Source organism: Lactuca virosa, chromosome 4, assembly GCF_052849685.1.
Source record: "Lactuca virosa cultivar CGN04683 chromosome 4, Lactuca_virosa_CGN04683_v6, whole genome shotgun sequence".
NCBI lineage: Eukaryota > Viridiplantae > Streptophyta > Magnoliopsida > Asterales > Asteraceae > Lactuca > Lactuca virosa.
Window position 1 is genome coordinate 389,640,386 of NC_136429.1, and position 72,089 is coordinate 389,712,474.

Here is a 72,089-nt window from a genome sequence, read left to right on the forward strand (position 1 = left end):
TTTTAATGAGGATTTAAAGTCCTTGTCCTACCCGTTCGGCTAACGACCCTCCACCAGTCAAGGAAGCGGTGGGTGAGAGTGGACACCCATTAAGCTGCCATTTTATAGGCAACAACCTTATACCCTCTTATAGACCGGCTTCGTGAATGAGGCCTACTAACTCTAAGACTGACTTATTCTTATACATATCTATATATTTAAACTTTTAATATAATAATAGTATAGGGGTTGAATTTTAAACTTTTAAAATTATAAGGTTCAATTTGGAAATTAAAGTATTAGGGTGTAAGACTTTACAAATTCCAAAACTTGAGGGCAAGTATTGAAACTATTCAAGACCTTTCATTTCATAACTTATAAGTTTAATGGTTCATTAAAATGAAGACTCTTCATTTTATGTAACCTCTTATTCTTTAATGACACTTTTAAAGAAGAGACTTTTGGTTATCCATAACTTGAGGACAAGTTATGGACTCCATCATTAGCCATTAAGATCAAGAATCATCCTTACAAGCAAGTTACACATAATTCCTATGATCTTCTAAAATTCATAAGAGCATGAACATTCATATCAAAATTTCAAGAATCATATTAACACATATAAAACATGGAATTTTGATATTAGCCATTGTAAATGGATTAGCATAAGCATTACACCATCTAAAACATGTTTTAAAACACCAAAACAGTTTAGGATAATGCTTCTAGTCCATTTCCAGCAGTAAAACTCGAAATCTGCATTCAGGGGCTCCTACTCGTCGCGTGCAAGAACCTACTCGACGAGTAGTGTAACGCCCGTGTTTCTAGGCCAGGCATTAATATTGACATAATAGTCTAGGTTAACCTTTGAAACTCATTTTGAAGAAATGAAAAGGAATTATGTGAATATTATGTGTTTTATGCTTAATTATTTGGATTTAATTAATTAAGAATAAAAATGAGCGTCGAAAATAAATATTAGATAAAGCCGATATCTATTAAGAAAGTTGTAGTGGTCATGACCAGGATTACGGATATATAAAGAATACTGAAATCCGAGTTATAAAGAAGAAGTTATGATCTGTCGAAGTTTCGCGACAAAACCGAAACGGTGCCGAATGACGTAAAAAGTGAGTTTTTGATAAACTACTTTTTAGCCTTAGTGATCTAAACGAAAGTCGTAGTGTTCGTTAAACCGAGAGTATGTATAAAAAGAACGTCCAAATCTGACTTCGTGTGAGGAAGTTATGATTTTTCTAAGTTTCAGCTTAGCCGTAGACAGCTAAAAACTCGAATTTTAGATCGAGTGATTTTTACCCGACACAACCTAAACGAGAATCGAAGGTCTCATAAATAGTAGCACAACGGTAAAAAGACAGACGAAAACGGACGTCGGATGAAGAAGTTATGAATTTTTAACGGATTTCCTGTCCTGGTCTGTTAAAAATAATAATATTAAAATTAAAGCCAAAATTAGCCAACGAAGTCTAAACAAAAGTTGTAGAGCGTAATTTTACCTACGCGTGCAAATAAAGAACGTCAAAAACGGAACCCGTATGCGAAAGTTATGGATTTTAGAAGTTTTGGCATAAAAATCAAGAAAAAACACGAAATCCGAGAATCCGACGCGTGCAGGTGACTCCTCGCATCCGAAGCCGCCTTACCTCGCACCGACGCGTGTCGCACCAGCTGTCCGAGCTTCGCAGGCGCCACCTCCCACCCCTCGGACCCTAGACCTCAGTCCAATCAGATGCAGCCACATGAACCCTCGCACGTGCGAAGCCATCAGCCTCCCTTCGCATCTGCTGTCGCGTAGAATCCTCTCAGCCGTCCGATCAGAAGCCTCGCCCCTATAAATAGAACGGTGCGAGACCTCCCGAGTATATTTTGGAAATTTGTCATTTTACACCCCTAAACCCATATTTCTTTCATTCCAACTTCCCCCAAAGCCCCGGTATTATACCAAACACCCGAAACACGCCCCGAAGTTCCCGAGAAGCCCGAGAAATTTATCTTTTCGGTTTTGAAGCCCGACCCTCGCAGAGCCCGGTTTCTTAATAAAACTTCCGGTTTTATTAGAAACGATCGTTTTAAGAAACAAAGTGATGCCCGATTATCATTAAATCAAGTGAGTGTATAGTTACTTTCATCTTACACATAGATATGAAGTATTTTATATAAAATACGTGTTGTGTGAATATATATTGTTTATTTATTTGAGATGGATGTTGAAGGAATGATTTATACAGGTTTTTAAATAATTTAAACCGTATATGTATTTTTATCTACAAAAATTTTGGGTAAAACATGGGTAGATGAAATAGTGGGTGTGTGATGAAAGATGAGTTGGATAAATGAGATGATCAGTGATATAGATCATGAGTTGAGGATGAGTGGTGAATTATGAGAGAATCACTTACCCAAATGTTGGCCCCCGTCATTCAGCAGAGTATGGATGACAACCATGGACTATTCTAGATGATCTGTGGAACACTAGCAGGCTCGCAACCTGTAAGTGTGTGAACTATATGTTCATCAGTTGTACTCTAAAAACCCATTGACATGTATTGCAGGGGGGGATTCCCGTGAATAATACTGTCGATAAATAAGAGCTATGGACTTAGCACATGTTGTATAAACCCTGGCAGCTATGGACTTAGTGCCTGTTGTATAAACCCTGCCGACGATGTGACTTTGTGCCTATTCCTTAGGATGAATCCTTAGGAATGAGTGATAGTTGAATCTTAGGGTAAATCCTTAAGAAATAAATAAAATAATGGGGTTGGGGTAATTTGATTGATTGTTGATGTTTAAGCATAATAAATTTATTTATTGTGGGTTGAAAGCCCTATATGCTCACCAGGCTTCCAAGCCTGACCCACTCAGCCTTTTTATATTACAGGTAGTGGACCCCGAGCATAGTCGGATGATGATGAGTGATTTTTGGATTATAGGCCAGTTGTTGTAAATAACTGTTGTAAGGCATATAATGTCTTGTTTATGTTTTTGATCTGTATTGGAACATGACATCCCGAGGTTTTGATATAAAATGAAAATATATATTTCTTAAAGAAAGGTTTTAATAAATTGTTATCATGTTTTGTTTTGGGAACAAATTCCACAACATCTTTTAAAAGGATTACTCTGATTTTATTTTAAAAAGCATAAATTAAATCGGTCTTTTCTGGCCGATAAATTAGGGGATGTCACAAGTAGGATGAATTTTCACATGGACTCTTCGAGTCCCCCCGTGGACTCGGCGAGTTCATGCTGCAGAGTCCAGATTGTTGAGCTTTTTCAACAAGTTTGCATCAAGTATTAAGAAAACAAGCCTAGGCTCTGATACCACTGTTGGGTTTTGAGCATTCTAACACTCCTATGGTGTACATGCAACCCTAGAAACCTTGGATCTATGTTTTCTCTAAATACATACAAATTTGATTTTCCAAGGTTTACTTCCTATCTAGCATGTGATGGGGAACTTGTAATACAAAACTCAAGTAGAATAACATACCTTTTAGTAGCTTGGATTCCTTGATGACTTTGTGAGCCTAGCACCCCAAATGTGATGCCTCAAATGCTTCACACAACACCACAATTCTTGGAATAACCTTGAGAGAAGTTCACTATACTCAAAAATCGGCTAGCCCTCTTACTTGCTTGTAGTAGTGCCGATTTTGTTAAACAAGGAGTCTTTATATAGTTGTGACACAAGTAGGGTTACACCATGTAAACCCTAATTGTCATGGCTTTCCATATTCCATGATCCATGGGTTTGTAACCTCCATGGACTATCCATGGAGCACCTTATGGGTTTTAACCCAATCTATACAAACCATGGATCATTATCCCACTATACAAGAATAGATTATTTACACAATCAACCCCATATATTTAATTAGTCTCTTTTTGATAACTTAATTAATTCAAGATTAATTCTTTGATCAATACTAATTAAATAATATTATTAATATATTAGTACTTATAATATATTAATAAGCCTTAAGTGTCCTTTCTCTCATTTTGGTCTATCCAAGTATTGCAATGTCATGCAACCCAAATGGACCATGTCGGGTCGGGTCAAAGACATACCAAATATAGTTATGGACTTAGACACTATATCCAACAGATACGGCATCTCCACCCCTTATTTAAGTCTTGCGACTCCAACTGGCACCTCACCAGTCAAAACCCTCGAGATCTAAACTCAGATTTTCCCACCCAGGGCATACTCCATTTAAGCTCGACCGATATGGCCCTCTGGCCCCACAATCTCCCATACCCACTCCCAGTCCGAATAATCACAACCGGATAACTGATTAAGGCGAAATCACATTCTACCACGAGTCATGGTACCCGAACCATGTTATTTCTCCTCATCCTGCTACTTAGAACCCCTAGAATTCTCCCTGTTTCGAGTATGGGTCCTCTGCTTTCAGTAGTACGGGCCCATACTACCTTCCACATCTACACATACTTTCCACACGAATCGTCCCAAATCTCCTAAGTAGCTGCTCGACCCTCTCGATCAACCAATCCCATTACACCTGCTCGCTCCCCAGTGAATGCTCACCTCTAAGCAGCGTACTCATCAAACTGAAAATTACTCCCTAGGCCCTCACATTCCTCTGCCATCAGCTGCTGAAGAACTCCTCATGACGCCAGCCATCTACCTCCTGAATATCGTCATATTCACTTAGTAGCTATCTCCCATCATCAAGAGTTCCGAAAAGCATAATGCAAGCAGCATTCGGGCATCGAATCACCTCCACCAACTCATAAAACCACTCTAGCACACAACTCCACTCGCTTTATCCGTAACTCTAAAAGGCATTACCGAACTCAGGCAACCCTACCTCTCGTGGGTTTCTCACTACTCTCTAAGTAGGTTCCTCAAATGCACATCTAGGTATCTCTCCTAGAGAACTCCTCTACTCAAAGCCCTCTCTAAATGATTCTTGCTAGGTACTCGTACTCACCACATACACGGAGTAAATAGCAGATAATATCAATCAATAGCATTCCCTAGGCTGAGGCATCATGAATCAGGAAACTCTAGCCCTATTTTCTGAAATACCTAGCCTATTCTCTAGCATGCAGCTCTAATATCTCATAAATATCTCGTAATGTAACAAATAATGGTATTTTGGGAAACCACCGCTCGGGCTCTGGCTGATTGTACACACTGCTCTGCCTCGTTTTCTCTTTAAGCTCTTACTCGTTTTAGAAAAATTCATTTCTTTTTCGAAAATTATCTCAACTCCTCAGTTTGAGTCCAGACATACCCACAAGTACATCCGAATCCCTCAAACCAAGGCTCTGCTACCAACTTGTAACACCGTAAATTTTCATACAATTTTTTTCATTTGAAAAATCACATAATTCTTATTAATACATTTCAAGAAAAACCTCAAAGTATCAAATTATCAAAAACACATTTCCATAATTGTTCAATAAAAATCCAGGATCTTCAAAACATAACTCTATCTCGTGTGTACAACCAAGCCGGTGCCTCCCCGTGATCCTAAAAAGTACCTGAAACACATATCACATGACACGGTAAGCACGAAGTTTAGTGAGTTCCCCAAAATACCACATATACAAATAATAAGCCTCTCATGGCTATAGCTCGGCATGGACCCGCCGGTCATAACTCTGTAAGCTCAGAATAATACACCGCATAAATCACATGAACATAATGCAGCACATCACAATACTCGATATAAGCACATAGGATCACATATACATAGAATAATATAACAACATAAATCACAAAGACAGTATGCACAATAACACCTATCGCAATGTAAAAGATTAAGACCCTCCGGTCAATAATGTACTAAGACCCTCCGGTCAATAGTGTAAATAAGACCCTCCGGTCAATAACACGAATAAGACCCTTTGGTCACACATAAATTACCAAACAGGTAAGTATAGTGACAAGACTCACCTCAGATGGCGAACAGATCCTATAAATGCTGCTGCTGTGCTCCGGCCTCTAACACTGAGCCAAACCCATAGTTAACCCCATTAGGATTTAAGACTAAACCTTCACATATTAGGTCTAAATATGTCCACCAACCCGGTCTATAACTAACTCAAGCCCACTGGGCCCACCATGGCCCAATACCAAATGGGCCCACAAAGGTCCACTAAAGGCCGAACTATGGCCCAATTTTCCAAATTGGGCCCAAACGATCATATGGGCCTTACCCGAAAACCCATTTAAATATTCTAGTCCACATGATTGCTCTTGGATGGCCCATTAATAGCCCAATCACCAAAGCCCAATAGAAAGGCCCAACTCAAGGCCCAAGCAACTTTAGGGTTTTCACTTAAAGTGATGATTAGGGTTAGGCGTTCTCACTTAACCCATTAACGACTTAACCCGTTAAGTCCATTTTTCCACTAAGCCATCATACAACGGAATCGGCATGAGTCAGAACTTCAGTCCACTGGTCTAATCGCGGGTCCCAATAGGCCCAAACCATCAAACCCCAAAATTAGGGTTTTCTAAACCCTAATTAGGGTTTCTAGCCTAACAACCATCCAACTAGCCCAGATCAAGCATTTAGACCGATTAGGGTTCACTATGCCAAGCACCACCCACTACCACCTCAGGTAGTGCTGGTCAATGGGGGCTCACGGCGGCGGCCACCACCTCACGGTGGTGGTGGTGGGTTTTCCGGCCACAATACCACACATACAACCTCCAAAATACCAAAAACAATGAAAACACTAGAGCATACATGTAACGCCCCGATTCCCGAGTATCAATTGATGGTTATAAATTCTCATGATTTCAAGGTCTACTCGACGAGTTGGTGGCCTGACTCGCCGAGTAGCAGCGCGTTGGTCCGCGAGTTTAAGTGACCTACTCGCCGAGTCCAAGTAGGGACTCGACGAGTAGGATCTAGAGGATGAAACCCTAAATTACGGGGTTTTGCACCCTATTTAAAGGATCATTTTCCCCTTAGCCTTCCTTTGCAGCCTCTAGAGAGTTCAGCAAAACCCTAATACGTGTGTGTGTGCCCCATTGTGTGTTTTAAGCTTTGGTAGAGGATTCTTGGTGAGAAGAGCTTGGGGGAAACAAGTGGATTGAAGCAAGGAATTCATGAGGATCAAGATCTACTTCAGTTGGCATCTTTTGGGAAGGTATTAAGCTGTTATGCCAACTTCATTTTCCTTCTAGATCTCTTTTGGTTGAGATTTAGGGTTTTTATCGTGTGGTTGAGATGATAATGTGGGATATGAGCTAGATCTGAAGTTGTAACTTCAGATCTGGACCCTTCTTGGGTTCTAGAGTCATAAAGCTCCAAGTTTGGTCATGTATGAAGCCTCTTTGAGTACGAAACCCCATTTCAAGCTTGGATTTGGCATTATGAGTCATTAGAGCCTTGCATGCACGTAAAGTTTGCAACTTTACGTGATAAGCATGCCTTGGGAAGTTGAATCTGCAGTATGGCGTCTTAGCATGGCTTAAAAAGAGTCTGTATGGCTTAAGGACTGAAGGAACTCGGCGAGTCGCAAGGTTGACTCGGCGAGTCGCATGAAGATAAGCTTGGACCCGACGAGTTGGATGAACAACTCGGCGAGTCCGATGAAGATTTTCGTAGACTCAACGAGTTGTATGAACAACTCGGCGAGTCGGTTGAGGTTTCCCCAATTTATGTATGCGTGTGTAACCGTCGAGTTGCAAGAAGGAAACTCGACGAGTGGCCTTAGGGTTCAATCGTAAACCGAAGGAACTCGACGAGTCACTCCGGTGACTCGGCGAGTGGGCAAGTACTTCAAGGAACCCGGCGCGTAGCCGAGGGTACTCGGCGAGTTAGGGTCAACATGGACTGTTGACCTTGACTGATGACTTTGGCTTTGACCAGGGTGTGATTAGTTGGCTTATGGGGTACCTTGAAAGGTTGGAAACTTATGGGTATTTATGATTGGATCATTGATGGTTATAGGTGTTGGAGTTTGGGGCAGTGTTTCAGGAGCGTGTTTTCGTGGTTCAGTCCGGCATTGCAAGGTGAGTTATCCTCACTATATCAACAGGGTCTAAGGCACCAATGCCGACCCTTTATAGTTTGTATTTGGATTATTGCATGATATGCTTACTGATTTACATCCTGGTAGTTAGGATGGTGATATGCTATGTTAGTGACCGGTTAGGTCGATATCATGGTTATAGGATTGTTGATATGTTTATCGATCTGTTAGATCGGCGTCCTGGTAATTAGGACGGTATTATGTTTAGTGACCTGGTTAGGGTCGGTATCCTGGTATATAGGATGATGCTATGTTAGTGACCGGTTAGGTCGGTATCCTGGTTAGGATGTTGCTATACTATATGATCTGCTAGATCGGTTTGTCTGTCTATGGACTGTTATGTGATTACCTGTTATATGTGCACATGGTTATTTGCTTGATGTTTGGGTTGAGGCGGTCCTGCTTCGTGCTGAAGGCCAACATACCCTACGAGCGGTCCGGATAGACTGTAGGCCCGTATGGCGGTCCAGTCATACCGAAGGCTCGGGATAGATCCAGATAGACTGTAGGTCCGGTGCGGGCCGTCCAGTCATACTGTAGACTCTGAGAGTGGACCGGGTGGACTGAAGGCCCGGTGCGGGCGGACCAGTCACACTGTATACTCGAGATGCATGGCTATTCTGTATTTGTTGATATGATATGATTATGGTTATATGAGGTTGGTATTCTGGGGGTAACTCACTAAGCTTTCGGGCTTACAGTTTCAGTTTATTGTTTCAGGTTCAGCGGATGGCCGCGGGAAGGCGAAGGCGTGACCGTACACTTCCTCAATTTACGATTATGATTTCTGGGAACTCTAATGTATAAACTATTTTGAAAACAAATTGTAATAATTGAATGGTTTCAAATGAATCAAAAACTTTTAAATTGGCTTGAATTTTTGGGATGTTACAAGTTGGTATCAGAGCCTTGGTTTGAGTGAATTGGAGGAACATTCGTGTGAACCCAGTCTCAAATCAAGGAAAGGTTTTCAAAATGATTTCTAAAATGGTTTTCAAAATAAGTAAAGGAGGATGCAGAGTGTACGATCGGCCGAAGCCAGTAAGTAGACCCCAAAATACCATACAGTTATTTGATTATGTGATATGTTAGAACAGCATGTTAGTACTAGGCTAAGGATCTTCAGGAATTGCAGGATAGAATTGCCTGATTACATGATGCCTGCTAGCCTAGGGTTTTCCTTATATGAGATTGACATCATTACTGTAGTTACTTGTGTATGCATCACGGCTGTATATAATTAAGATCTTATAGCATGAGAATGTTTGATTTGGCCTTATGTTCTATTCTTATTGATTAGGGCTTAGGGTAGGATCGAATATTCAAAAGTCTATGGGGTCCAGCGTTATGTATGGCTAGCATATACTAGTGCTGCAGGGTTGGTGGAAGTTTCATGGATGGGTGGGTTGTGTGAGGCCGGGAGGCCAGTTATGAGATATTTAGCATTCCTCTAGGAGTGAGGATTGAGCGCTCGCTATGTTTATGTATATTGTTAGGGCGTTGTGATGATACCTGAGACAAATATGGGTAGGTGTGGAAGGTAGTATGGGCATGTACTATTAAAAGCACAGGACCCATACGCGTAGCAAGGAAGTCACAACCCTTAGGGTTGGGTAGGGAGTTGGTCCCCTGTTATATTATGGATTATCAGAGATCTTTCTGGTGTCTTACCAGAATGGTGGTTACGAGACGTCTTGAGACCGGATCCAGGTTAGGATCGGGAGTTGGCAGCTAGGATAGGCCAGCATTGTTAGAGAATCGTGTCAGTGAGATCATCCGCGAGGAGGTGATTGAGATTGTCCAGGGACAGTTTCCGGAGATGTTTGGGTCTATCAAGACCGTTATGGTCGAGTATTCCGACGAGCGCTATACAGCTAGTGCCGAGACGATTTTCGTGGCAGCTATAGCAGTTGTAACAACGACAGGGGGAGGAGCTAGTTAGGCTTTCTAGTATCGGGACTTCGATGATGCGAAGCCCTGACTTTTGATAGGGTTCAGGACCCGGTTATAGCCATGAGGTACCATATGACGTGAAGGGATGTGGCTTCACATGTTCATGTTCTACTGACCAGAAGGTCAGGCACGCTCTGAACCTGCTAAGGTCTGGGGCGAAGGATTGGTGGGGACTTGTTATTGGGACGTATTTTGAGGAGCAGAGAGCTACAGTTACTTGGGATCAGTGAGGTGTTATGTACTTGTTACAGTCTGCGGGTTAAGCGGGAGAGTCTAGCACATGCGATTCTATATTGAGGCTTCGGGGGTTTTGCTCGAGGCCCGAATGTGAGTCGCGGGGACTCCGGAAAGGAGTAATGATTGTGTTCAGCTAGAGTTATGGAACTGGAATTAAAATGGTTTATTGATAGGATTGGAATGTCGTTTTCTAGGGCAAGGATTGTGCCGTTTCACTTTTTGAGCTCGAAGGATTAAGTAGGCTTGTGACCCCAGGACCAGGTTGTATTCTAACTCGGGGTTAGTTGGTCGCCGGGATTGGCGACAATGGTTTAGCGCTGGTAAGCGCAGGTGGGTCGACGTGGCATAAGTATTTTGGAGGTCAATTTCGCCTTGGATCTCTTGTATCGGACGGTAAGGATTGATTGTGCGGTCTATTGCACTTTCGGGATTGTAGACTATGTCCTGGGAGTGGTTGTAGCCTGGTTTAGGGCAAAGGCTATTTCAGCTACTGCAGTTCAGCTGTGGGAAGAAGGGTATTATGTGGGAGGTCTGTGGACAGGGTCCCACAAGATGGTTATTCATCATTGTCAGGATTCAGTGGTTTTAGTAAGCATTATTGATTGGCGGAGGAAAGCGCCAAGGGAAGTAGCTCGTTGTTGAGACACTAGTTGGAGCATCTATTTTTGGACTTCAAGATTTGGGTGAGGGATCATTCGAGCTTTCGAGACTGTCGGTTTCCCGGGGATTAAGGAAGTGTTCATCTAGTTATTGGAAGCGTATGCTCATCTGAGGTTGGCTAGTAAAGTAGTGTTATATGGAAAGAGTTGGTTGTCATCGGATCGATCGTCGAGAAGTGAGAAGGATTGGGAATCCTCAAATCTTCATGTATTATGAAGGCTTAGTCAAATCTAAGTGGGGGAGAGTTACCCCGGGATGCAGAGCAGGAGAGGTTTTGAAGCAGGGGATAAGTTTCACAACCCGATGGGAGAATGGAGGCCCTAGTGGCTGCTTGGTTTGAGGGTTGTGTTGTTTGGGGGTTCGGAAAAACTTCCCAGCATAAGAACACGTCTTCTGGGTGCTTGATAGCATAAGTTGGGGAACCAGGTTGGATTTCTAGTCAAGAATCGAGTTCAATTCGAGTATTCAGTCGAGTGTGTGCTCGACTCTGGGGGTTTTTGGATTGATAGATTGAGGGTTTTGTTAGCTGCCAGGGCTCAGCAGTGCATTCAGCACGGGAGTGCGGGTTATTTAGCATATGTGGTAGACGTGCGGGTCAGGGAACAGACCACGGAATTCCGAGAGGGTGGACGATCAACATGAGGCCTAGGGTTAGGCTGGGGATATAGTCTACAGAGTAGATCAGGAGTTCGAAGCCCCAAGTGAGTGAGAACAGGATGCATGGGATAGAGCATCAAGAGGGGTGGTCCAGGGAGATGCTCAACAGATTAGAGCGGTCCGGATAGACTGAATGCCAGTGGGGAGTACCAGTCCGACCGAAGGCTCGAAGAACGGTCCAGATACGCTGAAGGCCCAGAGAGGCGGTCCAGACATGTTGAAGGTTCTGAGAGTGGTCCAGATAGACTGAAGGCCTGGTAGGGCGGTCCAGTCATGCTGAAGACTTTGTATATGTTTGTATATCTATGTTCGGGTATTGAGTAGGCTGCTATGCTATAGCAATTAATAGGTCTGTCCCAAATTTTGAACATACGGTTGGAGTAGGCGGAGGACTCCGGTGTATTTTGGTTGATCGGAAGTTGTTATTAGTGGTCGGACGGAGTTTAAAGGATCTTGGTGATCTCATCAGTTCGGAGTGTCTCCGAGGTTTCATCTTCTTGGATCGGGTATTACTCCAGTTGGGGACTGAGAGTGGATCTGAATGGGTATTCGTCAGTTTTGGGAAGGTTTGGGATTAGAATATCCTGTCATTCAGGTTCTGGGAACCGGGTTAGATCTTTCTAATGATCGTCTATGGCATTTGGATAGGGTTGAGGCAGTCCTGCTTTATGCGGTAGGCCAAGATACCCGGTGTGGGCCGACTGTAAGTCGTAGGCACGGAGGCTCGAAGGGAGCGTTAGGGTTGAGGCGATAGGCCAACAAGCCCTGAGAATTTCAACTCAATAGTTGAATTGATTAGACATGTTGGTATTCTAACCTGAAGGGGGTGATATGGGTTAGAAATGAGTGCCGTACTGGTTGGCCGGTAGTGGTAGGTATGTTGATGATGGTTTGAGTTATTGTGATGTGTCTTGAGCTTCATGTGTGGTGGTAGTTTTTGTATCGTTATGTTGATCGTTGATGAGAGGAGTGTCGATTAGGCCCCTCGAGTGGCGGAGGAAAGTGGATATCTGCAGGGTCGGAGTGTTGGGCAACTGAGGTGACGACAGTAGTGTCGATCGGTCAGCGGGAGCACTCCAGTCATGAGCTGAGGGCCGGGGATGGCATACCAGACTCATGTTGTGGGCTCAGAGGCAATCCAGACCTATGCTGAGGACCATGTAAGGGTACTCCAGTCATAGGCTGTGGGCATAGAGATTGTGTTGGCTATGTCTGTTGTAGGAGCGCGTTTGGATTGGATGTATTGTTGAAGATTCGGGTGAGTTGCACTCGGTTGTGACGAATCTGAGGCTGGTAGATGAGACGCAAGGATTGATCCTTGAATCTTAAGTTATGAGTAGACCCGAGTTATGTTCATGGAGGTATTCCAATCTAGGGTATTCCATTCTGAGGATGACCGGACCCTATGATTGACTGGACTTGATATGTTTGGTATTCCAACCCGAGGGTTGATTGGGCCAAACATGTGAGGAATACGAGGGTATTCCATCCTAGGGATGATTGGAGCCGTCGTAGGCTCGCCTAGTATTCTAGCCCGAGGCTGATTGGGCGAGGCATGAGTGTTCGTGTTTCAGTGGATTGATTTTGTATGATGATGAGGGACAATTGTCGTGTCAGCACAAAGGGTTCGCTTCTGGAAGAGGGAAAGTTGGGTTTCCGATATGTTGGATCATCAGGATTTTGTCAGTTGGCAAAGTGGCTTGTAGGTTAGATCTTTAAAAAAGGTTCGGTTGGGTTTTGCATCATCATTCACGTTTCGCAGTTGCGAAAGTGTGTCATGGATCAGGAGGCGGTAGTATCGTTGGATGACATTCAGGTCGGTGAGCGCCTGGATTATGTGGAGAGGCATGTCGCCATACTGGGGAGAAGGGTGAAGGTTCTGAGAAACAAGGAGGTACCCTCGGTAACGGTACGGTGGGAGCACCAAAGAGAGTCTGAGTGGACGTGGGAGCCGGAGGCAGAGATGAGGGAGCACTATCCGAGGTTGTTCACCACAGCAGACTTCGAGGACGAAGTCTAGTTTAAGTGGGGGAGAATTGTAACGCCCCGATTCCCGAGTATCAATTGATGGTTATAAATTCTCATGATTTCAAGGTCTACTCGACGAGTTGATGGCCTGACTCGCCGAGTAGCAGCGGGTTGGTCCGTGAGTTTAAGTGACCTACTCGCCGAGTCCAAGTAGGGACTCGACGAGTAGGAGCTAGAGGATGAAACCCTAAATTACGGGGTTTTGCACCCTATTTAAAGGATCATTTTCCCCTTAGCCTTCCTTTGCAGCCTCTAGAGAGTTCAGCAAAACCCTAATACGTGTGTGTGTGCCCCATTGTGTGTTTTAAGCTTTGGAAGAGGATTCTTGGTGAGAAGAGCTTGGGGGAAACAAGTGGATTGAAGCAAGGAATTCATGAGGATCAAGATCTACTTCAGTTGGCATCTTTTGGGAAGGTATTAAGCTGTTATGCCAACTTCATTTTCCTTCTAGATCTCTTTTGGTTGAGATTTAGGGTTTTTATCGTGTGGTTGAGATGATAATGTGGGATATGAGCTAGATCTGAAGTTGTAACTTCAGATCTGGACCCTTCTTGGGTTCTAGAGTCATAAAGCTCCGAGTTTGGTCATGTATGAAGCCTCTTTGAGTACGAAACCCCATTTCAAGCTTGGATTTGGCATTATGAGTCATTAGAGCCTTGCATGCATGTAAAGTTTGCAACTTTACGTGATAAGCATGCCTTGGGAAGTTGAATCTGCAGTATGGCTTCTTAGCATGGCTTAAAAAGAGTCTGTATGGCTTAAGGACTGAAGGAACTCGGCGAGTCGCAAGGTTGACTCGGCGAGTCGCATGAAGATAAGCTTGGACCCGACGAGTTAGATGAACAACTCGGCGAGTCCGATGAAGATTTTCGTAGACTCAACGAGTTGTATGAACAACTCGGCGAGTCGGTTGAGGTTTCCCCAATTTATGTATGCGTGTGTAACCGTCGAGTTGCAAGAAGGAAACTCGACGAGTGGCCTTAGGGTTCAATCGTAAACCGAAGGAACTCGACGAGTCACTCCGGTGACTCGGCGAGTGGGCAGGTACTTCAAGGAACCCGGCGCGTAGCCGAGGGTACTCGGCGAGTTAGGGTCAACATGGACTGTTGACCTTGACTGATGACTTTGGCTTTGACCAGGGTGTGATTAGTTGGCTTATGGGGTACCTTGAAAGGTTGGAAACTTATGGGTCTTTATGATTGGATCATTGATGGTTATAGGTGTTGGAGTTTGGGGCAGTGTTTCAGGAGCGTGTTTTCGTGGTTCAGTCCGGCATTGCAAGGTGAGTTATCCTCACTATATCAACAGGGTCTAAGGCACCAATGCCGACCCTTTATAGTTTGTATTTGGATTATTGCATGATATGCTTACTGATTTACATCCTGGTAGTTAGGATGGTGATATGCTATGTTAGTGACCGGTTAGGTCGATATCATGGTTATAGGATTGTTGATATGTTTATCGATCTGTTAGATCGGCGTCCTGGTAATTAGGACGGTATTATGTTTAGTGACCTGGTTAGGGTCGGTATCCTGGTATATAGGATGATGCTATGTTAGTGACCGGTTAGGTCGGTATCCTGGTTAGGATGTTGCTATACTATATGATCTGCTAGATCGGTTTGTCTGTCTATGGACTGTTATGTGATTACCTGTTATATGTGCACATGGTTATTTGCTTGATGTTTGGGTTGAGGCGGTCCTGCTTCGTGCTGAAGGCCAACATACCCTACGAGCGGTCCGGATAGACTGTAGGCCCGTATGGCGGTCCAGTCATACCGAAGGCTCGGGATAGATCCAGATAGACTGTAGGTCCGGTGCGGGCCGTCCAGTCATACTGTAGACTCTGAGAGTGGACCGGGTGGACTGAAGGCCCGGTGCGGGCGGACCAGTCACACTGTATACTCGAGATGCATGGCTATTCTGTATTTGTTGATATGATATGATTATGGTTATATGAGGTTGGTATTCTGGGGGTAACTCACTAAGCTTTCGGGCTTACAGTTTCAGTTTATTGTTTCAGGTTCAGCGGATGGCCGCGGGAAGGCGAAGGCGTGACCGTACACTTCCTCAATTTACGATTATGATTTCTGGGAACTCTAATGTATAAACTATTTTGAAAACAAATTGTAATAATTGAATGGTTTCAAATGAATCAAAAAGTTTTAAATTGGCTTGAATTTTTGGGATGTTACAATACACCCATACGCACACCCACAGCCACCTCCCATGGCGGCTGGTGGCGGTGGAGGGTGGCAGAAAACAATAATTGGCGGTAGCCACCACCTCACGGCAGTGGCAGCGGATTTCTGACCAAAAGAAGAACACGCACACAATCTAAAATGGAATAGCAACACACACATGCACGAAAATCACCAAAACACACACCAACACAGCCACCGTCGTGGTGGCAGGCGGCGGTCGGTGCTCGCTAGTAGCTTCGGAATAACCGCAGGGCGGCGGCAGCGACGGGACTCGGGAAATGGCAGAAAACGAAGGAGAACAACATCGGGGAAGGGAAAAGCGGCGACGACCACGAACTCGTCGATCCTAGTCTTCACTGGCAACGGAAGTGTGTGGGTTTTGGATCCTGGTCTCCGGCTTCGTCGGTGATGGCATCACAGAAGAGCGCTCGGTGGTTCAATGTGTCACCGGCAGCGGTCGTGGCAGTCAATCTCGGCTGGGCAACGGCGGCTGAAGAGGTTGGCGGCTGGAGCATGCCATCTAGGGTTAGGTTTGAACAATGGCACTCCCTCGATCTTGAATGGAAGGCACGGGTGAAAGAAATCCCACTCTATATAATTTGATAACGGAAATGGAAAAATCGGCCCCTCCCATTCACAATCTCTTCAATGTAACTCCGAATTTACCTTCTTAGCCCTCACTTCCATAATTCTTTTCATAATAAGACCAAAATTACCAAGCAACCCCTTTTCTACAAATTATTTTCAATTGCAGCCCCTGCCTTCATAAATAATCACAAATCCAATCCAAAACTCACGCTTTTAACCCCCAACTTCTAAAATTATGACGGTTAACTCCTCGAAACCAACACCTTACTAAATTATTAATGATTTTAGGGTTTGTATTCATATTAGCCCTTATCTATTTATTTATTTAATATACGGGATGTTACAATCAGCATGTTAGAGGACATTCGTATATATGTCATGCAAAGGATGGTCACTATGAAACTCATAGGTCAAGGATGGAATCGTTATTCTGTTTGTCCAAACATCAGAACAAGATTGAACATTTTCCACAATGAGCAAAGGTATGAACACTTATTTTTTCGTACATACCTTACCTCTGTCAACTCTAAACATTTGCATTATAGTTTGTAGGCATTGGCAGGTTGTGTCTTGTGGGGGTATGAAGTTTGAAACAAGGAAAATGGATGAGTCGTACATTGTTGATGTCACAAAAAGGAATGCAGTTGCAGGTTATGGCAACTAAATGGGTATGGTTGTGTTCACTTAGTAGCTACATTAGCGTATTTAAACGTAACACCTGATGGACCATTTGTAGACCCATTGTACCTGGCAACCTTCTTCCATAATACCTACAAACAGTCTATTAATGGCATGAATGGGATGAACATGTGGCCTTCAACAAACTTTATACCTCCATTGCCTCCTTTAAAATGAAGAATGCCAAGCAGGCCAACAATGAAAAGAATAAGGGATGCTTCTAAAAGGTTTGGAAAACACACAGTTTCAAAGGCAAGGAAAAAGGTTTCTTGTGGCATATGCAAACAAAAAGGGCACAACAAGAGCACTAGCACTCAAGTGCCAAGGCCTCCTAAAACTAATGTCACAAAGAAACAAAAGATCATGGAAACTCAAGAATCAGTGAATATGCAACGAGGTGGATAAGATGTTGTTATGGGTGATGTGGTTGAGCCACAAAGTGATGAAGTTTTGAGGGTAAACGAATCTGAGCAAGTGGTGAGGGTAAACGAATCTGAGCAAGTGGTGAGGGTTAATGAAGTTGAGGAATAGGGCATGGTTAATCAATTTGTTGGCAAGTGTATATTATAGGTCAACCAAGCAAGAGGAAAAAGTCAGAGAGAATTCTTAAACTAAAGCTTTCTAAAAGAGTTGAAGGTGAAGGTAGTAGTGTTGGATCGCCAATGGAGTTAGATTAATTACAGTTTTAATTGTGTGTCTATTATGTGGATTGAACAGTTTATGTTCATGTATGTTATAATAATCTTAACATTTGATATTTGGATTCGTGTATGTATTTATAATATGTATGATCTTATTTATATTAGTGTGTACGAAGTAATTTAGTCATTAAAAATATTTCAAGAGGGCATGTGAATGTTAGTTTAGGGGGAATTTAGTCATTCAAATCAGTTCATCCAATAGGTGTATGTTATTTCAAGTAATTATTAAAGTAGGGGTATTTTAGTCAATGAAAGAAGTTAAATTACATACAGACCCATTAGGTGTATTAGTCTCGTTTTAATTAGTTAAAGAAATAGGGGTATTTCTGTCATTATTTTCTATTTGACTAAACCCATCAGGAGTATTACAGTCAATATTTCTTATGTGACTTAACCCATTAGGGGTATTTCAGTCATAACTGTATTATTTGACTTAACCCATTAGGGGTATTTCATTTCTTCCAGGCAATTATCCAAAGTAGGCAACCAGAAATACAACAAAAAAAGCACTTTTCCTTTGTTTTCCATTTTTGGGTTATAGGCAACAACAAATCTGGGTATTAGATACTTCTCTTTTGTCCCATGTCCCACACACAAACATTGGGGTTCATGTTTTAATGGTTTAAAAAGTTTGACTTTGTCATGTGGTCCCAGGAAGAAAATCAACAAAAATTATGTGTATTACTTAACGACACACGCACATTTACATTTATAATAGGAACATTTTAACTTAACCAACATTACATTCATGGGCTTCTGCATCTTTACATCTATTAAATAGGTAAAAATAGGAATTCCACGTCTATCTAAGTACATACGAGAACCATCACCTGTGACTACAATCAAAAACCTGATCATCACAACAACATGATCACAAAACCACCAAATACTACAACCAGAAACCAAAAAACAACGAACAAAACGCATTACTAATAACGAGAATAAACCAGATACACATCAAAACAAAATAGAAACCCAGGATTGAAATGTTGTAACCTAAAGTTCTTCTGTTAGTTTAAAAACTTGTAGGTTAACACCCCCACAGTAGCAATGACAAAAACCCCAAGGACCCATTTCACTTTTTCCACTTGTTTTTTCCCAAAACGATGTTCACATACGAGGCTTGCAATGAACACAAATGCTTCTTCAAATCAGCAACCATGTTACATAGATCGAGTTGACATGCCCTAACATCATCGACATCATGATTTAGGGCGTCCAACTCTAGTGATGTTGTGTCGTAGTTCACGAAGGTCATTTGCAATCTCTTCCCTCACAAGCGACACCTCCAACTGTGTCTGCATCAGATTGATTACGTCTTCATTTGTGACTCCATTCGAGACATTTTCAGCCATGTGCGATTGTAGTTGGGTGAGCAACTGTCATTTGGAGTTGATCGTGAAGGCATAATTTTTGTAATTGGTATTGAAGTTTAGGGTGCAGTTAGGGGAACCAGGTTAGGAATTGTGCCATTTTAGGGCACAAGCTTCACATTTTGTATGGAGGTAGGGTGAACAGTATGAACGTGACCTCTACGTTTCACATTCCAAAACGACGTCGTTTGGGTCCAAGACGTAAATACAATTTCACCATGTCATCGATGATGTGTGAAATTGGGATGATGTGTCATGGTTATCAGGTATAATAAGTAAAAGGGACTAAATTGTTAGGTTGCAACAAAATTTGATCCCTCATAAAGCCACTAAAAAAGTGAAGTGACTAAAAGGGTAAACCCTAGAAAGTTCATAGGTCGTATGTGTCATTTTCCCTGTATATATATATATATATATATATATATATATATATATATATATATATATATATATATATATATATATATATATATATATATATATATATAGGGTGAGGTTCAATAGAGAACCATAATTAACCAACGAACCAAGTAACCAATCGTGAGCGTCAGAAATCATAACGATCAACGGCCAAAGAAATAGATATACACTTTTACATTAGACGCGCACACACCGGATTATACCAAAAAATCCACTATTTACAAAAAAACCCACCACTTTTTTTCGTTTAAAATTTTTTTTAGGTAATGTTTTTTTATCGAAAAAAAACCTGAATATACCGTTGTTCACGATTTTTCTTCATCTTTCAATAGAGATCAATGATGATATATAAAAAAACGAAATATTTTTTTTCGAAAAAAACCCACTTCATTTTCTTTGATGAAAAAAGTTAATGTGTATTTTTTTATAGAAAAAAATTAATAAATATATCAAAATTCATATTTTTGTACTTTTTAAACATAGATTCATATTCATGTTAAAAAAACGATATTTCAGTTCAGATTCATATTGTAAACCTGTTCGGATTCACATTGTGAACCTCCTCAGATTCACAGTGTGCATAATAATAAGTCAGATTCACAGTGTGAATCTGAATTGATCGGAGCTTTTTCACATTGTGAATGTTAAAATTTGAAATATTTACAGTTTAGATTCACAGTGTGAATCTATACTGATCGAGGTTTTTTGTTTTGTGAACCTTCTCAGATTCACAGTGTGCATAATAGTAATTAAGATTCACAATGTGAATCTGAACTGTTCGAGATTTTTCATATTGTGAATGTTAAAAATTGAAGTATTTACAGTTTAGATTCACTGTGTGAATCTACACTGTTCGAGGTTTTTTTTTTTAATCGGTGTTGATGTTTATTAATAGAGTACAAAAAATTAATATTTTTGGTATAATTAGTTTTCTTTTTATAAAAATAAACTTAAATATTGAAAAAACTAAGAAAAGTAAGTGGATTTTTTTTTTGAAAAAAAAAAAAGTTCGTTTTTTATATATCATCATGGATCTCTATGGAAAGAGAACGAAAAATCGTGAACAACGGTATATTCGGTTTTTTTTTATAAAAAATTTGGCCTAAAAAAATTTAAATGAAAAAAAGAAAGTGAATTTGTTATAATTCGGTACATGTACGTTCATTATAAAAGTTTACAACCTTCCTTTTGCCATGGATCGCTTTAAATTCCGACGCTTTGGATTGGTTCCTTGGTTTCCTTGATTAATAATGGTTATCTATTGAACTTTTCCATATATATATATATATATATATATATATATATATATATATATATATATATATATATATATATATATATATATATATATATATATATATACAGAGAGAGAGAGAGAGGTTCTGTTGATATTCCGAAAAAAATAGAGATCTTCACATTCAGCTTCAGCCATATATTTCACATTTGGCGTTCTAAAGCTCCGGCGTATAGTGCGGCGAGAAAATTATAATCATAAATTCTTATCTAGTGCCTCCTATTCCCTTTTCACCCGCCACCTTCCCCACCGCCACACCCGCCACCGCCACCACTACTACACCACCTCTGCCGTCCGTTCCTTTGAGATGGACCTAATTTTGTAAGACCATGAAACCACTTTTTTTTACTGAAATATTCTAATATTCAAGTGTTTGTAAATATGTGATATGTATAATATTCTAATATTATATGTTTTTAGAATATTTTAAAATAAAATGTATATATACTTTTTTATAATGAGATTATATAGTTTTTCGTAGAGATGGATTTCTATGATTAAAGGATGTTTGAGTAATGCAAAGTTGTCCATTTTAATTAATCATGAATTCAATATTAGACGTGGGCTAAGACAAGGAGACCCTTTATCGCCTTTTTTATTTATCAAGATGATTGAAGGGTTACATGTTGCTTTAGACGATGCAGTGGAAGTGGAATATTTTTGTGGTTTTCAAACTGGGGTTAATTAGCAACTGTCGCATTTTTTTATGCTGACGATGCGATATTTTTTTGTGATTGTCGAAGAGAGAATATAATTAATCTTACTGCTATTTTGCAGTGCTTTTATTTGGTTTCTGGGTTGCAAGTCAACCTTAATAAATCTAATCATTTTGGTGTTGGTGTGACGGAGACAGAGATCAAGCAGTTTTCTTTGCTTACTTATTGTGAAGCTGCTAAGTTCCCATTTATGTATTTAGGTCTCCCAGTGGGGGTTTCTCTGTCATGTTCTGTGGGATGTAAATTTGTTATAGAGAAGTTTCAAAAAAAAAAAAAAATTCTTCGTGGAATATTAGAATGTTATTGATATGTGGTTGGTTTATGCTCTTGAAGTCGGTGCTAGGCTCCTTAGGTATTTATTTCATGACAGTGTTTTGTATGCCGCGTGTGGTTAATAAATACTTGGAAAGATTGAGAGTTGTTTTTTTAGGTGGGAGAGATAGGTGATCGAAAAATGCATTGGGTTAAGTGGGATACAATTTTGGCTTCTAAAAAAAGGCCGATTACACATTGGGTTATTGGAGGCATTTAATAAAGCTCTCTTTTACAAATGGAAGTGGTGGTTCCTTTATTCTCATGATTCTATTTAGGACAAAGTGATCAAATTATTTCATGGTCAAGATGGTAGGTTTGGATGGAATAACGACTCTTTGTTGAAGAGTCGTATTTGGTCAAAGATTGTACGACATTTTAACCAGCTGCACTAAGATGGCATCATTCCTAGAGGGGTGATTCAAAGACGGGTGGGAGACGGAAATTCAACATGCTTTTGGAAAGAACATTGGTTAGGAGAGTGTTCACTTATGGTGCATTTTCCTATATTATTTTTTATTGGAATCGGATCCCGATTACAAGATAAGTCATAGATAGGGTGGTAATGGCTGGAATTGGAGTTGGATTCGACCAATTTTAGGTGGGACTCTCCTTGGTCTTTTAAATCGGCATATGGAGATGCTAGAAGGGTTCACCATGTATTTGGTTAGAGATAGAACGGTGGGAGATGTAGGAGGAGGATAAAATCACAATTTCTGAGACTCAAAAGTCCTTGATGATAGTTTGCTTCCTAATGGTGTTCTTACAACTCGTCGGATTAAGTATCTTCCTCGGAAAGTTAACATATTTATTTGGCGATGTCATATTAATTGTCTCACTTCTAGATTGAACCTGGATAATAAAAGTATTGATATTTCCTTTGTGATTTATGGTTTGTCTAACTCTGATTTGGAAGATATAAACCATCTTTTGATATCGTGTGAAGTAACGACACAATGTTGGAATTTTGTTGGTAAGTGGTACGACATCCCATTTCTGTTATTTCTTGAGATCGAGGACGTGTTTCATTGGTTAGATTCCGTGCAGATTTCTACTATGAAACGGGAGCGTTGGGAGTGATTGTATTGACGATATGGTGGCTAATCTTTCAGAATGCTATTCTCTTCGATGGTCAAAATATTTAACGAAATGTGTTAAATGACAGTTTGGTTGACAATTCTTTTAATTGGTTTGTATATAGGTATAAAAAAGCAAGTGTTAGTCGTCTTTTTTAGTTTTTAAACCCTATTTTAATGATTTTGTTGTGATTGGTTTTTGTTACCAGTTTGCTAACTTTTGATTTATAATCATTCAACCGTTCAAAAAGAAGCCTAATATACTCCTAAACTACTAATAATTTCATATATGTTTCAGACCGAATTTGAACCCTCGACCTCAAAGAGGAAAAATATATAACACATAATGAGTAAGTATTCAATTGATATATATATATATATATATATATATATATATATATATATATATATATATATATATATATATATATGATAGACCTGTGAGAATAGGACAATTATATTGGCTTTACAACAAAGTCTTTTAAAAGTTGGGGTTCGTACTTTTAAAAGTTGGGGTTCGTAATTTATTTAAACGGAGAAAGGTAATGTTACCTCAACAACATATATTTGGTAAAAGCAAACTTGTTTATAAAATAACTAACTAGGTGTGAGACTCATGTATTACATGGGGTTGTTTAAAAAAAATTAAATATAAAATTTTAACAATTTGAGAAGTTTGAATTTATAAGAAAAATGAGAAAAATTTTAAATTATTAAAATTAATTAGGCTTTAATACATTAAATACATTACATATATAAACTCCTTCTAATAAATACCTTACATATATATTACCTTACATATTAAATGTGGAATTTTAATTTAATAAAATGAAAAATATAATAAAATGTCAAGTGGAAAATAGAAAATTCAAAAATTCTAGAAAATGTTATGTGTCCAAATGAAGGAGAAGATGACATGTGACAAAAAGATTTTGGTTTATTAGGGAGGATTATATCAACTTAGATAAAATAGTTCCCACATAGTGCACAAAATTCCTAGTTCCACGTAGACAAATTTATTATAGTTTTTACGTATCATATATTAAACAAAAATTAATAATATAACATTGATACATGACAACAAACAAATATAAATATAAATATAAACAAACAACCCCCCCCCCCTCCCCCACCCACAGCATAATTTAATATTCATATAGCATTGAAGGAAAACCATTCTTTCGTTTAGGGCCGGTGATAAGCAGGGGCAATATGAGCACGTGCACATGACCCATTTTTTTAGGGGCCTAATTTTTTTTATACTAAATTCATGAATCAGGCCCAAATGCAAAGGAAATGATAGTCCAAACTCTAATCGATTAGTAGTCCACAGGCGACAGGAAGACAATGGGCAGAAGCATCATTCAACGAGAAGGGAAGCAAGGGTCGATTAATCAATCGATTACCCGTCGTTTTCCAGACGTTTTCGTCCACTCTTGAGTCCTGCTAATCCAGTAATCGATTAATCTAGTATTTATGTTATCATAATTCAAAAATTAAATGTATTTATGTGATCAGAATTCAAAAATTGAAAGAATGATATTATTAGAAATTCCACTGATGAGATTATCAGAAATTTTATTGATCAGATTATCAAAAATTTCACTAATTAGATTATAGATTTAAGATTATCATAAACTGAATACATTATATGATTAGATTACTAGTTTTCTTTTATGTATTTGTGTTATCAAAAATTCCATTGATCAGATTATAGATTATCATAAATTAAAATCAAATTATAAGATTATTTTTGTTGTTTAATTGTTTATCAGAAATCATATTATCTCAGTATCAGATTATGAATAAGTTTATTTTGAATTGTGAATGAGATGATCAGTTTATGTTTATCAAGAAGATGTAACTTGATTGTTAAAAGTTTAGAGTAATGAAATTGTAGGGATGAAGTCTAAACAACCATCCAATAGTCAAAAACAGAAAAATAGAAAATCAGATGAAGAAAAGAGAAAGGCTAACGTCGGTTCTCTAGATAAATTTATCCATAGACAAACTATTGAAGAGCATGTTGAAGAGTGTCCCACCCCCAAACCTGAACGGCGGAAACGTTCGGGGGCGGAGGACGTCATGTACAGTATCATAACAATTGAATAGTAAAGAAAGTACACACCACCATAATATAAATATATTTGAAAAGTTTACATGATTGTATGTGTTACATGTTTAAATATCAAATACAATATGGTGATCCAAAATATGTTACTAACGCCAGCGCGTTAGTCCTCAAAAGTAGTTGCTACCTGATTTAGCGTTTTCCTGAGAATACAAGTTATTTCAAAGAAAAAGTGTCAACAATAAAGTTGGTGAGTTCATAAGTAGTGTTTTGATAAAATGTATGCCATTCGAAAGTTCGTGTATGTTTTCCAGAAAATCCGATATTTTCTAACAAATGTATGAAATGAGTATGAAAGACCGTTGTATAAACTGTATGTATTTGAACCAGGAAAATCCTATATTTTCCTAAATGAGATGCAGTCTTAAATGTCCAAGACCGTAACCTGTAAGCAAATATGACATGCTCAAATGATGATGTATAGTCTTATTATAAAACAAAACTACAAGAAGATTTGTATTTGAATGTGAAAAGAACTGTATTTGTTACTTTTCCCCATTAAAACGTAATACCATAATAATTGTCTATCCAGTGAGTTTTTATAACTGTATTATCATAGTTTGCCTGTAGCGACGTTCTTCAGGCGTCGAAATGAGATGACACTTGTCACCCCGGGGACTGTAGCTAGCAGTCAGGGCGCGGGATCATTAGTCCCGTATAGATCTATACACACTTGTCACGTTCTCCGGACGGGAGATTCTGGTTATAAACAGGACTTCTAGTGGTACCTTTAAAAGGTATATTGAAGATAAATGCCTCACGAATTCTCAATTAAGTCACGTATTAAAATGTATATGTTTGTTTCTGTAACGATTATCCTTTTTCATAATGATAATAAAGGCATAAAATGATTTGTATGTTCTTGTATGTATAAAGATGTCATAACGAAAGTGGTTACCCTAAATATGATGTAAACGTATAAATAGAGCTTATGATATTTATACTCATATTCCATTCCGTGAGGGTAAAGTAAAGTAAGATGTTTTGTATGTTAGACATGATCCATGTGATAATTATTAAAAACAGTCTGAAATGTATAACGAAAGATAGATGTTTTCACACAGGATTAACCGTTTGTTTACTTGTATTCTCCCCCGTAAAGTGTTCAAAAGCATTTAAAATCAGTTAAAAGCGTAGAAATGGGGGTATGAACTCACTTGATTGAAGTGGTTGTTTTGAAGTAGTCGAGAGAAGAATCGAGCAGAACTTCGACAAGAGAGAGTTGAAATCTCGGGATTCTCGGGGATCTCGGGAGTGTAGAAATTCCTTCGGGACTCGAGTATGAAAAACCGGGGCTTCGGGAAGGCTTCTCGAGGTAATCACGCAGAGTAACGGCACTTAGATGGAAATAGATGAGCACCAAACCCGGCACCCTTAAGCTTCTATTTATAGGGGCTGATTTGGGGTCTCACGTCGTGAGTTTTGGATTGCTCACGTCGTGAGGCTTAGTCAGCATGATCCTCTTCGACGAGTGGACATGGCTGACACTCTGGAACCCATCAGTCACAAGCTCACGTCGTGAGCATGGTTCCCTCACGTCGTGAGGCTGAGTCAGCCTCGAGTTTTGTGTCCCAAACTTGTAAAATCCTTAACTTTCGCGTATGAGCTCCGATTTCGACATTCTTTATATGCACGCGTAGGTGTGAAAAGGCTCTACAACTCTCGTTTAGACTCCGTCGGCTAATTTTGACTTTATTTTTATTATATTATTTTTAACAGGCCGGGCCTGGAAAAGTCCGTTTAAATTCCATAACTACTTCATCTGTCGTCCATTTTCGTCAGACATTTTACTGTTGTACTCCTATTGTCGGGGTCTTTAACTTTCATTTAGGTTGTGTCGGTTAAAGACCGCTCGATCTCTATTTCGAGTTTTTAGCTGTCTACTGCTAGGTTAGAAACTTCGAAAAATCATAACTTCCTCATACGAAGTCAGATTTGGGCGTTCTTTTTATGTATGTTTACGGTTTAATGATATCTACGACTTTCAATTAGATACTTAAGGCTAAAAAGTATTTTATCGGAATTTCGTATTTTACGCTTAACAGTGTTTTGTCAGTTTTGTTGCGGATCTTCGATTGGTCATAACTCCTTCGTTATAACTCGGATTTTAATGTTCTTTATGTTTTTGGAAACCTTGTTACGATATCTACCACTTATTACACTCAAAGTGAGACTTTCGAACATTTCATTTTTTTTGATGTTATTTCAATTAATTCAAAAAGGGATTACCACATTTGACTTTTAGTCAATACATTGTCTTGAAATATCAGGTTGTTACAAAGAGTACGTTAAGGAGTATGTTGACGAGCATTTTGAAGAGCAAGAGGGTGTAGAAGTAGTAGTAGAACAGGTAGAAGAGAAAGAATCTGTTAAAGAGCTTGTTGATATATATGATCCAAGAAGGTGGGAAAAAGTGAATTATGAGGAGATTAAACTTTTGGTCAAGAAAGGTCCTAAAATAGATATTAGTATTATGTATGGTCCTTGTGATAAAATTGGTATACGATGTTTTACAGTTTTATATACAAGAACTTTATCAAATTTGGAGAAGTGTGATAGAGAATGAATATTATATTCGAAAGAGCTAGATAGGGAATTTTGTTTCTGTTGTAAAGTGTTTAGGAAAAGGATTTCGAAAGGTAAATTTGGTGATGAAGGTTATGCAAATTTGAACCATGTCACCACTAGAGTTAAAGAATAAAAAATTTCCTTGGATCATCTCATGAATAGAAATAAGTGGTTTGATATGAGTAAAAGATTGAACTTGAACAAAAAAAATTGATAAAGTTTAATAAGAGCAATTTATGAAAGAAAGAGATTACTAGAAACAAGTCCTTTTGAGAATCATTGCAATAGTGAAGTATATTGCTAAAACTAATTTAGAATTTCGTAGGTCAAATGAAAAGTTGTATAAAAAAGGTAACAATAAATTATATTTTTTGTTCAAATTCCACCAAATACCTTTTTTGTAAATTATTATGACTAATTCCACTTCTTATTTGTTAATTGTATTTCACAAGCAATGGAAATTTTTTGGGTATCATTGAAATGTTGTAAGAGTTTGACTCGGTAATCAAAGAGCATGTGTGGCGGATCACAAGTGACCTGCTTTATGTGCATTATATTCAGCACACGATCAAAAATGAACTAATACTTTTGATAGATCAAGAAATTAAAAAATAAATTATCAAGAAGATAAAGGAAACAAAGTACTAATCAATTATACTTGTTTGTACTCCCAATTCAAGTCACAAAGAACAGATGACTATAATAGTGATACATTTAAATTTCTCTTCTAATTATGTTACTGTCAGGGAGTCCTTTTTAGGGTTTTTCAATATTGATGATACCACCGGAAAAGGACTATTTGATATAATACTTGAGGAGTTAAAGTCTCTTGGTCTTGGAAGTGATGATATTTGTGGTCAAGGCTGTGATTATGGAGCAAATATAAAAGGGAAACACAAAGGAGCGCAATAGAGATTTTTAGATCTAAATCCTAGAGCATTTTACACTCCTTGTGGTTGCCATTCTCTTAATCTAACATCATATGATATCGATAACAAGTGTGTTAAAGAAAAGAGCTTTTTCAGACTCATCCAACACATTTATACTATCTTTGCAAATTCTACTAAGAGGTGGGAAATTTTGAAAGATAATGTTAAAGCTTGAAGTCTTAAGTCATTATGTCAAACTCGTTGGGAAAGTCGAGTTGAGAGTGTAAAGGATATTAAACCACAAATTGTCGATGTACGAGAAGCTTTACTTGAAGTTGGAGAAAAGGATATTGATGTTATAATTGCAAGTGAAGCAAGTTTAATAACAGAAAAAGAACTTGGTAACTTTGAATTTTTGGTGTCAAATATTATCTGGTATTAAGTATTAAACCAGGTGAATATTGTGACTAAAAGGTTATAAAAGGATATGCATCTTGATAATGTTATTACATAAATAAACATATTGATTGAGTACTTCAAGGGTTATAGAGAAACTGCTATTCAAAAGCATTCATTGAAGCTAAGGAGATTGCTATTGAAATAGGTATTGATCTAATATTTCAACAAAAATGTTTGACTTAAAGAAAAAAAATGGTTTGATGAGATTTTAAGTAGCGAAGAGGGTTCATTTACAGCTGAAGAGACTTTAGAGTCAGTTATTTCTTATACAATGTTGATCAAGCTAGTGCTTAACATAAGATAAGATTTGAACAGCTCAAAGAGTATGACAAATTATTTGGTTTTTTATTTCCACATTATTTGAGGGGAATTGAAGAGAAAGATCATAATGCGCCTTGTCATCTTCTTGAAAAAGCACTCAAGTTTGAAGAAATATCGGATATTGGTGCAGAGGAACTTTATTTGGAGTTAAAATTATTTGCGACATTGGAAACCAGTGAATTTAGCAACCCTATAGATGTTTTGAAGTATTCAAAAGAACATGATGCAAACATTCCATATAGAATATACTTGACTATTCTAGTATCAGTGACATCTATAGAAATGAGTTTCTCAAAATTGAAGTTTTTGAAATATTACTTACACTACACAATGACTCAAGAAAGACTTAGCGGTTTGGCAGTGATATCTATAAAGAACGAAATCTTAGAGAGTATAGACTACAAAAAGTTGATCAACCAAGTTTAGGCATGAAAATTTTACCCGACCCAGTGGGGAACTCGGTTGACCCACCCCAATTGGGGACGGGTATTCCCTGTAAAAACGGATATCGGGTATCGGGCAGGGGATCCTCATTAGGCTAAAATCGGGGATAGGACCGGGGCTGGGTATACCAATCCCCAAACGGCCCCTCCCCCGCTTTGATGGCATATATATATATATATATATATATATATATATATATATATATATATATATATATATATATAATTGAATTTGATTTAAATCCACTAAGCATGAATTAATCTGTATTAGACAATCAGAGAGACAAAGTCCATATACCAGATTATATTCACAATTCCAAGAGTTCATCAGTCGTCATTTCATTCGACGGTCCATATATCAAATCATGACTTCTCATTTTGATGCTTGTTAAACTTTATGATTGGTGTAAACTCAATCTGATTATGGCCTCTAGATGTCGGGACCGATAACCACATAACTAGATATCATTCATCTAGAAAAGGAGCTCCAAGATTTGGAAGCATATACACAGTGCTTCTTACTCTTATAACTCCTTTCTCGTCTCATTTTCCATCATTTAATCGACTATTAAATCACAATACACTACAATAAAAACAGCCTTTTACGACACGCAAACCATGACACCCGGTGATTTACGATACGCAAATGTGTGTGTCCAAAAAATAATGTCATCTCTACCAAAATTTAAAGGATTTAGGACACACATTTTTGCGTGCCCTAAAATTAGTGTCTAAACAAAAAAAAATAACACGGAGGGCACCTATAATAAAATGTGTGTCGTCTAAAGATGTCGCTTTATAAATTTTAATAGAACGCGCGTTCATCCTTTAATAGCGGGGGTAAATCAAACCCTAAAAAATTAAAAACCCCGCCTTCTTTTTTATCCTCCACTTTTGTTTCCCTCTTGCCCTAATTATCGATGCTCCTTCCTTCCCCCTCCCGACATTGACTGTCGTCTTGCCCTAGTTATCGACACTCCTTCCTTCCTTCCTCACTTTCCTTCTTCTCTCCAATCCTGTAGAGTTGTGAATGTAATCGAGGCCATGAGTGAGATCAACTTCAATTTGAATTCGCGACATCCAATCGGTAAGTATGGTGAAGTTAGGGTTCTTAGGGTTTTTAAGGCAATCGGCAAGGCTAGCACCTTTACCATAATCGTAAACCAAGTATATGGAGCTTTCGGACATTGAAGCACCTCGAAGCTTAATCAGACTCGAGTGATGGCTCTTGCAAATCACAAGAAGTCGATCCCGAAGCTCAGCCATGTCAATCGGACGCCAAAACTTGCGTTGAAAGACAATCACGTCGTCGTCGCGAATCACACACCGCCAGGCAGTGGAAGAAGATGATGAAGCTCTTCGTTGTTGTATGCCTCCCTCCCTCGCTGTCTCCTTTTATCTCTGCCCTTTCTTTATTCTTCTCTTCTATGATCGTCTCATCTTCCTTCATCTTCTCGGTTTTCCATCAGGTAATTATCGGGTTTGCTACTCTTTATTTTCTTGATCTAAAATTAAGTTCTACATATCCTATTGAATGATGTTTGTTTTGAATTTATCAATCTATCATCTCATCAGGATGTTTATATGTTAGCAGCCTCAAAACAAGTGATGAAATGAATGATCATGTTCATCACGCTTGCACGTTTCATGTATCTAGACCTCATAAAGTTTCTTCCCCAAATTGGCGAGATCTCATCAATTCCAGTTGGTTAGTTTTTTTATGTTTTTCTTTCCCTCTATTTTTAATTTAACCTTTCTCTTCATTAACTCAAACTTTGTTAGGGTTTTAATCTAATTTGGGGATTCTGCTGATTTTAGGTGGTTAAACTCAAAGATCATTGGAATATAGCGATGCATAAACATAAAATCGTATGATATTCTTTCTTTATAGATTTATTAGGTTATTTTTCCAATTTCAATTGACTTCAAAATAGTTGTTTTTGGATTGGACCTTTTTTCCCTTTCTTGGTCAACCATGTACATTGCAAGAACTGAAGAGAGAAGAGAGTAAGGAGAAAATGTTGAGCAGAATATATTTTCATTGCAGATATACAAAATAACAAAAGTATCCTTCCTATTCAAGTCATAGATGCTCCTATGATTCTAACAAATGGGACATGGTTTTGATCCAAGTAAAGATGGAAGACCTTAGTTCTATTTTGAATAAGGATAAAAACTTGAACAAGTATTACTTTAATACCCTTTATAATGTATCCAAATAGTTGTTTCTTAATTAATTAAAGTTATTGAACTTATGTACTTTACGTGGTTTTGTTGTTGTTCCTGTTGCTGGTGCTGGTGGTGGGACAAGGAGCACCATGTGCCAGGGCCAAATGCTACTGTTGTTAGACCCCTACCCGCTCTCAAGGAGAATGTAAAGTGGGTTATGTTCTAATACAAACGCCATTTCCTCAAGTGTGCTTTTCATCTGAATTTATCCAAACAACACTTGACTTGACTTGACTAAATGATTTTGTTTTGTTGATGCAGGGGTCGACAACGAGGAGGCAATAGAGTGAGAACAAGGAATCCAAATGCCGAGCATCCACTACTTAATGGTCTTTTGGAGTAAAGTAACAAACAACCTACTCACTCATTTTGCATCTACTAATCCTTCTTATTATTCTTTTTGCTAGATTATTATTATTATTAGTATAGGTTTCACGAATTCTGTATATATACTTTATATACTTTATAAACACCATACTTACAACTTACATTCACAATAATAGTAATAATAATAACTTCTTTCTCTTCTGAGTGGTGGTATTCTATATTTTGATATCTGAGGACTAAACAGGAACACATGTATTTGTGTATTGACTATATTGAGGTAAGGTGAGTGTGGGAGTTTTATTTTCGATGTGGATTGGGCTTTATAGGCACTTAGGTTGGGTTGGGTTGAGTTGCTTCTTATTATTCAAACTCAAACTAGTGGACTAATGGAAGTGGTAATTTTCCTAAAATACCCTTAATAATAATAATAATAACAACAACAACAACAACAACAACACAATATATTTCTTGATTGCATTATCATTGGTTTGTTGTTAGGCTGATGTGGATGGAAATGGGACGCAAATTGATGTGGCGATGAGAAAAGCCAGCCGATTAAATTTAGTGGTTTGTGGGCCTTTAACTGTAATTGACCAGATGCAGTAATGTAAGTAATTTCCTTCAGAATCTTCCAACTTTCTAACCTTTTTTCTACAAATTTAAATGATGTTCCTTTGTCAATCACAGTGTCCAACCTCTAGACTTAGGTTAATTTTGTAATTTATAATTTATAATTTAATATCCAAAATTTCATATTTCAGTAGTTGACTCTTGAATACTATATCATATGACTATTCACAACTTTTAGACACACATCTGTCTTTCCTCCAAGACCTCATCCTTTAGCAAATGGAACCAAAGTTGGAAATAAAATCAACTCTACATGTATACCATCTCTTGAAGTTATGATTCTGGTTTTGACTTTGAGAAATTACCTTTTTTTTCTTCATATTTGAAGCATCTTATAGAGCTAATTAATTATTTTCTGTAAAATGTAGTTGGAAGGTTCAGGGAATTGGCCGATGGATGATGTGGCAATTGAATGAAAGGTTAAAAAATAAGAACATGGTAGAAATATAATGATTTGTATTTTGTCTTAATGAAGCTGAAAGTTATCAAGTAAAGAGTGTTTTCTCAATTGACAAACATCTTTTTCTTAGAAGTTAACATTGAAGTTATTCTCTTGACTAATATTTATAAGAAGATGTTCCTGATGAATTTGCATCACTCAAAAATAAAATCCACCATTTTTGCTTGTGATTTGTTATTCATGTGGTGCGGCTGCCACGTGTCAGTAGGTTGATGAGTATGGAGGTCATGTAGAAGTTAGATCACAATCTTGTGTCAACTACTCTTTTAGTAATTTCTCCTTCAAGGTACATAAAACGACAATGCACTTTACTTTCATTGTTTTAGTGATATAAAAATCTTGAATATTATAACTCAAAATACAACTCAGTTATGCATGATTTGATTCAATATCTTTATCGAGTTCATAACACCAAATTATACACAAACCAATAATACTCAATGATTAAGTCATTTATATGACTCAACCCATTAAGAAAATACTCATATGTGCATATATACAACTTAGTAACGCACAAGGTACAAGTTATATGACTTCATTCGATCTGATTATGGCCTCTTGTTTTGATCGTTTATTAAACTTAATTTTTTTTGTGTAATTTGACTTTATTATTTTGATAGATCGGGGATGGACTGAGGATAGATCATGGATGGCCTGAGCAAAAGCCCAGAATCTAAAGGGGAGGGGATTCGATTCCCTGCATCCGTTCAGAATGGGGATGGGGATGGGATGAGGTTAGACGCTCGGGGATGGGGAAATGGATGCTAAACCATGCCCCATTTCCATCCCTAACCAGTTTGCTATCAAGAACGCTCGGAGTGCTTCACGGGTCTGCGGTTAGCTGTTACGATATGTAATTACCCATTAAAATACTATGATTTTTCTATGTTTATTGTTATAAAGTTTATCGTCGTTTTAAAAAAAATAGTTTATATAATTTAATTCGTTACAATTTAGGGCATAAGGACCTTTTTCCGGCTCGTCCTGTGCATTTGAATCTTCAGGACCAGCCTTGCTTTCGTTGGTACTTTGATCAACATAAATGATAACATCTAACAATGTCACCATGTCAAGAACATGTGTACTTGTTAGTGTAACGTCTTAATCTCACAACCAAAAAATTTCATTTTTTTAAGGTAAAATTTCCCAATTATACATCTATTTTAAGAAAACCATTTATTCTAAATTACATTTATCAAAAATCAGAGTAATATAAATAATGTGGAATCCTCCATGCTGTTGATGCATGTGTACAGTCCCGCCTTCGCCTTCCCACAATCACCGATAGAACCTGAAACATAAACAACTGGTTAAACACGAAGCTTAGAGAGTATCCCCCAAAAATACCCCATTAAACAAACATACTAGCATGCATATCGGGTTCACGATCATCCGATTGAATTACCCTGGCCCAATCAGTTATCCGAATGCAATGCCAACATGCAACGGCTCCAATCAGTCATCAGACTGGAATACCTCGGGTTTGTTGGCCTGTCGCCTCAACCCAAACGCTCTTCCCGAGCATCCATGCCTAAGGTTTACAGCCGCCCGCACCTGGTATCTTGGCCTACATCAGACAACAGGACCGCCTCAACCTCAGCCACCAACATATGTCGACATATAAACAATCAAGGATCAAGTAGGCACATAATACATGCAATTATCAAATATACAGCTCACTACCGTCTACTAGACCTCTTACAGTACATTGCTCCGCTACCAGCTAACCTCCATGAATTGCGTAATCATAAGTAACCAGAGGTGAGATTGCTACCCGAACAGATGATCCTACTTTAGCGACACAACCAAACAAAGAACAGGCAAGAAAGCCTAGATCAAGAGTTCTCAGGCTATCTTACATGACTACATACAACCCTTAGGGCACTCCACTAGATGATAACCAACCTACTAATACTCTAACCAGCATACCACTACTGTCGCATCCTACCACACCAGGATATATATATATATATATATATATATATATATATATATATATATATATATATATATAGAGAGAGAGAGAGCATATCACTACAACATAGCAACATCCCTTACACAAGGATACATAACCAACTCTGCAAGGAATGCGTAACCATATGTACCCAGAGGTGAGATAGACACCCGGATAGCTGATCCTACTTTAGAGCAACAACGAAACAAGGAACATGCAAGAAAGCCTATATCAAGAGTCCTCAGTCTATCCTACATAGCTACATACAACCACTAGGTCATCCTTCTAATAAATGATAACCAAAACTAGTGGATCGACATTGGTGCCTTAGACCCACGATTATAGTGAGGAAGACTCACTTTAATCGAAGAACCCAAAAACACTTCGACGTGCTCCCTTTCTGCACTACTTGCTCGTACGGGCCCTCTAACACCAAAAGATGGAAGAAGCTTAATCAACAGCTCAAATCCTTCAAGTTTGACCCAAAGTCAAACTGATCAAAAAGTCAACGGTCAACGAAAGCGAACAGTCAATAGCCCCTTACGATGTGACCATCTATGGCTCATGTCGTTAGCCACTACAGGACAAAATAATCGGGACTAATGTTCCTCATGACATGACAAGCATATCCTCACGTCGTGAGATCAGTCGGAATGTCATATTGATCCATAAACTTCTTAATCCATTAAGTCACTAATCTATCTTTTCCAAGAGGCTTCCTAACACCTAAAGGATCATAAAAATCTATGTTTTAAGGTCTTCTTTGTCCAATACAAGACTTGAGCTGGAAGTAAGGCATTGATGAACAAAAAGGAGATCAAATCTCAAGCATGAACTCAAACATCATCCAAACTTCAGTTCCATAACATATAATCACCAAGGGACCCTAAGGACCCATAAGATTGCTAACTTTATGGAGTCCCAACACTCTAACTCTTATAGTCATGGATAAAAATACATAAAACCTTAGATCTAGCAACAAGGAAACAAAAAGCTCGAATCTTGGTTACTCACAATGGTCCAGAGGTGTTGCTAGAGTTTGCAAATGGTACTTCCAAGCTGAATCTATGCTTCAATGGTGATCTCTTCTTCTTCTTCAATCCACTAAAACTCCACCAAAAGCTCAAGAATCACAAGGAGAGGCTAGGGTTAGGGTTTTTCCTGTTCTTAGGGATGAAGGATACTGGTTAGGAACCCTAAAATGAAGTTTATGGGGTTTAATATCAAGGAAACCCTAAAAGATCATGGGCTTGGGCTGTACACCATCTCACGTCGTGAGCTCAGCATAATTCATCATTTTCATTTAATCACTCCTCATGTCGTGACCCTTCTATCGTCATGTCGTGAGCCTTTGTTTTACCCCAAAACCATGCCTTTTACTCCGTGAAGCCCTAAATCGATTCGATCTGGAAATCAGGTGTTACAGTTAGCTCGCTAATAAAGAACGTCACATGTATGTGTTTTGCAGATCACGCCTCTAAATGCATAGTTACTCACCAAATGTCATTCACTCAAACTATCTTCATCATCATCCTCACATTCCATCAACAACAAAAAATGGACACTTACCGTCGACATTGATTTCACATAGAGAAAAATACATGACATGGGGTTTATAGTATGAAAAAAAATACTATAGTGAATCTCAAGAAAAAAGGCATAAACAAGTTCATAATTTGAATAATGTTCCTGATTGTAACCTATCTACACAATACCTTTATAAAGAGATTAGGAGACATAATGTGACAACCATCAAAATTCGAGTCGGTTCTAGATTTGACTAAGCTTAGTTGCACATATAGGCACAAAACATACTAGACTTAGTAACTAGAAGCTAAGTTATAACCTACTAGAAAAGAAACAAGTAGAATCGAAGGATAGTGTACTTAGATTTCACATTGATATGTGAATTCTACAACTACTTTAACTATAGCGACTATCCAAATTCAGGTCATTCCTTGACTCAAACATCTTTGCATGAATCATGTAGACACATCATGCACTTGACTAAGTAGTATAAATTAGGTCCAAGTCTCGTAGGAACTTAAGTCAAAGTTGAAACTATGAGTAGTATACTTGGTTCTTTAATTTCACTTGAATCTCGGAACCACTACATAGAATGCCCATAATCTGATTTCAGTCAAATTATGTAACTTTCTACCAAATGTAACTATTTTATTTTGAGAAATTTGATTTTTTTTTCAAATATTAAACTCAATTCATTATGGTGTTAACAAATTTTATTTGGTTCTAAACAATCCAAGATATTCTACATCCATTGTGATATTCCAAAATGCCCAAACTTTATAACAAGTGTTAGAATTTTATAAAATAAATGCAAGTTTTATAAAATTTAAATTTCCCCCAAAATTTTATATTATATATAACATCTTTAATTCTGTACATATGTCATGAGACCTAAATTATATTATGGACAATAATTTATAAACATTAGCTTATTTATGAGCATAGGAGCCAAAATATCATAAAATTCAATACAAGATTTTATATTTTATAAACCTAACCCCCAAACCTTATAAATTATATATGAAAAAAAAACTAATGCTGGAAAATACTCCCTCTCTTATCAAAATCATGTTCACATCTCTTCCCCAAGTCACCTCTTCCCTAAGCCTAATCATTTTACTCATTCCCTCACTCCACCTCTCTACTTCTCTCTATAAAAACTTCTCCCTCACTTCTCTCTAGCAAATCCGAACTTAGAAGGAGAATAACGGGGATAGAGTTTTACATTCGATTCTTCATAAGTTCACATACATCACTATATTTTGGTGGCCAATTTTAGTGGAGAGAAACCCCAAAGAGATGACGAGAGAGATTGGGTATACAGAGAGACAAAATCTTTATTTTCTCTCTTTTCTTCTCTCTAAAACCCCCATTCTTTACCTCTATGAATTAGCTCCAAAACCCACGAAATTTCCAGAAAATATCCCTCATTTTACTCAAAAATCTTCATCATTTGAAATTGATATTCAAGTAAACATAATTTGCTTATATTTTCTCTACTTTTCTTTCAAAAATTTCATGTTTTCTTGCATTTTTCTCCCTCTTCTACACCATTCTTTATGAACATTCATATGCATGTTCATGCATGTCGAATTTGATGATGATGGTGGTATGATCTCACCCATGAACAACATGCATGTTGTTAAATGGTGAAATCCAATAACCAAAACCTAAATCAAATCCATCAACTTGAATTTTACAAGTTTTAAAGATCCAAAAACCACATGCATTCAAGCTTTTCATTTAGAAACATAATTTGGAACAAAATAAGTTCATTCATGGTCTTCAAATCATAATGCATGTGATGAACATCAAGCTTAAAGGTTTGATGATCAAAGTACATTGTTAAGAATGCTTATAAAGGACTTATTCATAAATAAATATCTAAAACTTATTTTCTGCTCAAATTCGATTTTTCACAGAATCCAAACAACAACATAAGATGATCTAGAAACTTTTAGAAAATAAATCATTTTTCTTGATTTATTGTAATTTTTGAAATAAAATAGAGCAATAATTCACATAAAATACTTTTATGGTCAATAAATTCTAGTAAATTTCTGATATGACCTATGCAATGATTAAAGATGTTTCGTTAAGTTGCATGCATTTCTATGACTATTTTCTATTGGTTTGAAATTTATTTTTGTTGAAGAGAAATAAATTGTAAAATATAGTTATGAATGCTCCAAACCATATTTGATAATTTTCACCTCTTTTGGAGATCATAAAGACTCTATGCAAAACTTTTCAAATATTTCCAAGACAATTTCTTATTTTTCCCGATTTAATGAATGTTTAAGGGATTAAATTGATAAAAAAATAGCTACACTTAACCAAAAATTATAAACTTCCTCAGAATATCGTATATAACATATTAACTGTAAATAAAAAATTTGGTGAATTGTACTTACTATTTAGTAATTTCTCATGAATTAATGCTTATTTATGAGAATAAATAAAGGAAAAACATTTAAACTGTTCTAAAAATCACAATAAATCATTATAACATCTTGTATTACAATTTAAACACAAATAAAAATATTGGGAAATTTTATAACTTATTGGCTTAGTTTTGAATATTTAACCATTTGAAACACCTTTCAAAATGTTATAGTTACACTTCAATTGACATTGCCAAAAATAGGATTTTTCACTTAAATTTGTTATTTAACAAATTGATCCATGTAAATCTGAATTTATAGAAAAATGTTTGTAACTTATACAAAACCTAATTTTCACACATATTGACATAATTCTATTGTAGAAATTAATTTTACTAGTGTTAGATTTTCGACTAGAGTCTTACTAGTGTGTAACTTTATCATAGGGAATCGGTAGTAGGACGTGAGGGAAGTTAACTCAAGGCATCACAAATACCTTCACGCATCATTGTGAGTATTCACGCCTCCCCGTATTTTCAGTTTTTAAATGTTTTGGGGTGGAAAATCATGTCGTTTACTCAATTATGTTCCTTGTACTTATTTATAATTGTATCAAAAGTGATTTGCTATGTATGTGTATGTTATTGTTAATTCATGAGGCCTTATCGTGGTTAAGTCCCTAGAATCAGTTCACACAACTCATTAACTCATTTGAGCCCATGGTCATTATGGATAACGCTATTAGGAGGTAGACAACTCCTCATTCGCACGATTCGCTTGAGTGTATTTTACCATATTTCACTATGTTAGCGATAGACATAGAAGATGGCACCCTCGGTCATTAGGCTTGGGTTATGAACTCATGGTATAATCATTATGCACATACGGATTTTGTATCTCGTTTTAGCATTGAACTTTATTTCCCATGGGAATATAAACGTTACATCTCATTTGGGCAACTTACTTTATTTCTCATGATGACAACGAACTTATTTCCCATGAGAATATGAACTTTGCATCTCATTTTGGAAATGTACTTTATTTCTCATGATGACAATGAACTTATTTCCCATGAGAATATGAACTTTGCATCTCATTTTGGCAATGTACCTTATTTCTCATGATGACAACGAACTTATTTCCCATGAGAATATGAACTTTTCATCTCATTTTGGCAATGTACTTGATTTCTCATGATGACAACGAACTTTGTTTATGCAAACTTATTTACTCATTTTAGCAATGTACTTTTATTTATGGAAACTTTAATTAAAACTTTTATTATGACTCATATACTACTAGTTTTGTAGACCTGTGAACTCACCAACTATTTCGGTAGTTGAACGCTCATTTTACATGCTTTTTTAGGAATTATCGAGTAAGTGGCACGTAGGGACACATCACTTATAGGAGCATTTGTGTGTGTTGTTTTATTTTAATACATTGTAATTCCTTTTAAAAATTGTTCAAAAGATATTATAAATTGTAATGCTTTTTAATATTATGGTTGGTGTTGTCTTTATCTTTTGCTATGAAACCTTTTGTACTGTTGCGCCTCGTGTTTCTGCTTTAGCGGGGTGTGACACATAACAGTTTAAACGACTAAATAAATAAGATTCTGAAAAGCGATAATCAAACAAAGAAGATTCAAGATAAATACTTAGGCCATTATAAAACTCATTTTCCTTTAGTATAGGTACGTAAGTGTACCATCCCAATTTTCTAGACCAAAAATTTCGTTCTTAATTAAGTGACTTGTAAAACAATTTACTGAAAAACATCATTGATTCATATCATTTCATAAAACATAGTCACGTGTCTCAAACTATATCATCAAAATAGTAAAAATATGTCAGAGTACAATCCTATGGATCTCAAAATGCGGAAATCATATGTGTGCGATGCGCTGCTACCGTGCCGACTCCTTCCCATTCGCTGAAAAGGTACCTGAAACAAAACTGAAAACTGTAAGCACGAAGCTTAGTGAGTTCCCCCATCATACCACATACCATAAACATATATTTCCTAACCCTCGGTATCTTTCAACCGGTATCTGATTGGCATAACCGGAAGCTGGACTTCCCTTCGGTATCTTTCAACCGGTTGTCGGGAACTGGCCTCCCCTTCGGTATCTTTCAACCGGTAACCGAGAGCTGACCTCCCCTTCGGTATCTTTCAACCGATAACCGGGGACTATTTCACCCCGACCACTACCACATAATAACATAACATGAACATACTGCTAGGCATGAGTAGGTTCTGACGACCCCTTCGGTATCTTCCAACCGGTAACCGGGGACTATTCCCCCTACTACCACTATCACATAACATCATATCATGCTAACACATAAAACATATCAGGTAGTAGCAAACCTAGATAATTATCACAAAGACAATCATCTATCAACCAACTCCTACTAGTGGGCCGACATTGTGGCCGTAGACCCACTACTACTGGAAGGTAACTCACCTCGTAAAGCTGAGTGTCGATTCTCACGGGAAGTAATCTCTAATAGTTGCTCCGATGACTATCGGCTATCATAATCATAATAATACTCAATCAGAATCTATAACACTACTTAGGGTAAAATGACCATTTTACCCCCTTGGCCCACCTTGAACCATTCCTAAGGCCCAATTCTAATTTATTAACACAGTGCACCCATGCCCCATCAAGGCTCCCCTAGGCTTACTAATGGCTCAATTTTCTAAATTGGGACCAACACTTCAAATGGGCCTTTTCACACGTCGAATAAGTCCTTAGCCGAAACTGAATAATCTCGAATGGCCCAATATGGCCCAAAAGGCCTAATACTTCTAATTCCAAATTCCAGGGCCCAGAACTATACTCCACAGTGGGCCACAGGGCCCAATAGTCCAGACCCAGCCCTCTAAGGCCCAAAATCCAAAGTATGGGCCAAACCGAGGCCCAAAACACGCCAAGCGTACTGGCTAAATGGTGTGTACGTTGCACGTACCTGCATGTACGCCCAACGTACTTCCCTGTTAAGTCACTTTTTCCATTAAGTGCTTAATACCCTAATCCAAAAGCTATAATCACAGATCCAAGTCCTCTTCAGTGTCTTAATCCATAAATTCGATCACTTGGTGGCTTGAAACACACCAAATGAGCCCAAACATTGAATAATAGCAACTAACTCCATAGAAATGGCTAGATCTCATGCATGGTTACATAAAGGCCTTAAAGGTTAAAACTTTACTGCTAAAGGAATGCTTTGAGCTCCAAGGGTGGCAACCTTAAGCTCAAAAACGAAGTTGCATGATAAAGATCCATCCTTTGGACCTAAAAAGGTCCAAATCTCCATAATCCTAGATCTAAGCTTCTAAGAGGAAAGTTGGAAGCTTTATACCTCCTTTGAGTGCCAAAAAGTGAAATAGTCCCAGATCCTTGAGCTCAAGATACTCAAGTTCTTCTTCTTCAACATCCTCTTCTCTTCTTCCAAGCTTTTCTTCACCAGGGGTTGGTAAGGAGGCCATGGGGGGGGGGGCTATAATGGGGTATTTATATGTCTTAAACCCTAAAAATTAGGGTTTTGGCATCTGCTCACGTACGCTGCGCATATGTGTGTGCGTCCCCCGCATCCAAGGCGCCTCTACACCCCGCGTACACCAAGGCTACAACCACCGTACGTCTTATGGGCGGCCTAAAATCTCGGCCCACTTGCTTAAGGTCCATTCCAAAAATCCACTTGTCCCATTATTAGTCCAATTAATAAATATTAATTACTTAATTACATAATACCTCGAGAGACGGATGTTACAGTAAGCCAAGTTTATGTTTTATTTTATGTAAACATTTATGTCCATTAGATTAACGAAATTATTTTATCTGGAAATTGTTTGCGAATAATGATTTACTCTCAGTAGTATCAATTCTTTTAGTGTAGTAGCTGTCATATATGTTCTCTTCATGGGGTGTAGCATATGTTCGATGCACACCACATACCAAATTGTCTTTCTATAGAGGATAATATACGTTAAGTAGATCCATGGTTGCAGAGATCGGGATTAATTGTGGATTAATCGCATGGTGTTCTTCAACCGACTAGGATTAGTGTGTTTGACGGAAATTATGGATTAATCGGTCTTGGCGGGATTAATCGGTCAATAAAAGTCAACAAAAGTAAAAAAAAGTCAAAAAAATTCAAAAAATCAAACTTTTTTTTTAATCCAAAATTTTCAAAATTTCAAATTTTCAAACATTATACCATAATGTTCATATTTTCGTATTTTCAAAATTTTAAATTACAAATTCTCTTATTTTCTAATTTTAAAGTACTTATTTTTCTTAAAATATATTAATCTTTGATTAATTTTAATATTTTATTAATAATTTATGGTCCCCAATTAATCCACGCCAAAACTGATTAATCCCTTAACACCAGTCGACCGTCTAGCTACCATCGAACGATTTTTACAACCTTGCGTAGATCCGAGAACATGTATTCTATTCCACGGAGATACCAAATGAAAAATAAATAAAATAGATAAATATAAAGATTTTTTATATTAAACAATAATATGATTTTTTTACAACTTTATACCCAAATAATAAAAATACCAACGATTTTTCATGGGTTATAGTCACCACAATTAAACATCACCATAACTTGTGAACAATAAGTCGATGTTTCGTCACTCTCTGAATGAAAAACAACATCACAAAATCTCTATAGCCACATGTTTTTTGCGTCACCAAAAGCCATGTATATACTAGTGAAGGTTGAAGGTAATTCAAGTCAAGATTGAGATTGTTAATAAGCGAGTTTTGATTTTGGTGACCTGCTTGAATAACCCGACACGAAACTAAAGAAGCAAACCCAAATGACGATTTCAATGGGATAAATATTTAGTCTGTTATTCATGTTCTTTCATTTATAAGCTCAGAGTTGGTTAAAACTCAATGAGAGAGGGAGAGGGAGAGGGAGAGGGAGAGAGAGAGAGAGAGAGAGAGAGAGAGAGAGAGAACATGTATTCTATTCCACGGAGATACCAAATGAAAAATAAATAAAATAGATAAATATAAAGATTTTTTATATTAAACAATAATATGATTTTTTTACAACTTTATACCCAAATAATAAAAATACCAACGATTTTATATGGGTTATAGTCACCACAATTAAACATCACCATAACTTGTGAACAATAAGTTGACGTTTCGTCACTCTCTGAATGAAAAAAAAACATCACAAAATGTCTATAGCCACATGTTTTTCGCGTCACCAAAAGCCATGTATATACTAGTGAAGGTTGAAGGTAATTCAAGTCAAGATTGAGATTGTTAATATGCGAGTTTTGATTTTGGTGACCCGCTTGAATAACCCGACACGAAACTAAAGAAGCAAACTCAAATGACGATTTCAATGGGATAAATATTTAGTCTGTTATTCATGTTCTTTCATTTATAAGCTCAGAGTTGGTTAAAACTCAATGAGAGAGGGAGAGGGAGAGGGAGAGAGAGAGATAGAGAGAGAGAGAGAGAGATTTGTTTCCGCTAATTATCTCATTATCTTATACATTGTTTTGTATCCATGTAGGGATGTAAACGAGCCGAGCCGAGCCGAACTTGGCACTAATCGAGCCAAGCTCGTTTGAAGTTATAGAAGCTCAAGCTCGAGCTCAAGCCCATTTCGAGCATGGAGTGTGAAGCTTGGGATCGGCTCGTGTAGCATACAAAAAGCTCAGGATCGACTCGTTAAGGCTCGTTTATTTGTGAAGTATAAATGAGCGTAGTTCAGCTCGAGATTGGCTCCTTAGTAACAAAGTTAATGCTCATTAAGGAGCTCGATTTATGAAGTTGAAAATCACACAAAAAAATACACATTAACCTTAAAACTTACTTTATATTTAAGCTTATGTAACTTTAATATGATAATTATTAATTAATAATAATATATAAAATAAAATTATAGAATTTATATTTATATAAAAGCTTGTTAAGGCTCGCGAGCTTAAACGGGCTCTTATCTGAAGGCTCAAGATTGGGCTCGTTAACTAACTTAGTTTTATTCTAGGCTTGAGCTTGGGATCAGACTCGTTAAGGCTCGGCTCGTTTCGAGCAATTATCGATTTGAACTCGGATAGCTCACGAGTAGCTCGACTCATTTACATCCCTATATCCATGCATCTCTAGATAGATTTAGGCCCGTGCAGGGGAGAGGGGGTCTTCGCAAATAGTTAGCCCATTATCTTGTAACTTATTCATTATTCTCTAGATTTAGGTCCGGGTAGGGGGAGGGGTTGTTAGCCCATGATTAGCCCATTATCTTGTAACTTATTTTGTATCCATTTGTCTCTCTAGGTTTAGGCGCACGTATTGTTTGTTTTGTACCTATGTTTCTATGATATGCAAGCACCTAAGCATGGTTGATATTCTATAAATAATCACATGTATCTTTGTTTTTAATATAGTGCCAGTATAAAATTATATTATACCTTAAAAATTAACATTAACGATTATTAGCTGTATAGAAATACTTGTGCTTGATGACATTGATTCCAAAACGCTGGTTTATAATACATGTGTCATTCCGTTCAAAGGGAGTGAAAGCATATGTAGTTTTTATTTATTTATTTATTTTTATATATATTTTTTCAGTTAAGTAATCTTAGATTGAATTCTATTTTAAGCACAACAATAGTTCGTGTTTAAATTTACAAACAAGGCTGGTCTATTACTTTTGGCGACAAGGAATATTGTTTATTTTTTAGGAACATTCGTGTATGCCCTATCTTGATTATACTTCAAGCACAACCAATAAAAGCTCTCAATCATTCCTTCAACGTAAAGTTCAGCCACATGTTATGCATCTTTTGAATTTCAATAATCTAATTAATTCACAAAATAAATTATTTTTAAGAGTAAATTACAGTATATTAAGAATTCTGTTGATGGTAAAATCAAATAAAGATAAAACATAACGAAATTAACGGTGATCATGTGACGGGGACTATTCAACCAATTGTCCTTATCAATTCGTATATATGGTTGGTCAATAGCATATATATGTATAATAATAAGACAAGTGAAAGTATCATAGGTGGTATGCCATGTTTTAGTTTTTATATAAACGTGTCTTGTGAGCTCTTCTATAAATAATTTGATATTAATTGATTCGTTACATTTCCAGGCATTAATAATTGATCCCGGGTTCTCTTCATCGAGCTAGACTTTTTCGTAGGTATGTCATACAAACGCTTACCTATATAGTGATGATGTTAGATTATGTAGCTTGTAGCATATAGTGGATGCATATAAATATGCAATGAATGGCAAAAAAAATTGGGTCTTTTGTGTGAGAGTTGACACAGTATGTTAAAGATAGAAACTAAGTCCAAAAATATAATCGAATTGAATATTGTTAATATCTTATAGACGAAAGAACATCTTCTGATAAATCTATGTATATACCCGCATAATACTACTAGTGGATTCCATGTGACTCTACAATGGTTGTATTATTTATGCCTGTAGATGCATGCAGAACTAGATATAGTCGCGTTGATATTTGTCATTCAACAGTTAGAGACTTTTTGGAGTCCATGCACCTATATATGTGACAAGTCATATGTTCTTTATACTTTCGCTTCTCAATAATGTTGTCTTTTAGCAATTGATCGTATTTACCAAATTCGTATTAAAGCAATCGATGTTAACATATACTAGAGTTTTGGTTGAACTATGAATATAAACTTTTTCGATAGGTACCCTGCACTATACTGATGTCTACCGAAGAACATAAGATCATCAGGGAATTGGAAAAGGATGTCGAAAGAGATTTAGAAGATGAACTCAAGGACGGTATATACCATCTTGCGTTTAGGTTGCATCGGCTTTATCAACATCAAAAAGAAAGATATGGAGGTGAATCATCTGACCCTAATACCAATACCAAAGCCCTTTCAGAGCTCAACATAAATATACGAATGGAAAATGGAACTAAAATAGAAATCAAGGAGCTGAAGAACGGAAGCACACAAGAAAGAGTAACACGTCCTAAGAGTTCTACATCGATGAACCTCAACAGAATCATTCCTCCGAACAAAACCAAGTTCAATTGGGAAAGTACACTTCGATCAGAACCCGTTATCAAGAAAATTGGCAACTCGACTAAGCCGAAGTCCATAAATAAAGTAATTGGAAGGGACATAAAAGGTAACCGGGCCGTGGCAATGAGAACGGAGAAAGTACCATTAAAGAAAAATATATTGCAAACCCGTTTGACGAATTAAGATATTTCCGGTTCAAATTAATATATATAATTTTTTACTTGTAAGTACACATATAATTTATTCATAAATTATCAACGTTTGTGTATATTTATTGTATAAATGTTAATACTTAATAAGCCTCAACGAGGCAAAAGTGGTGTGCTAAATGTGATTCCAGTTCATTTATTTATGGGAAATGACGTATTATGTATTTCAATTTTACATTTTCAGTAACTAAATTTTTTTCCTGCTTTTTAATGAAACAAAGTTGTTTTTTTCGGGTTTAAAAGATCCCTTTCGAAATTTTGAAATTTTGAAGGGGTAAATCGGTTACACATTTGCCATGTTACTAGATTAAATGTCAGATAAGAGTCTTTCTTATTAAATCATTAAATAAGGGCCCACTCTTTCTCTCTCTCACATACACACAGAGATGATTACTAGAAGCAAAAACAAAGTTAGGGGTGAGCAAAACCGAACCCATAAATCGAAAAACCGAAAAAAACCGACAAAACCGAAACCAAAAAACCGAAACCGACGGGTTGGGTTTGTATTTTAGATATCATACTAGAGATGTCCCACATCGAAGCTGGGATCAAACTCACCCTTATATCTTCTTCTATATAATGAAGTCATTGGATTTGGGTTGATCCTAACCTAATAAGTCCATGGTTAGTATTTGGTTTCTAAGTTTTAAGGTTTGCGGTTTTAAAACCGATTAAACCCGAAACTGAACCTGTAGAAACCGAAAAACTGAGAAACCGAACCCATCGGTTTTGGGTTGGGTTGGGTTCTAATTTTCTTAAAACCGATAGTTCGGTTTTGGGTTTGGTTTTAGGTCAAAACTGACCCAAACCGACCTATGTTCAGCCCTAAACAAAGTCATGAAGCTCCGTTGTCTTCCATTGCCTTACGCCGGCTGGCATGGTATAACCATAACTGTTGACTCTATGAACGCCGTTGGGCCCACCCAGATAAGAACATTCATTAATTCTTACCTAAACTCAGATGATGAATATACCGAAGTCAAAGATGGAAGGACTTTAAGAAATCAGTTTCATAGTGAAAACTTTGAAGGAAACCGCGGAAGGGTTAGAGGAGATGGATGCGAAAGCAGATCCGACGGTAGTGACAATGTCGAAGGTGCAAAAAATCCCACCTCGCCCTTCTTCTGGTTCTCGTCGGAGACAAAACTATCACCAGTAGTTCCCGATTCCTCTTATTATTTGTTTCCTATTTCTTTTTTTGCTTTTGTTGTAGTGCATTGTTACCTGAAAATTCAAGAAAAAAAAAGAGAGAAAGACACCCAACAACACAGGTGATCGATTCAGAGTGAGAAGAGGAAAAAAGACCTAATTCTTTCAGCATAAAGATCTTCACACACATCCATACCCGGAGGATCAATTGCGTGAGTAGTAGTTATATTGAAGTGTACCTAGGTATCATGATCATTTGAAAACGATGAGGAATGCTGAAATCAGAATCAACAAATAAGGATGGGAATTTTAATCAGAGAGTTGTGTTTGTGTTTTTTCCTTCTGGGCATTTGCAAGGGGTTCAAGAACCCTAATTTCCTCTTCTTCATCTATATGTTATATCAAAGATAATGGATTTGCATAGGGTTCAACTTTGAGAAAGTGTGTATGCGTATGAGAGAGAAGACAATGGGGATTTGCATATGTTTGGTTTTCTATAGGAAGAAGAAAGAAGACGATGGGATGAGAGAGAGATGGGTGGGCTCCAATTTTTATTATTCATGTTTTTACTAAAAAAATGTCAAATCGGATAGAGAGGGAAGCCACATTAGGCCTAATGCTTACGTGGCTAATGTAACCTGATATATTAGGTTACATTAGCCAAAAAATTAGGTTATATTAGGCCTAATGCTTAGGTCGCATTATATTAGGTCGCACTGACCAAAAAAGAAGGCCGACATCACCTTTTTCCCTTAAAAAGCACGAAAAAACTTTAAGAACCGGGAAAGTAAAGTCGAACACTACCACAAAAAGACTTATATGACCCGGTTAAATCACTTAAATAACCCGGTTTTGAACCGGGTCTTCAAGTCAGCGAGTCTTATGTGAAAAAAGAAATAAAACCCGGTTTTAAAACCGAGTCCTATCAGTCTGAAAAGAACGCGGTTTTTCATAAAAACCGGGACATATAAGAAGATTATAATACACAAAACTAAGCCACATAAGGAGAGTAAGTCGCGGTTCTACAACACAAAACCAGGTCATATAAGGAGATAAAAGTCCGGTTCCAATCCTTAAAACCGGGTCATATAAAGACTAAATTCATTCACATAACCGACTCATATAAAGAATTTTGATTTTATAATACTTTATTTTGTAATCCAAAATCACACTGTGTTACAATTAACTACCAACACAACTGAAACTTACATCCAAAACACATATTCAATACGGATAGTATGCTCGGATGAACAAGTTTAATAATGTAGACATAACAACCAACCATTATATTCATTGATAAAAGCATCTTGAGTGTCACAAAAATAAAAATAAAACTCTTTAATTTAGTTATTTCTTACTACATGAAAATTTTCAAAAAATAAATTGTTAACACATCGCAGAGAGATTGTCCCATAATCAAGTGTACCAGCGATCCTCCATCCTCACTAAAAAAACAAACACAACAAAAAATCAATTTTTGTCTAACATTTCAAAACAATTGAATCTAACAGAAAGTCATTAATAAACCATTTAATTTGGGAGGACTTCGTATGTGCCCTTCTCAACCATCAAAATATCTTATTTGTCAGCCTAAATATGATATTTTGATGTTAAATAAAGGCTTAAATATAAAGAATTCTCTCATTTCAAGTTAACGTGTATATAGTAGATAAAAAAGTAAAGGATAATGAAGATGCACCTTAGTGAGAACAATTGTAATCCACAACCATTGAATTAGAGTGTCGACTGCATCTTGTGGGATGCCAACTTCATTTGATATCAGAGGAACATGAATACCTTTAAATGTATCATCTATGTCGCCTATCATAACCTTCAAGTGATTTTCTCATAGAGGAAGTGGGTGTACTAACTCATCATTCTTTGTCACTTTGTTAGTGTGAAAAAACTAGTCAATGTGAAAAAACTAGTCAATAAACATAAGAATGAAGAAAAGAAGAAGCATAAACTTGTTAAGATTAATCAACCAAAATAAGAGAGAAGCAAGAGAGAAGAGGCAATAAATTACCTGATTGGCATCACAAAGGCTCCCTACTCAAAAGGTGTTTGATGATAACCATAACACCTACACTGATCCAAAGAATCAAGAAATGAACTTCAGCATAACAAATATATAAACCTTATAATAAAATTAGTATTTTTAACTTTTTCTTGCAAATACAAAATGTTTGTTGATATATTCCCAAAAAAAAAAAAAAAACCCTACAACATTCTTGCAAAGTATAGAGTTTCTTTCCACATTTCCATGAGAATACAATTAGGCTATAGCTAATATAAGAAAGATTACCAAAAGCAGCTTCTTGTCAATAGTCAACACTCGACATGAAAATGTCTCTTTCAGTTCCAGGTTTACTGCAAGACAAACTGCATTGTCACAGAGCCATCTTGCTTCATTTTGACCAAATTTGTCTCAGTGTTTCTCAACACTAGTTTATAGCTGCAAATTATCAATAAAGAAAATGAGAAAATGTAGGACTAGAAGTAATTTGAGAAGATATTAAAAGCTAAAATTGGGAATGATAATGAATGAAAAGAGAAAGAGAAGCATATGTTCAAAAACATTATAAGGGAGAATATATTTTGCAAACTAAAGCCCTTGTTAACACATTTAACCTTCCTCAAAACGTTTCTGGATTAGCTTGTGCTTGTCTAGCAAACCATCTATTAACAACCTTACAAACCTTAACGCTTTTGCATTACAACTATCAAATAACACCAACAACTTAGTATGTTTGGTTCTCTCTTTTCCATGAACTACTGTTTTTGACTAATTCAATACTGTAAGAGATTCTATAGAAATAATGTGAAAGTGTTATAGCATTTAAGTACTCATGCTGCAAAAAACAAAAAGAAAATGAAATATGATTCAAAGAAAAGCATGCACATGTGTTTCAAAGTCGACTGCCTTGCTTGCCAGAGCATCACAGGCATATGCTTTCTATTTTTTAATATAAGAATAAAACAGAACATATGTAAGCCAGTATGAACTCCATTTTTTAATCTAAGCATCATCGATGGCTAGTCCAATTACTTACTCAACTTATTAACAAAATATATGATCTAATTTAGGAACTACACATAACACAAACCAGCATGAGCTCCATTTGCATGATCAATGGTTGATCTAATTACTTAGTAAAACTCTCACTGGTAGTTTTTTGTAGCTAATTCTTAAAAATGACTCAAGTTACTAAGGATCGATCAATATGTAAGCATATAACTGATGTCTAAACTTATCAAGCTCCCATTGGTCCTTTCTACACACAAAGAGTGATTTCTAAATGTGTTCAAGCAAAATCGATACTGCTGAAATAGTAGAAACTCAGTTCAAGTAACCAAAAATATGCGACTTCCAACTCACATTCATGAAAAACCAAAAAAAATAATAATTCAACCACCCAAAATACAACCCTCCCCCAAAAAGTAAAGAATGTATGTTCTGCTTTTTATCTTGAAATTGTAGTAAATTTTGCTATAAAACTGTAGTAGAATTCAAGCTCATGGTTCCATATACTTGTTCTGCAATCAACTGTGTCACCCAATGTAGTAATGGAAGTTGAATGCAGAAGATAAGAAGAAAATCGTTTCACTTACACAAAATGCTAAGTCGTTAGACGCAGACCAGACTGACATGAGAAAAAACTTGTAGTGGCGGTGCTTTGCGGTGGTAAGGAGGAGAGGCGGCTGTGGCTAGGTTTTTCCCGTTCGTTTTTTGTTGCAGTGGAGAATACATACACTTCTAGTGTTAAATGGCAGGTGAGGGAGAAAGGGATCTACTTTTCAACTTTTTGGCCAATGAAATGGCAGGTGTGGGAGAAAAAGCTCTAATTTTTGAACTTTTGGGCGGGGTTTGAAATTATCAAAATTAGGCATTGAATTATATTTTGATTATAAAAAAATATTTTCATTCTATATAAGGTTTATATATTTTTTATTTATTAGTACTTGCTAAAAGTGTTCATGTGACTTTATAAAAATTACGTGTTTAGTTTTTAATTTTTGTTTTATACTTTAACTATTTTCCATGTTTATTTTTGTTACATGTTTCTTGTGGTCAAATGTGTGTGTTAATAATACAAATATTTTAATAATATTGAATAAAAATAATAAATAAAACCTTAAAACATATCAACTATCAACTAAAATAATATATAATAGAATATTTCAACATATATTTATAAAAATGACTACAGAATTATTGTGATTGATTGTATTAAGAGATTGGGCTCTTAATCGGCCAAATTCAAAGCGTTTATTGGGTATATTCGAACATCTAAACCGCTCAGCAAACCTTTGGATCACTCGGCTAAAAAACATCGATGAATGAAATAAATACGTCCCCTACCCCTTCATTTTTCCGCACATCCAGAAATAATCGACATCAATTTCTCTCTTCTCATATTCGCTGACTACCTTGTAACTATGCTGAGTGTCGTGTTGAACGTATGAGTTATCTTCCCTACACAAATCACAAACATGATCTCTTGTATTAATAAGTCCTAGTCCAAACCAAAGTCATGTTAAGTTGTAAAGACTAATTCACCCGACCCTATAGTTACTAGGCATACCAAGCATGTGGTCCCGCTCATGGGCTAGTTCAAACAACATCAAACATGTTAAGGGATAGTTTCGTCAACGTTTTTTGATTTGGCCTTCAGGTTTAGGTCAAACAACTATTATATATATTCCATGAATAAGTGTAAGCTAGTTTTGTAGGTTCTCTTGATCTATGACTGTAACATCCCGACTCTCAGGTATAATATTTAACTTAATTATATGCATTTTGGAAGGGTAACTCAACGAGTTGGAGGCTTGAACTCGTCGAGTAGAGACTGGGACTAGTCGCGTGTTTTAGAGTCAACTCGCCGAGTTGGATGGCCCAACTCGACGAGTTTGTGCTGATGGAGAAAACCCTAATTTTTCGGGTTTGTGTCCTATTTAAATGACCTTAAGCCTTCATTTCCGTCTCCCTTATCATTGAGACACCCTGAGAGAAACCCTAAATGAGCTATTATCACTGTGAGAGAGAGAGAGAGAGCGAGAGAGAGAGACTAAGAGAGTGTATTTTTGTGGAATCTTTGATGGAGCTTGAGGAGAAAAAGGCTTGGGACAAGGGGGAGACTTTGGATCCAACATCTACACTGTTGTAGCAACCATCTAGAGGTAAAAAGTCGTCACCTTGATCATTTGTTGGTTAGATCTCTTCTTTAGGAAGTTTGTGGCCATTTCCATCTTCCTTTTTCAGCCTTTGAGTCATTTGAGCATGACATGAAGTTGAAACTTCAGATCTGGACCGTATGAGATCCCTTGAGCATAAAGATCCAAGCTTTATCAAGATATTGGCCAAGTTCAAACATTAAACTTTCTATAGAGCTTTGTTTTGGCATTTTGAGCCCTTAGTGTCATGCATGGACGTAAAGCTTGCAACTTTACGTGTTATTTCATCCTTGGGAGGCTAGATCTAGAGTTTAGGACTTTATTTCTGCTTAGAATCGTCTGAATGTGAAATGGACTAGAGGGACTCGACGAGTCCATGAGCCAACTCGACGAGTCGGTTAGGGTTTTCCCCCGTTAGTCTGGACACGTGCAAACTCGACGAGTTGATGAGACAACTCGACGAGTTGAGTGGGATTTCCCCGACTTTTCTGAGAACAAGGGCGAACTCGAAGAGTCGTATGGGTGCACTCGACGAGTTGAGTCGACATGGATTGTTGACTTGAGTGTTGACTTTCGTTGACTTTTAGGGTTTGGTCAATTGTGGACTTTGGAGACCATGGAGGTGTAAAATGGTCTTTTCACCATTTTGAGACTTAGTAGAGGAGTTAACTTAATAATCTCGGAGTGGTTATTACAAATTGTTAATTACAGACGATTATGATGTATGTAGGCGGAGTCTAGACCTACCGTTGAGTGCGAGATATTCCTGCTCTACTTACGAGGTGAGTCTTCTCACTATACTTACATGTGTGGTAATTTATGTGTGACCGGAGGGTCTTATTTGTGTTATTGACCGGAGGGTCTTAATTACATTATTGACCGGAGGGTCTTAGTACATTATTGATCGGAGGGTCTTATCTGTTTATACTGAGATATGTATTATCATGCATACTGTCTTTGTGACTTATGTTGTTATATTGTTCTGTGTATATGTGATCTTATGTGCTTATACTGACATATGAGATATCATGCCTTCTGTCTTGCGATATATACTGTTTATTATCCTGTGCAACACCGAGACACATGACCGGAGGGTCCATACCGAGCTGTGAGACCGGAGGGTCTTCACTGAGACACATGACCAGAGGGTCCTTATCGAGATATAGCCATGAGACGATAATTATTTGTGTGTGGTATTTTGGGGAACTCACTAAGCTTCATGCTTACAGTGTTGTGTGATATGTGTTTCAGGTACTTCTGTAGATTTCAGGAAGGCGAAGGCTCGATTGTACACATTTGTCGGCTTATAGAGATTTGAGGATTTTGGGATACCCTGATGTTGTTTTGAAAATGAAATTACAATTTATGTGATGATGTGGATTTATGAGTAATATATTGGGAATTAAAAATGAAAATTTTATTTGAAAATTCTAGAGTGTTACAATGACGATTAACAATAAGAATGAATAAAAGAACATAGAAATAGCACAAAGGTTGTTCACTGAGAAAAAGTTCTCACAAGAGAACGAGCACTAAGCTCTAAGGTTCGACAATCAACTAACGATCAGATAGTACATATAGAAAAGTAAATACAATGTGAATCTCTATAAACCATGGATATCACCTAAACCATGGATATCACCTAATCACCATTAATAATAAAGTATATCTGATATCACTCAGATATCGGATGTACTAACTAACTACGTATATTTATATTTACAAAAGATTACATAAAATATACATATCGCGTTGACACGACTTTGCAAACTTAACTTCACGTTGGCGCTTGAAAGATGTTGTCGTTGATTGAGTTAGCATGATTGTTTTTACATCATCATACTTTAAGGTTTGACCTTACAATCTCCCCAAATCTAATGATGCCAAAACCCAAATTCTTCTTTATTTTCACCTTCTTCATCTTCTGGCTAAAATTTAAGAACATGTGGGCTTATTAAGGTCCAAGCTATACACAAGAAGGTGGTGAAGAACTTTTCTTGTTGAATCCTTGCGCTTGAGCTCCTTTCTTCCTCTTTCAAGGTCACAAATCACCCCCAATAACCTTCAAGATGAACACAAGGAGGGCTAGGGTACTCTTTATTGTTGTTAGGTGTCAAGTAGGATCGGTCGTTACTGGGTGAGAGTTGTGGTGTTAGCTGCTACTTGCGAGGTGAGTCTTCTCACTATACTTACATGTATGGAGTGCCGGCCTTGGTGCCTTCGACCTGGAACTTTCACAAAGGGAGACTCACCTCAAGTGTGAATGTCAAATCATACTCTGCGGATGACTCGGGACTCCTCTCCCTATAGCACAACAAAATTCATAATTAGCCATTAGATCTAAACCTGACTCCAAGGTCCAAACCCTAATCCATATCATAGGGCAAGGTTCCTTAATCCTTGCCCTATTGGGCCTCTTCCTCCTAAGGCCCAATTTCCAAGATAAAATGCCCAAGCCCAAACAATTAAGCTTTAAGGCCCAACACCATAAATCCTAGGCCTAGACCCAAACGCCTCAGTTAACAGGTGGGCTTGAGGCCCAACAATTCCAGGCCCAATATCATATAGCCCAAAAACCACTCCTTGGTCCACTGCATTCGTACACGCGGCGTACTCCGCATGTACGCCCAACGTACGCTGGCCTTGACTAGATACGGGTGATTGATCCAGTACGCCCATCGTACTAGCCAGCCAACCTAAGGAATTTCTTGTGACTAAATCCATTAAGTCCTAATGTCCAAAAAATAGATATAGGTCCTTAAAAATGTCCTAAGCCATAAAGTTATAAACTTCATGCTTTTGCATGCATGGATGGGGATGAATACACCATTTAAGTCCATAAGCTCACTTAGTTGCTATCTAGCACTTGCATGGTTGAGGCTAAACCATCAAGGTCCAATTTTTATGGCTCCAAACACCTCCAATAGCCTAAAAGGACAGCTCAAATGGAATAAAACTTCCATAACTCAAGGAACCTCAACTATGGGACCAAAACATGACATAAAACACCCCAAAAGTAGATCTAAGCATGCAATGGTCGGTAACCTTACCCTCTCTGGCAGCTCTTATCTCCTTCATCCATCTTTGAAAACTCCACAAACCTTTGAATGATCTACTTGCCAACGAGAATCTAATTAACGTTTGTGCTGGTACATGGGTTCATCGAAGCATCACAACGACGTGATGTAAGACCAATTTCAAAATAATTTTTTTTTCTGGAATGCAGAAACGGGTTCAATTGTTTTCTAGATTCATTTTTTCTAGGCCGACTCTTAGAACACGAATTTGAGGTGTGATTTTGATTATTTTTTCTCGATTGATGCAGGTTTTCAGAAATCATATTTTGATTTTGTTTGGTTGAAATACTTAATTAAAATCATGTTTCTTTTCCTGGATTTGATGGGAGTTTAGTTAAAAACCAGGTTTGGTTTATTTTTTCTGGTTGAATTCATGGATTGAAATGATTTTATGATTTCTAGTTGAAAATGTACCGATTTTATGGAAGTGTTGTTCAAAATCATGTTATGATTTATGATTTCACGATTTTTGGAAACTCCGACAACACCTTCGTTCAACCTTTTTCTGGTTTGATTTTGATTTTGGCTACAAGTTTACAGATTGTTTTTTTTCTTTGATTTGGTTTTGATTGTACGTGGAGTTTGTTTTTCGTTATGTATGGTCCAGTTTCAATTTATTTTGTGTGTTGAATGGTAGTGGTATTCGGTGGTGATGTTGGGAGGTTGACAGAGGTGCTGTCGGAGGTTACGGTAGAAGGTGGTAGTTGACCAGAGGTTAACAGAGGGGAGGGGTGAAGGGAAGGGAAGGGAGAAGGAATGTATGTGTTGGTGGTACCATAAATTTATTAATTCATTTTTTAGTTAATAAAGAATAAGTAAATAATATAAAAACTGAAAAATAAAATACGAAGGGTAATATAGTCTTTTAAAATGTGTGAGGGACGAAAAATGTAACAAAATCAAACTATAAGGATTGTTCGAATGCAAAACAAAAGTTAGGAACCAAATACGTAATTTATTTATCTCAAGGCGGGATTACTTATTTTTCCCACCACAATCGCACCATATACTACCCTTGATTGACTTAGTATATGCAGAATTATACATTGTCTTCTCTCTCTCTAGAATCATACTGCAATTACTTTTTTTTTCTTATGCACAAACACCAGTTCGGTCTTTATTAAAGACATAAAGTAGAGAAACAAACAGGGCAAGCTATCGAGATGATTGAAAACCTAAAATAAGATAGGAGAGAAGAAACCTACGCACAGGGGAAAATCAAATTGAGATGGGCATGGTTTAGGCGACAATGCATAGGGGAGGCGACAATACACAAAAGAAAGTAGCTACCCATCAAGTTTCATATTACATCAATCTTCGTTATTGTATGGTTGTCGGATTATAGATGATTCCATATGTTCCCATGGTTGTGTGAAGTTGATCTACTTTGTCAATTGTTTGATCTATAACTGATAATAAGTTACAGATCGTAATTTTAGATAGCCCTTACCCTTTCCCCAACATTATGTCTCTAACTGTTCTGATGTGTAACCAAACCTTGTTGACTTAACATGCTTCCTCATCCACAGTTTTATTTACAATTTCTTTCTTGATTATAATGTCTTGTAATTCTGTTTCCATGGTTGATTGGAATGATGGGATATGGGCTCCGGTTAAGAATTTATCTATTTATAACAAGGTTGTAAAAATCGTTCGGCGGTAGCTCGACGGTCGACTGGCGATAAGCGATTAATCGGATTAGGCGGCAATTAATTGGGGACACTAAATTCTTAATAAAAATATTTAAAAATTTAATATTCCCTTAAAAAACTAAGTATTTGCAAATTTAAAATTTTAAAATTTTAAAAATTTAAAATATTGAAAATTTTAGTATAATATTTTAAAAGTTGAAAACTTAAAAATTTGAAAATTTAAAATTTTGGGGTAATATTTGAAAATTAAAATTTTTGAATTTTTAAAAAATTTCCCGCCTATGACCGCCGAGGACCGCCAAGCCCGACTTTGACCGATTTTGACCAATTTCCGCCAAGCACTGTGACAACCCGAAATTTCTATCTTGTACAACCATTCAATTAAATCAAAGTTAAGCTCATTTCCGCTATCTTTTAGCAATGTTTAGAGCCTGTTTAACTGTTCTAAGCCTAGTATAGTCAAGGTTTGGGTTAGAGATGAGTTACCCTAAGTCATAGTATTGCATTTCGGGCCAAACACTCCTTCAAGAGGAGTGTACGGCCGTACACATGGGTGTACGGCCGTACACATGGGTGTACGGCCGTACACCCCCTCATGGCCATACAATCTCACCTATAAAGGTGATACTTAGTCATCATTCAACACTTTTCACACCTCCAAGTCAAGAAATCGGGTTCTCTCTCTCTCTCTCTCTCTCTCTCTAGCTTCATCAAGTTTCTCACCTGAATCCCCAAAGATGTAAGTGTTTCCTACCTTAATTTGTTACTACATAGCTTTAACTAGTGATGAATCCATGTTTCATTCCATAAATTTCATCTTTTGTTAGATCTTCATCTTTCACCAAGAACACCAAGAACACACACTAGTTCTTGGTGGCCATAAACCCTCAATCAAGCTTCCAAATTGTGAGTAAATGCTTCCTATGCTTGTTATTTACTAGAGACATTCGTTATTCATCTTAAAATCGACCATCCTAGCAAGAACATGATGGTGTACGGCCGTAGACCCGTGTACGACCGTACACACCTCATGGGACCGTACACCCTTGATGATGATCATAGATGGCCTTAAACTCTCCTCAAAGCTAAGCATGGGACTTAGAACACTTCCATGATGCTAGAAAGGACCTTAAAAACACCTCATTTGCACACTTCTTCATGAGTGTACGACCGTACACTCATTGGCCGTACACCCCTGGCCGTACACACCTTAGTGTGGCCGTGAACCTCCCTCATTCAATCACATATGATTTTAACACTTAGTTTCAAGTGTTTCCAAGTCCCTAGGGTGTTTTCTTATCATAACTAGTTGTGATATACCCTAATTTGATACAAATATATGTCATTATATGCTAAATAGGATCCGTGTATACTCGAGTCTTCACTCGACACTTAGCTTCCTACAACCAATCTTTCGTACGCATCACTCACAGTAGGTGAGTTCATACCCCTAAATTTTTCCGAGTTTTTAATGTTTTCAGGGGGGATACAAGCCAAACATAAATGATTTTATGAAATTTATACAAAAGGATTTCAATATACTTAAAACGGATGCAATCAATACAAACATACAGTTTGTATACTTTTATAAAATATTTAGATATTTTATCCCTTCTGTATTATGCTGAGCATAAGGGACGTTTTCACTTTAGAAGCTTAACCACATAGTTTTTAGATCAATACATATACAAGCACACAAACTATAATAGATACACACAAACTATAGTAGGTATAGTTTGGGAATTCATACAAGGTTATACATACATACACACAAACTATAGTAGGTATAGTTTGGGAATTCATACAAGGTTATACATACATACACACAAACTATAGTAGGTATAGTTTGGGATTTCAATACTTGGTTATACATATACTGCGACATCCCCACTTTCATGACCAGAAAAGACCGATTATGTTTATGCCTTATAAAAATCAGAGTACCTCTTTTAATAAAAATGTTGCAGAATTTGTTCCCAGAAAAACATGATAAATACGTTATCAAAGCATTTCCGAAGAAATGTATTTTGATTCATTTTCAAAACCTTGGGATGTCATCGTCAATACAGAAACATAAGCATAAACATAGATTACATTCATTTACACTAGTGATCTACATCTCTTTTAAATCTTTCAGTGTAAAGTAGCTTCATATCGACACCTGTGATACAAATAAGCTTGAGTGGGTCAGGTTGGGAAACCTGGTGAGCACATAGGGTTTTCAACCCACAATAATATAATCATTATGTTTAATCATCAAACAATCAATCAACCCAATTACCCATCCCCATTATCTTATTTACTCTTAAGGATATACCCTAAGAATCAGCTATTCCTCGTTCATTCATTCGTAAGGATTATCCTAAGGAATAGGCACGAAATCCATCGTTGTTAATGACACATCTGTCAAGCACAACTGCTAATATTATCACTTAGGCACAGCTGCCAAAATTGTGACATTCTTTATGGGGCGCATCTACCGGTATAGTCCTTTAGGTGCATCTGCCGGGGTTATGAGGTTCTCTATTAGGCGCTTCTGCCGGTAGAGTCCTTTAGGCTCATCTGCGAGGATTTTATTGATAGTATCGTTTTCGAGAGCCCACTCGTGATACAGGTTAATGGGTTTTTAGAGTACACCGGTGAACGCATCGTTCACAACACCTACAGGTTGCGAGCCTGCTAGTGTTCCACTGGACTGTCTAGAATAGTCTGTGGTTGTCATCCATACTCTGCTAGATGACGGGGCCAACATTTGGAAAAAGGCTTCTCACATCGTCCACCTCTCACCCTTACCTCATGGTCTATATTACCTCTCAACTTATCGTCCAACTCACATTTCATCTACCCATGTTTTACCCAACATATTATGTAGATATAAATACATATACAGTTTAAATCATATAAAACTTGTATAAAATCGTTCATCCAGCATAGATAGCAAGTATACAGATAATATGCACAAATAGCACGTAGTTTATATAAAATATTTCATATCTATGTGTAAGATGAAAGTAATTATGCACTCACTTGTTAAAGTGATGATTCCAAACTCAGACAGTGCTTCGCTTCTTAACAATATAATTTCCTTCGACGAAACAATGGGTTTTTTCTCAAAACCGGGCTTCGTTGGAGTAGCGTTTCCGAGCCAAAAGGCTCTTCTTCTCGGAGCCGTCGGGCACTCCGGGGCTTCCGCCTCGTGCTAGGGAGGTTCCCTAGGCTTTTCGGGGAGGGGGGGTTCGGGGCTTGAGAGAGGTTCTAGAGAGAGAGGGAAGTGATGGGAGGTGTGAGGAATGAAGAGGGCTTCACCTCTTATTTATAGGGGCTAAAGGAAGATTCACGTCGTGAATTTCTTGATGTTCACGTCGTGAGTGAGCTTGGAGGTACCGAGAGGAATCATAATATAAAGTAGATGTACCGAGAGGAATCATAATATAAAGTATCGTCACCAGTTATCAAATGCACTTTCACTGTTAGTACTCGCTTCTTGTAGTAAAAATTTTGGCAGTGGTAATATCAAGAAAGCACTAGAAAGCCTACACATAATACACTGTCGAGCACACTCCGGATACACCATCATTATAACAAATGTTTCTTTCAAATCGGCCTAACTTTTGTCTCTGTAAAGAGTATGTTATCATCATTCGTCATGAATTGGTGTGGTCCTCACCATACTAAGTTCATGTATTTCTACTGCTTTAATCGACCGATTATCGAGACCCTTGTCACTCATAATGACAACCCGACATAGATCTCTGAATCGCCTCTTTCATATTCTAGACCCCGAAGTACTCATGCGAGGAACACCTTACCCTCCGAAACCCTTCTGAAGTATGCCCAGTAAACCCTCCATAACTACCACTCGTCCAATGGGTCGAGTTTAAGCTTAGAGATTAACATAAATCCATATTCAAGAGATAGACAAAAGAGTCGTGCTGATAAGAGACGAAAACCTTTGGAGTTCTAGGTTGGTGAGCATGTTCTTTTGAAGGTCTCGCTCTAGAAAGGCACGATACGCTTTGGAAAGCGTGGAAAGCTGAATCCGAGATACATAGGACCATTCGAGATTTCCGCTAGGATCGGTCCCGTAGCATACAAACTTTGTTTACCCCGAGAACTTAGTAGCGTACATCCCATCTTCCACATGTCAAACCTAAAGAAGTGTCTGTCCGATAAGACACTTGTGATACCCCTCGATGAGATCGAACTAGACGAGAACCTTAACTTCGTGGAAGAGCCAGTAGAGATCATGGACCGAGAGGTCAAACAAATGAAAAAAAGACATATCCCGATAGTGAAGGTTCGCTGGAAGGCCAAGCGAGGACCTGAATTCATTTGGGAGCACGAAGATTCAAAGAAACAGAAGTACCCTCCTCTATTTCCGAGTTCATGATTTGTATTCAGTGTCTGAATTTCGGGACGAAATTCCCTCTAACGGGGGGATGATGTGACAACCCGGAATTTCTATCTTGTACAACCATTCAATTCAATCAAAGTTAAGCTCATTTCCGCTATCTTTTAGCAATGTTTAGAGCCTGTTTAAGTGTTCTAAGCCTAGTACAGTCAAGGTTTGGGTTAGAGATGAGTTACCCTAAGTCATAGTATTGCATTTCGGGCCAAACACTCCTTCAAGAGGAGTGTACGGCCGTACACATGGGTGTAAGACCGTACACCCCCTCATGGCCGTACACTCTCACCTATAAAGGTGATACTTAGTCATCATTCAACACTTTTCACACCTCCAAGTCAAGAAATCGGATTCTCTCTCTCTCTCTCTCTCTCTCTCTCTAGCTTCATCAAGTTTCTCACCTAAATCCCCCAAAGATGTAAGTGTTTCCTACCTTAATTTGTTACTACATAGCTTTAACAAGTGATGAATCCATGTTTCATTCCATAAATTTCATCTTTTGTTAGATCTTCATCTTTCACCAAGAACACCAAGAACACACACTAGTTCTTGGTGGCCATAAACCCTCAATCAAGCTTCCAAATTATGAGTAAATGCTTCCTATACTTGTTATTTACTAGAGATACTCGTTATTCATCTTAAAATCGACCATCCTAGCAAGAACATGATGGTGTACGGCCGTACACACCTCATGGGACCGTACACCCTTGATGATGATCATAGATGGCCTTAAACTCTCCTCAAAGCTAAGCATGGGACCTAGAACACTTCCTTGATGCTAGAAAGGACCTTAAAAACACCTCATTTGCACACTTCTTCATGAGTGTACGGCCGTACACTCATGAGCCGTACACCCCTGGCCGTACACACCTTAGTGTGGCCGTGAACCTCCCTCATTCAATCACATATGATTTTAACACTTAGTTTCAAGTGTTTCCAAGTCCCTAGGGTGTTTTCCTATCATAACTAGTTGTGATATACCCTAATTTGATACAAATATATGTCATTATATGCTAAATAGGATCCGTGTATACTCGAGTCTTCGCTCGACACTTAGCTTCCTACAACCAATCTGACGTACGCATCACTCGCAGCAGGTGAGTTCATACCCCTACATTTTTCTGAGTTTTTAATGTTTTCAGGGGGGGATACAAGCCAAACATAAATGATTTTATGAAATTTATACAAAAGGATTTCAATATACTTAAAACGGATGCAATCAATACAAACATACAGTTTCTATACTTTTATAAAATATTTAGATATTTTATCCCTTCTGTATTATGCTGAGCATAAGGGACGTTTTCAATTTAGAAGCCTAACCACATAGTTTTTAGATCAATACATATACAAACACACAAACTATAATAGATACACACAAACTATAGTATGTATAGTTTGGGAATTCATACAAGGTTATACATACATACACACAAACTATAGTAGGTATAGTTTGGGAATTCATACAAGGTTATACATACATACACACAAACTATAGTAGGTATAGTTTGGGAATTCAATACTTGGTTATACATATACTGCGACATCCCCATTTTCACGGCCATAAAAGACCGATTATGTTTATGCTTTATAAAAATCAGAGTACCTCTTTTAATAAAAATGTTGCAGAATTTGTTTCCGGAAAAACATGATAAATACGTTATCAAAGCATTTCCGAAGAAATGTATTTTGATTCATTTTCAAAACCTTGGGATGTCATCGTCAATACAGAAACATAAGCATAAACATAGATTAAATTCATTTACACTAGTGATCTACATCTCTTTTAAATCTTTCAGTGTAAAGTAGCTTCATATCGACACCTGTGATACAAATAAGCTTAAGTGGGTCAGGTTTGGAAACCTGGTGAGTACATAGGGTTTTCAACCCACAATAATATAATCATTATGTTTAATCATCAAACAATCAATCAACCCAATTACCCATCCCCATTATCTTATTTACTCTTAAGGATATACCCTAAGAATCAACTATTCTTCGTTCATTCATTCCTAAGGATTATCCTAAGGAATAGGCACGAAATCCATTGTTGTTAATGACACATCTGTCAAGCACAACTGCTAATATTATCACTTAGGCACAGCTGCCAAAATTGTGACAATCTTTATGGGGTGCATCTACCGGTATAGTCCTTTAGGCGTATCTGTCGGGGTTATGAGGTTCTCTATTAGGCACTTCTGCCGGTAGAGTCCTTTAGGCGCATCTGCCAAGATTTTATTGATAGTATCGTTTTCGAGAATCCACTCACGATACAGGTCAATAGGTTTTTAGAGTACACCGGTGAACACATCGTTCACAACACCTACAGGTTGTGAGCCTGTTAGTGTTCCACTGGACTGTCTAGAATAGTCTGTGGTTGTCATCCATACTCTGCTAGATGACGGGGCCAACATTTGGAAAAAGGCTTCTCACATCGTCCACCTCTCACCCTTACCTCATGGTCTATATTACCTCTCAACTTATCGTCCAACTCATATTTCATCTACCCATGTTTTACCGAACATATTATGTAAATATAAATACATATAAAGTTTAAATCATATAAAACTTGTATAAAATCGTTCATCCAGCATAGATAGCAAGTATACAGATAATATGCACACATATCACGTAGTTTATATAAAATACTTCATATCTATGTGTAAGATGAAAGTAACTATGCACTCACTTGTTAAAGTGATGATTCCAAACTCGGACAGCGCTTCGCTTCTTAACAATATAATTTCCTTCGACGAAACAACAGGTTTTTTCTCAAAACCGGGCTTCGCTGGAGCAGCGTTTCCGAGCCGAAAGGCTCTTCTTCTCGGAGCCGTCAGGCACTCCGGGGCTTCCGCCTCGTGCTAGGGAGGTTCCCGAGGCTTTTCGGGGGGGGGGGGGGGGGAGGGGGGGTTTCGGGGCTAGAGAGAGGTTCTAGAGAGAAAGGGAAGTGATGGGAGGTGTGAGGAATGAAGAGGGCTTCGCCTATTATTTATAGGGGGCTGGAGGAAGATTCACGTCGTGAATTTCTTGATGTTCACGTCGTGAGTGAGCTTGGGCTCCAAGTCTGAGCCAGGTGCTGACACGTGGCATCGCACATAGAGTGGAAATCAGCCGATTTTCAAAAATTCATAACTTTCGCATACGAAATCCGTTTTCGACGTTCTTTATATCCACGCATAGGTAAAAATAAGATCTACAACTTTCATTTTGACTCCGTTGGCTAATTCTTGACCGATCGTAAATTTAACAGTACGAGGAGATTATACCGTTAAATGTCCGCGTAAAATTCATAACTTCTACATACGGACTCCGTTTGCGTCTGTCTTTTTACCGTTAAGTTTCTATTAATGAGATCTTCAACTCTTATTTAGGTCGTGTAGGCCAAAAACCGATCGATCTAAAATTCGAGTTTCGGGTCGTGCACTGCTGTGCCAAATCTTAGAAAAATCATAACTTCCTCATACGAAGTCAGATTTGGGCGTTCTTTTTATGGACGCTCTCAGTTTAACATATTCTACAACTTTCATTTAGATTAATAAGGCCAAAAATTCCTCTATCGTAAATTCACTATTTTACGTTTCCCGGTGCCGTGCCGGTTTTGCCGCGAAACTTCGACGGGCTATAACTTCTTTGTTATAACTCGGATTTCGGCGTTCTTTATATGTACGGAATCCTTGTAACATATGCCACAACTTTTATTAAGACTATTCCTTCTAAATAATCTTCCATAAAAAACTCATTTTTGATGCTCATTGTCTCTAAATTGACTAGCCCGGATCTACGGGCATTACATATACATACACACATCTTTTATAAATCTCTCGGTTATTTAATAAAAGGTTTTTCTCGTATTATTACTTGTAATATCGTTAATCTAGTTTGAGAGACACGTCTTTGGGTACAATTACATGTACTAGTGGAAGACTACCCCTTATGATCCAGACTCTCCTCGAAGGAGAGCGTGAGTTTGTGTATAGATCTATACGGGACTGACTATCCCGCACCTTGCTGCTAGCTACAGTAGGACCGACAGGTCTACGGGTGACAAAGTCATAAAGGATATTGGTGCCCGATTCGCGCCATATTAAGTTTAGTATGGTCATAAAACTCGCAAATTGATAACAACGATATATTTATGTAGTAATATACTATACACGAACAATGATTATTTAGCATAATTATGGAAAATACATGGTTTCTTTATGAGAAATAAAACTACCATACATATTGGTAGTAACCAGGGTTTTCAAACAGAACATTCCACACAGAGGTTCTTCATACATAATTCATCATACAATACACCTAGTAGTAATCCAAACATACAAACTAATATGTTTTATAAACTACAACCGGATATAATAACAAACATTCATAGTTAGTTCTATAACTCTTTAGTTTATGCATCAGGGTTGCGTATAAAGAATACTCGATAGACTGTGGGATATGTGGTTTCCGCCTCATTTCCTGTTCCTTGTTTGGTTGTGGACTTAGGGCAGATCCACATAGTCGACTGTCTGTTCAATATTGGTTTATACGTGGCTAGCATGAACTAAGTGGTTATAGATGGAATTGATAATATTTCACTCTTACTAAAGAAAATATTGGATTTTCTTGGAAACATACAAACATTTTTACTGACAGGTTTTTATTACAAAAAGTTACTTATGAACTCACCAGCTTTTATGCTGATACTTTCTTTCAAAACCACTTGTATTCTCAGGAAATCAGTAGACAGGTACCTCGACAAACTTTTGAGCAGACGGAGCGTATGAAGTCTCGTATTTCTTTTTACTTTTGGATGTATAAAAATATGAAGCAAACAGATGTAAACACTTATTATATATATTCAATGTAATGGTTGTGTTTACTTTAATTACTATGATGCAATTGTTGTGATACAATACATGAAGTCATCCGCCCCCGAACGCTTCCGCCGTTTCGGTTTGGGGGTGTGACAAGCACCCTAATCGTAATCGTAATCGTAATCTGCAACACTGATTTATATTAATCCCCAATTGTTATAGGTTTTAGTGGGGGTGTAGTCAAAATTAGTGCTAGCTTGAAAACGATCATACATCTATGCACATTTTATGAGAGATAGAATTTCACCCATTCGCTAGGCATGACAACTATGAACATTAAAGAAACAGGAGATCTTGTAACATGTTGAAATGTATATATCCACTTGTTGACTGGTAGGGTTTATGATATTTGTTTATGGTATTGGTGTTTCAGCTACAACAATATTAATTGAGGGATTAAAGGTATCCGGAATTGGTGTTGTATTTACATCCATCATAGTGCATACAGAGGACATCTTCATCTTTGGTGAACCAAGTTCAATGCTTTTTAATTAAAGCCTTCCTTTGATGTAATTTATTGAACCTGGCTACATTTTTTTCATGTAATTCTACAAATATATACACGAAGGTAAACTCCGTACAATATAAAATATAAGCTGGGCAATTACTTATGTTCCACATGATAAAAAACTAATATAAAAAAGCAACAAAATATAAGCCTCAACTTGATTAATTGAAATAATAATGAGCACTTGGTAATAGTCTCATCGAGGTATGGATGATCAATGATGAATTCAATTTAAAACCCCAGTTGCTGAAAAACGGGTCCTATAACCCTCTGAAATGATCGCTCCATAGGCATAGAACACGGTTGCATTTGCAAAACCGGGTCATATAGTTATACTGTTAAAAAAGCCGGTCGTGTAATTAGTATGCGGGTTGTTTAGTTCAGTTATATAACCCGGTTCCTTACTTAAAACCGGGTCATATAATTATCCCCTTCATAAATCCCGGTTTTTTCATAATATATCCCGGTTTTTCAAAAAACAGGGTCTTATATCGCGAGTTCTATTGTAGTGGTGGAAATATATAATAAAGTCGTTGCGTCATTTTCCGTTTATTTATTTATCATGTGTTCCGTGTAACCACAAATATTGGCAATATTCCATTTCCATAACTTTTAACAACAAAACTAATTTCAATTTTCCAATTACAATCCTAACACAGAATATATTTCATTTTCCGTTTATTTATTTATCATGTGTTCCGTGTAACCACAAATATTGGCAATATTCCATTTCCATAACTTTTAACAACAAAACTAATTTCAATTTTCCAATTACAATCCTAACACAGAATGAAACGACTAACTGATACAATCCAAATATATCTCATTCGATGAAAAACACACCAGTTGATATCTATATTTGTTTCCAGGTCAACTTTATTGAAAATAAAAACTGCCCAACTATTGTTGTGAGAAGAAATAAAACAACAATTCTGAACCATAAACAGTTAGTAAACCAATTTAAGAGAAATTCCCAGCTGTACATGCAACTTGTGCACCAAGGAAAACAACTGCAACATAGGAAAAGAAAAAGAGGTACAAAAAACAAGGGAATAATAGCAACGAAAAATAACATGCTGCCAAAGTAATAAAGTTTTATTAAAACTTGATTATGAATAAATTAAAAAACAATGATTATATATATATATATATATATATATATATATATATATATATATATAGAGAGAGAGAGAGAGAGAGAGAGTCAAGATCAAATAAGAAGAAAATTTTTGGTAGGAAGGTAAAAAATTTTTATATACATATTTTCTTAGCAAAAAAATGAAATGAATAATTAGATGATTCAAAAGTAAGATGATTAATAAGAAAAAATTCCAAAAAAAACAATCTTCATGATTCATTTTTAGGTAAATCAAGAAAAAAATTCATTTTTATGGCAATTTTAATGAATATCAACAAAAGTATCATAAAAATGAATAATCGAAATGTTTTTTCGGGATTTTTTTGGTGAATCATGTTATTATTGATTCATCTAGTGATTCATTTGTTTTGTTCTCTAAAAAAATAATCCGAAAAAAATAATTTCTTACGTTCGTACAAAAAAAAATTTCTTACCGGATCTATATATATATATATATACACACACACACACACACACGGGAGAAAAAAATTGAAATTTTTTTTGCATCATTAAAATTGAATAATGAATCATAAAAGTGATATGCTTCAACTTTAATGATCCAATTTTTTTTTCAATTTTTTTTCTCTCTGATGTAGTACTATTCTTGATTTTATAATTTATATTTTTTTAGATTTTTTTTCAATTTTTTTAAGGTATCCTCACGAGTCTCACTTTAAAAAGAGTCCTCACCCTATCTTATATATATATATATATATATATATATTAGCCGTTTACCCGCGCTTAGCGACGAGTGCAAATAATTTATTCAAAAAATATGTTCTAGTGGCGATTATTTTATTTTTTTCGTAAATAGTTTATTACATCTAAACAATTATCAATAAGAGTCATGGTAGAAGAAACAAAATCAATAGGAATTAAAAATGAAAAGTTGAGATTGTTTACGTATATACATGAACATATGATTGATTGTGCATTATTTATCATGCAACGCTTTTTTGTACGTCACATTTGGTGTATAGACTTTACCATCGTTGAATTGCTAATTAGGCTTCACTAATACTTTTGTATTGGCATGTGATATCACTCTGGATAATGTCACCTAAAGTTGGTTTTGCGAGAAAACCGATTCTGGAAGATAAATACATATATTTGAAATTATATGTTCCTTAGCTTTTTATTGTCATCGCGAAACATAATCGAATTGAAAATTGTTTTCTCTTCAGATTGAATTGAAACATGTCATCTTCAGACGAAAATAGAGGAATCATTGGCAAAAATACAATATATTAATCATGTTGACAAACAACTATTTCAGCATCAATAACACAATTTATTTGATGGGTCAAGATTCTGTAATAGTATTATTAGGCATCCAAATTTCAATCGTAATTAATGAGTGGGTAAACCACTAACACTGAACGTGTTCAATTCTACATGATAGAAGTTATTTATATAATGACATTGACACGTACAATCACATACATACAGAAGTATAACAGTATACATTCATGGTAGAACAAAAATACGAAAAAAATGCAGAGCAACAGAATATAAATGTAATGTAATATACTATAATTTTATGTAATAATACTTTTAGGCTTTAGAAAAAACTTTGATTAATATAATTTATTCTTGTTCTTGTAGTTTCCAGTTATGACCTATCATCGGCCCTATTTTGTGCAGCCGTCTACATGAAACAAACTTTCTCAACTCCAATTCCAATTATCCCCGAATTGTATCTTGAGTTCAACCAATAGAACATCAATTCCACTTTCGACCATGTCATAGCTTTTCATAGTTTGACTTCAACTTAACCTTTGACTTTCCAATTATACCCTTTCCTCTAGAATATATTCAACCATCTTCGACTTTCCATTTGTGCCCGTGCCTTTTAAAATGTGTTCAACTTTCCTATTATACTTCTGTCTCACAAACACCTTGAATCATCTGTCACTCCATTTTGACTATTCTCTAAATTGAGTTTTTTTCTTAAACAATATATAATAAATAAATATAAAAAACTAAAATATAAAAATAAGTAATATATCAATAACCTTAAAGTGACAATTCCTTGTCGAACTCGATAAGTCGGAGATGCTCCAAATGAAGGTAGTTGGTAAGAATATAGACGTTGCTGCAAAATTATGACAACATTTAACGATGTTAAAAAATTAGGACTTGGTCAAAACATAAACACATTACCAATAAAACAACATAAAAATATGAATAAAAATGAAGAGAAATTCCAACATTTTCAAAAATAAAATGAAGACTATGATCAACTAAAAACAAACATTCAAGGAAGCAAATCCTAAAGTTCAAAATGACTTGTCATTGTCTTCAACACCCACCAGTCTAAGTGTGTCTTTCAAGTAGAGAGTATATAGGGGGAAATGGTCGTTAAAACAAATTCTTATGCATGTGTTGATAAGTTAAGCAACCAGTGAGTGAAAAAGTATCAAAAATGGTAATTTACTCTAAAAACATCATTATGAAATCGATCATATTCAAATATAGGAACCACTTAACTTCTTTTAGAGATGCTTAATGCAAATAGTATAATACTTTTTTAAAATTACATGCTATTCAAAGAACCATAGCATGCAAGAAGAGAAACTTAACCAAAGATAACCTTAATTGAAATTACATGTTTTCCTCTT

The 72,089-nt window shown here is 37.0% G+C and overlaps 1 protein-coding gene and 1 long non-coding RNA gene across 2 annotated transcripts; one reads left to right on the plus strand and one right to left on the minus strand.

Moving 5' to 3' along the window:
* Positions 1–32,651: 32,651 nt before the first annotated feature.
* Positions 32,652–47,625, plus strand: LOC145106398 (uncharacterized). Its single transcript, XM_079043390.1, has 3 exons — positions 32,652–32,660; positions 32,764–32,850; positions 46,949–47,625. The coding sequence occupies exons 1-3, from the start codon at positions 32,652–32,654 to the stop codon at positions 47,474–47,476; spliced, it is 624 nt and encodes a 207-aa protein (XP_078899516.1). The 3' UTR covers positions 47,477–47,625.
* A 2,291-nt stretch (positions 47,626–49,916) lies between these two features.
* Positions 49,917–52,441, minus strand: LOC145169029 (uncharacterized). The gene is made up of 5 exons (XR_013742251.1): positions 52,264–52,441; positions 50,957–51,106; positions 50,678–50,739; positions 50,351–50,557; positions 49,917–50,096 (listed from the first exon to the last, which is right to left on the minus strand). It is a non-coding gene; the product is annotated as an uncharacterized LOC145169029 (long non-coding RNA).
* Between the last annotated feature and the right edge of the window lie 19,648 nt (positions 52,442–72,089).

What these genes read in the sequence shown, in the direction of transcription:
- LOC145106398 (XM_079043390.1), top strand. An exon ending in TGGTTTGTGGGCCTTTAACT is followed by an intron (nt 32,851 to 46,948) that starts GTAATTGACCAG and finishes CTTTTTCGATAG; the next exon opens with GTACCCTGCACTATACTGAT.